We start from the raw sequence: 72,089 nt of genomic DNA on the forward strand, positions 1-72,089 counted from the left end.
TTACAAATGTTAAACTAACTGGAAAAATGCAATTCAACAACTTCAAAAAAGGGGAGAAACTTTGACCCTGAACCGGGAAGCATCAGTAATCCATATAAAATCATGAAAGAAAACCAGATATGTTTAAGGAATATTATTACGTTGTCTATAAAGTTAACAACTACACCTTGTGTTTTATATAACTTCTTGTTCTCAGAGAAGAAGAAAACCATTTGCACATGTCATTCTTGTGCAAAAGCATACCTTTCCCAAAGAGTGGCCATGGTTTAATTGGGAAGGAGTTCTGTCAGAAGAAAATGAAATTAACTGGGATTAAGATTCAAGGATTATGACTTCTTATCTACTTTGATAGCTTCTGTTTATCTGTAACATCTCCCAGAAAACGGACTAGGAGAGATGGCTCAGTTTATTTTGTTTTGTTTTGTTTAATGAGATGTCTTAGCTTGCTTTTATTATTACAGATTATGTTACTATAGCTACTGTACTTTTGACGATTCAGGGTTTTTTCTCATGATGAACATACCTTTACTGAGTTTCCACCCCTCCGCCCAGATTACATAAATATTACTTGCTTTTCAAAAGAAAAACAAACCCATCAGAAGATAAATCAAACTATATTGAGGACAGTAAAAGTCATCTGAAATCTCTTCACCCTATCTCAATATGCATTCACATTACTTTACATACCTTTATGTAAAAGTCTATGATACGAACTATTTTTATACTATTTTGTAAAACTATTTGGCATTATCTTATAAAACTAGTGTTAATCGTAGCCTGCAAACTAGCAATTCCAATCCTAGGTCTATGCACCAGAGAAACTCTCGTTCATGTGCCACAGGAGACATACAGGGATATGCCTAAAGAGAGAGCAACACATTTGTCCATATACAGGCATGGAGGAAATAAATTGTGGTGTAATCATAATTGGAACATTACACAGCAATGAAAATGAATAAACTACTCTGTCCCTTAGATTGTATGAATCTTGGATCACAATTTTTGAAGGAAAAAAGCAAGTTGCAAGGAATTACATATAAATATAACTCCATTTTTTATGAAGATGATAAACAAGTGAAACTTTTGTTGAGGGATGTGTGGTTAATCTATCAGCAAAAGCAAGAGAATGATAAAGCATCTTAACATGTTTCCTTGTTGTTACCTCTACCTTCACCCACACCCTCCAGTCTCATATCTTCACTCCCTACCAAACATCTTGGCACGTGTGCCTCCATGAAAGTGCACCATTCAGATCTTCCTTCAACAAAGAACTCCCCTTTCACCTGAAGGGAATATGCAGTTAGCTGACATCCTCCAGTGATTAGGGCCTTCACGGTCCACCTCAGGTTTTGAGTTGGTGCTGCACTTTTCTTGGGGCAAACCCCAGCCAATGACTAGCCATTTGTGCCCAGTGTGGGACTCCTCCAGTGGGCCATCTTTGCTCCAGAGCTTCCCATTGGGTTGGCCACGACTGTGCCAGAGCTGAAGCATAGTCTATGGCGACTGAGCCACCCAAGTGCTCCAACTTCTAGCACTCTTAAGCCCATCTGAACATCTGCTTCCCAGAGGACCCAACTGAAACAACTACTTTCTCCAATCGACCTAATCATGTACAAATGCACACATTAGAAGATTTAGCATTGTTCACTTTACAAAACTGTGATAATATCACATACAATCCCATTCATTTGGCTCTTTATATCACTTAAGATAGTGTAGCTATGGCTCCTAGTCCACCTTAGAGATCTGACTTATTATTTTAATGGTTTCATAATGTTCCATAACATTGATGTCCCTAGGTTTGTCAGGTTCCCCGTGGATGAGAATTTTTGTTTTTAAGCTTTTTTGCATTTCAAACAATGCCACGGTAAACACACCTGTGCATACATTTTTATGTACCAGACATTTTTATCTCAAGGGGATAAATTTTCAAAAGTAGGATTTCAGGAGCTAAGAATATGTGCAGTTTGATTTTGAATAAACATCCTCAGATGGCAGTCCAGAAAGGCCCTGAACAGTACACATCCACATCCACCAAGTGAGAGGATACCCTTTCCCCCATGCCCCTGTCAGTAGCGGGTGTAATCACACTCACATTTTTTTTTCTAGTTTGAGAATTATAAAGTGGTGCTACTGTTACCTATATTTCAATTCCTGTTGAATACCTATATTTCAATACCTATATTTCAATTCCTATATTTCAATTACTGTTGGAGTAATTGAGCATTTTACCATGTATTTATCATTTGTTTGTATTTGGTCTTCCACAGATTGACTTTTTAAAAAAAATTTTTTTTAAAGTTTATTCCTTTCTGAGAGAGAGAGCGTGAGTGGGAGAGATGCAGAGAGAGATGGAGACACAGAATTCGAAGCAGGTTCTAGGCTCTGAGCTGTCGGTACAGAGACCGACGCGGGGCTCAAACTCAAGGACAGCAAGATCATGACTTGAGCCAAGTTGGATGCTTAACCAACTGAGCCACCCAGGCGCCCCCACAGATTGTCTTTTTACATCACCAGTCTATTTTTCCTAGGAATTGTTTCTTATTAATTTGTAAGAGTTCTTTGAATATTATGTAGTATAACTACATAGATTTCAAAATTGTATATAGTCAAATATGTTTATCTTTTCTTCTATAGCTCCGTGGGTTTCCCATCTTGTTTTAAAAGGTTTCCATAACCCCTGTTTTTTCCAAATTGTTTCCAAAACTTCTTTCTGTGATGCATATTGTTTCATGCTTTCTTTTAACACTTCTAAATTAAAAACCCTAAAACAGACTCTTAACAGTAGAGAACAAACTAAGGGTTGATGGAGGGAGATGGGTCAGGGATAGGGCTTGATGGGTGAGGTGTATTAGGGAAGGCACTTGTGATGAGCACTGGGTGTTGTATGTAAGTGCTGAATCACTAAATTCCACACCTGAAACTAATATTACACTTATGCTAACTGAAATTTAAGTGAAAATGTGAAACTAAAAAAAAAAAGGAACCATCAATCAATAAATAAAATAAAATTTCTGTATTTAATCCAGCTGGGATTATTTTTGACCCCATGATATGAGGTTGAAGTTCAGTCTATTATTTCTCAGATATATTAATCAATAGCCCATGATTGTATTTTAAAAGGACCATGTTTTCCCCCCATTATGTTTTTTTTATTTTTATTTTTTATATTTATTTATTTCTGAGACAGAGACAGAGCATGAGCAGGGGAGGGACAGAGAGAGAGGGAGACACAGAATCTGAAGCAGGCTCCAGGCTCTGAGCTGTCAGCACAGAGCCCGACACGGGGCTCGAACTCACAAACCGTGAGATCATGACCTGAGCCGAAGTCGGTCGCTCAACCGACTAAACCACCCAGGCGCCCCTCCCCCCATTATGTTTAATATCACCTTTGTCACTTATCTAATTCTTACATATATAGTGATATATGTGGGAGATTTCCAGTCTATTCTATTCTGTATGCTATTTTGATCATAGTGGCTTTGAAGGTTTTATTGTTTGAGAAATCACATTCTGAAACATTGGGGTTTTGTCATAGTTTCCTGTCTGGTTTTAATATCCATTCTGTCACATGAATTTATACCTCTCAATATGATTTTATATATTTCTTCACACACATCCTTTACCTTTCTTTCCAAAATTATTTGCAACTGTATTATTAATCTTTGCCCCTAATATGCATGTAGCACTTTCTTCACCCCTTTTTAAAAATTTTTTTAATGTTTAGTTATTTTTGAGAAAGAGACAGATCATGAGTGGGGGAGGGGCAGAGAATGAGGGAGACAGAATCTGAAGCAGGCTCCAGGTTCTGAGCTGTCAGCACAGAGCCCGATGCAGGACTCGAACCCACAAAACATGAGATCATGACCTGAGCCAAAGTCGGGTGCTTACCTGACTGAGCCACCCAGGCACCCCTCACTTTCTTTACTTCTATTTCCAGTTGTCTATTTCTATGGATTAGATTATCATAAATTTATCTTCTTATTGGCATTTTAATTTCCTCAGTAATTATGTTAATTTTTAATAAGATCTCTTTTGCTTTGTAGATAAGAAAAAAAACATTGTACATATTTTTAAAAATAATATTTAAGCTTATTGCTTTTTTGAATTACCTAGAATTTTCAGGCAATGATGAATAATGACGATACAGGCATCTCTGTCTTACTATTTTAATAGTGATAGATTTAGTGCTTCGTGAGTGGGAATGGTGTCCATGAGTTTTTGAAGTTTGAGAGTATTAGCTTCTTTCTCTACTTTATTTACATTTTTCTTTTCTTTTTTTTTCAACGTTTATTTATTTATTTATTTATTTGGGACAGAGAGAGACAGAGCATGAACCGGGGAGGGGCAGAGAGAGAGGGAGACACAGAATCGGAAACAGGCTCCAGGCTCTGAGCCATCAGCCCAGAGCCTGACTTGGGGCTCGAACTCACGGACCGCGAGATCGTGACCTGGCTGAAGTCAGACGCTTAACCGACTGCGCCACCCAGGCGCCCCTACATTTTTATTTTCAATGGCTGCTGAATTTCCTCAAATCTCTTTTTAATATCTATGTGAAATGTTTTTGCTTTCCCTTTAATTTGTTGACTTAATTTAATAATAAATGGAGAGATTTTTCTGATACAGTACTGTCCAAGTATTCCTGAAACCCACCCTATTTTTTGATAGATATACTTTTGAGAGAGAGAGAAAGAGAGAGAGAGAGAGAGAAAGAATCTTAAGCAGGCTCCACACTCAGCACAGAGCCCTACTCAGGGCTTGATCTCATGACCCTGAGATCATGACCTGAGCTGAAATCAAGAGTGGAAGCTTGACCAACTGAGCCACCCAGACGCTCCTGTTAGTGTATAGTGTATAGTTTGATATCCTAAATTTATATAATGAAGAGAGCTAGCTTTCCAAGATTTTTCCTGTATTAAGGAGATAATGTTAAGATTATTCTGAAAAACAATAGTCATTTAGTTTGGGTACTATTTTCATGTTTTTTTAAAGAACAATTTGGCTTTCAATCTCTTCTTAAGCAATTAGTCTCTTCATGTGTTTTACATATTTGGAGGTCAATTCCATTAATTTTCATTTTTCTAAAAAAAGCATGCATTTTTTCTAAATTTTCAAATATTATATCAGAATTACATATGTTATTTCTTTTCACTTCTTTCATCTCTTCACACCTACATACCTTCTTTATCTTTCTTCTGGCAGAATGTTTTTTACTTACTTTTTATCTACTAATCATATTTATTTTACATGTTTTAAATATTTTATACATATTGAAATTTTGAAAAATATATTTTCAATACTTTAGGTCTAGGATTTGTTTATCCATTATACTATATTTTTTAATTTCTGTTTTTAAAATTTCACTATATATCATTTTTTCATTACCTCTCTCCATTTTCATTGATGTCTATGTTCTTTCCAATTCTTTTTTAAAAATTTTAATTCCAGTATAGTTAGCATGGATTGTTATATTAGTCTCAGGTGTACAATATAGTGATTCAACAATTCTATATGTTGAGGCACCTGGGTGGCTCAGTCAGTTGAGCATGGGACTTCAACTCAGGTCATGATCTCACGTTTTGAGTTGGAGCCCTTGCATGTGGGCTCAGAGCCTGCTTGAGATTCTCTCTCTCTGCCTCTCCCCTGCTCATGCTCTGTGTCTTTCTCTCTCTCTCTCAAAAATGGATAAATGTTAAAAAATTAAAACAAGAAACAATGCTATACATAACTCAGTGTTCATCATAGTAAGTGTATTCATTACTCCCCTTCATCTTTTGCACCCATCCCCCACCCACGTCCCCTCTAGTAGTAACCATCAGTTTGTTCTCTGTACTTGAGTCTCTTTCTTGGTTTGTCTCCCTCTCTCTCTTTTTCCTTTGCTCATTTGTTTTGTTTCTTAAATTCCATATGAATGATATCATATGGTATTTGTTTTTCTTGGACTGCCTTATTTTCTCAACATTAAACTCTCTAGATCCTTTCATATTATTGCAAATGGCAGGATTTCATTATTTTTTATGGATGAGTAATGTGTTCTCCAAACTCATCTTAAGATGAGTTTAACATATTGGGTAACCAGACTTCACTGTTTTTTTTTTTAATTTTTTATGTTTATTTATTTTTGAGAGAGAGAGAGAGAGAGAGAGACAGTGTGAATGGGGGAGAGGGACAGAGAGAGGGAGACACAGAATCCGAAGCAGGCCCCAGGCTCTGAGTTATCAGTACAGAGCCCAACGAGGGGATCGGACTCACAAACTGTGAGATCATGACCTGGGCCGAAGTCGCTGTTTAACCAACTGAGCCACCCAGGCACTCCAGACTTCACTGGTTTTAAAGACTGGTACCACCACTTGCTAGCTGTGTTACATTTGTCAGGCTGTTTAACCTTTCTGTGCCTCAGTGTCCTCATCTAAAGAATAGGGATGATAATATCTACCTCATAAGATTTTTTTGAGAATTAAATAATTTAATATGTATAAAGAACACAGAACATTTTCTAGCATACACTAAGATTCTGAAATACAGATTTTTTTTCTTTATTCTCTTCTTCTCTTGATAATAAAGGTATTTCAGAATATGTATTTTCCTGTGGTTATACTTTAGCTATGTCTCAACTAATGTGAAGTATTCTTTTTATAGTCCTTTATATGTAGATTTTCTTTTTTTCTTAAATTTTTTTAACACTTATTTATTTTTGAGACAGAGAGAGACAGAGCATGAACACGGGAGGGGCAGAGAGAGAGGGAGACACAGAATCTGAAACAGGCTCCAGGCTCTGAGCGGTCAGCACCAGAGCCCGACACGGGGATCGAACTCACGGACCATGAGATCATGACCTGAGCCAAAGTCGGCCGCTTAACCAACTGAGCCACCCAGGTGCCCCAATATATGTAGATTTTCATGTTAACTTTGTTTTCCTAATTAACTCACAGGTCATTTGGTATTATGTTTAACAGTTTCAATTATTCAGTTTTTAGATTTTTTTATGTTTAAAGTTTGAGAAGATGTGACTTATAAAATTGTTTCTTTTAGTTTTGGGAGGTCAACTATATGATTAATTTTTTTATTTTTTAATGTTTATTTATTTTGGGGGGGATGGGGAGGGGCAGGGAGAGAGGCAGACACAGAATCCAAAGCAAGCCCAGGCTTTGAGCTGTCAGCACAGAGCCCATCGCAGGGCTTGAATTCATGAACCATGAGATCATGACCTGAGCTAAAGTCAGACACTCAATGAGCCACCCAGGCACCTCTATGATTAATTTTTATTAATGATGCATACATATGAGAAAATTGCACATGCTTGCCATGTAAATGTTTGCTGTATCATGAAATCAATTTTTTTATTGTGTTACTCCTTGTTCAAGGGCTTACTGACTTTTTTTCTTATGTTTGTTTATTTTTCAGAGAAAGAGAGAGATCGAGTGTGAGCAGGGGAGGGACAGAGAGAGAGAGGGAGACACAGAATCCGAAGCAGGCTCCAGGCTCTGAGCTGTCAGCACAGAGCCTGACGTGGGGCTGGAACCCATGAATTGTGAGATCATGACCTAAGCCAAAGTTGGACACCAACTGACTGATTCTTCAAGTAGTATTTATAATATCTCACCATAGTTTTACTTTTTATTATGGTCTTCATGCATTTCTAATTGCTTTAGTTTTGCATATTTAACTGCCATATTCATTGGTTTATCATCTTTATACCTTCTTCAGTAATTGTGCCTTTTATGTCACATAATGTTCCTTTATCCTGTTAGTGCTTTGAGTCTTAAATTCTCCTTCCTTATATTATACCATAAAACTAAGTTCCTTACATTTTTGTTTGCCTTGGAGCTATAGTGCCAAAATGAATATCTCTCCTTTTCTTAAAAAGAATACTTTCTTCCTTTCCTAAGTCTTGTCTAAATATTTATTTTTGAAGTTGAGGAATTTACAAGGGTATATACCAGTTCTCTTATTTCATCAGCTCTGTGAGGAACTCATTCAGTCTTTTAACTCTGAAGACGTTTTCTTTCACTCACAATAAATTTCATTATTTATTACCTCTCTGTTTCTTTATCTCTACTTGGAGTTCTTACTAGTTAACAGCATGTTAGATTTTGGTTTACTTTATGATTTTCAAAATCTTTGTAATTTTGTTTGTGTTTAATAGTACTATTACTCAGGGTCTTCCTGACTAATGTATCTGGGCTCAGCAATGTCTACTCTCCATTATCAATATCTCCCCTGAGTCATAAAATTTGACACTTTTTTGGTTCCCAAAAGATTTTTATGTCTTATAATTGAATCTCATGACAGCCCTTTATTTAGTTAGTTAGTTGGTTCATTCAAGTTGCCATCTGGTTCCTGCAGTAGTTCTTTTTGGCTAGAAGCCACCTATTCAGGGCAGTCAGACCCTCTCTCTGACTTTCGGGTACATCTCATTTTATTGTTATTTTACCATTTACTCATGGAACACTTATCCTTAAGACTCCGCATTAAATAGGTATTTGGTAACTATCAGAAACTTCCAGCAAAAATCATATTATTCATAAAATATAAGAGGAATTCCTATTAAAGTCTTAGGCAACACGAGGTAGGTGCTATCCTTGTCATGGTGTTGGCAATCATGGCCAATGCAATAAAACAAGAAAGAAACTAAATATAACAACTAGAAAGGAAAAGACAAAACTGGCATTATTTGCAGATGATGTTATCTGCCCAGGAAATCTAAGAATATAAATTAAAATATTATTAGAACTCATAAGGGAATTCAACAAAATCAGATGTAAGATTAACCTACAAATCTCAAATACCTTTCATAAATGGTAATAAGTATTCTAAAACATCGAGAAACAAACCTACCAAGAGATAAGTGTAATATATGTGAGAAACCTCTACCAAAGGGAAAATAATGCATGAACATATAGAGAAATGTTCAAAATTCTTAGATGCGACAATTCAATATTGTAAATATTTCAATTCTCCACATATTATTCCTTAAATTCAATGCAATAATAAATAAAGGCCTCATCAGAATTTTTATCTGGGCTAGAGAAAATGCATTTAAATTTCACCTTGAAGAGGAAAAACAAATACATATATCAACAAAAGAACAGCCAATATACTTTTTATTTAAAAAATAATAATGAGTAGCTTTCTTTGCCTGATAAAGAGTTTTTTAGGAATCTACAGAATTAAAGAGTGTGGAAATAATTTCAGAAAAATATAACTAAGGAGTCAGGTAGACTGAATAGACCAAAAACAGACCTTTGTTTAATGGAAAAGTCAGTGTATGATAAAGGTGACATTTTGAAAGGATTAATTGTTCAACAAAATGTACTGAGATTGTGAATTCTGCACTTGGAAGAAAAATAGATTCCAGTTAACCACTTCAAATAGTTAACTAGTGAAGGTTGCAAATCAGGTTCCTGAGGAAGGAGTTTTTGAGACAGAGATTGGTTGAGGAGAAGTTTACTGGGGAGTTGTTCTGTAGATCAATACCTGAGGAGAATGTGAAGGAAGTGTCAATGGGCAAAGGTACAAGCTGGGTTGCCATCTAGTCTCAGTGGCCTCAGCCAAACAGAAGGGGAATTCTGAAGCCGGGGTATCCTTTGGAGCTGTCAGCCTTGTGGTCAGGGAGCCCTCATGTTCTAGTACCACATGAATCAATCATTGGATGTGGGCTGCCCCTGGGGAAAGAGATGTGACCTCGAGTGAGGCAGCTCTTCCCAGCTGAGGGCAATTTTCCAGAGAGGCTTGACACCACAACAATATTCACAAAATGAATTCCAGATGCATCTCAAAACCAGTTGTAGGAAACTAAAATATGGGATGTGAGTTAAAAAAAAAAGTGAATATATATATAATCTTAGGATAGGATAAGAAGGCCCTTCTAATAATAGATGGATTTGATAAGTAAGAGTTGAGAAGGTCTATAAACATATTATAACATAAACAAAGTCAAAAGCATTATAGCATAAAGAAAGCCAGGCCAGGGAAAAAATATCTGCAATGTGTTTTAACCAATCCTTGATGTTTGGAACATAACAAAAAGTGACTCTACTTTTGCCTCTGAGCTGACATCCTACAAATTATTTAAGTGGAGGAACCTTCAATAGGCCCTTGTCTTTTCTGTGCTAAGTTCATGTTAAGTCAAAAACACACCCTCATTTCAGTTCAAGATATTAATCAACACTTCAAACTTCATTCTAAGATAAGATTTCTCCTCTCCAGCTCTGTGTTGCATTTTGCAGGCCCCTAGCCTTTAGGGAAGGGGATGTGGTTGGTTTCTGTTTGTTCTTTATCTCTTCTCACTTCATAACCTCTTGCTAGCTGTGGGTTTGGACTCTGCTTGGTGGTCAGAGGTGGGGAGAATGAAGTAGAGGTAAAGGGATAAAGCAGGAAGATTTATGCTTAGCTGAGGATAGTCTTTGTCACAACTGACTTCTTGTCCTCTGGGCCTGGCTAATGTTTGAAGGTGACTCTCATGAGAAATTTAGTAGGGTCTTTAGAGACCTAGGTGACCCATCTAAACCTTAACCATGGCATTCATGTCTCTCTGGGTCATGCCTCTGGTAACTGGTGAACCACTCTTCAGACTTTCACTGTTAGAGTCCCCACATCTTCTTAGATAGTGTGAGGGCACAGTTAGGAAAGACACCCACATTCCTGGACCTACTGTGAGGAGAAGATAGTTACTTCCAAGATACAACCCTTTACCATCTTTCACTAGTCTGGCATCTTCTAGACATCTTGAGCAAGAGACAACCAGCAGTCCACTTTTCCCCAACCCCATGTAGAACATTGTTCACTAGGTGTGAGCGAGGAGAGGATAATTCCAGTTCACATGGGACAAGAGGTGGGGCAGGGATGGTACTCACACTGGACGGAGGCTCTCTTCAGAAATCTCTTACAAATCCCCACCCATCTTCTCCACCCCTTGTGGAGAAAGTTGTTCATTTGTTTTAGGTTCAAAAACATCATTTTTGAAAACATCTCATCACAATATAAAACAAAAAAAGCGATTAATATATAGAACATTTAAAGAGCTTCTAAAGGGGTGCCTGGGTGGCTCAGTCAGGTGTCCAACCCTTGATTTCAGCTCAGGTCATGATCTCATGATTTGCGGGTTCAAGGCCCACATCGGCCTCTGTGTGCTGAACAGTGCAGAGCCTGCTTGGGACTCTCTCTCCCCCTCTCTGTTTATCCCTCTCTTGCTCATGCTCTCTCTCTCTCTCAATATAAAACATTAACAAATAAAAAAATAATACACATTTTAAAAATATAAAGAGCTTCTACAAATCAATACATTCAATTCACTGAAAACAAATATGAAAAGACAATTAAACAAAGCTTAGTGTTCAAACTCAATGATCATCACCACAATAGATTTTAACTCAAGTGACATTTGTCATATGCAAAGAGGTTGAAGCATCTAGTTTGGCAAAGATGTGGGGAGATGTATGTTCTCATTCATTGCCAGTGGGAGTGTGAATTGGTAATTTGACAAGGACTCTTAAAATGTTGGAGGGTAATTTGGCTATATAATTAAAATTTTAAGCCCTTATACTTTTCAATCTAGCAATTCTACCAGAAGTAACTATATCAAGTTTTCCAGTGATGAGTGAAAATGAACCATCAGAGACCAAGAAAATATGCACAGTGGTAAAATAGAGACTTATTTTTGTACACATCTGATTTGTGACTATCAAAGTTATCTCTGCAGCCTATGCCTTACTGGAAATTTTACAATAATATATTCCTATTTTTACAAGAATATATTGTGCACTTAAAATATTTTTAAGAGATCATTCTAGTTTATTATTGTTTTACAATAACTTAGATCCAGAAATACATTTGTTTCATAAGACATAAAATGATGTCACCAGTACATTCTCTTTTGCCCTTTTCCACGCTACTAAGTATCAGAGAAGATAAGCAACAATTTCTAAACAACCATTTTTTTGCAAGGCAAATGATTAAAAATTGGCAGAATTAGAAGGTCAAGATACTCCTTCCAGCCTTGCTTTCCCAGTTTCACCAGGTCATCTTTTAAGATTGTAAACATCAGATAAAATTCTAATTTTTTCAATTAAAATGGACTCCATGGCCTTGAAATTAAAATAATTTTACTTCCACAATTGGTCTATATTAAAATTGTCTTTTAATTAAGAAGGAGTCTGCCGAGCCCATTTCCCCTCTCTTAGGGATGCTTTCTAAGAGATGGTGGGTCTCAACAGACATCTTCCTACTGCAGAACACTATTCAACTTGTTTCTAAAGCCGGTAGGATCTGAGTGTTTATGTGACCGCAGATCAAATCAGACTATCTCTCCCTAGTATCTAGGAGTGAGACTGAGAGACAGGAAAGCATCTGAACCTGTTGCTTGAACAGAGGACAGGGAAACTCAAGAGAGACAGGAGAGACACAGGCATTCAGAAGGAGGGCAAGCCATGCTGCAAAGTCGAGGGGAGATTAAAGCAGGCACAGAAAGAGAAGCTGAAAGGGGTACAGGGAGCAGGTGCTTAGAATCATAATGGCTTTTTTTGTGTTGAAAACAGTCACTATTAGTAATAACTCTTATCGAGCATTACTGAGCTGGAAACTATTCCACCCACTTTACATATGATATACTATTTCTTTCAATCCCTGTAAGTCAGAGGACTACATACTCTTAGTGACCCTGTATTTAAAGAGAGAGTTTACCTATGGTCTTAGAAGAGCAACAATTCGAACCCAGGGGGATGACTCCAGAGCTTAAGGCTGCTCACTCCTCTCTCTCTTTTAATTTTTATGTTAATGTTGTTTCTTTTTTCCCCAACAAGTTTTTATTTTGAAACGTCTCCCTTTGTCTCTAATATTTTCTTTAGAGTTATTTGTGGCTTCAAGGATGCAATCAAGATCATGTATTGCCTTTAGTTGTCAGGTTTCATTAGTCTCCTTTATTCTAAAATAGTCCCTGATTTTTGTTGTTGTTTGTTTCGGTGTGGTTTGGTTTCATCCCTTGCCTGTACATAGTTATCTACTGTTGCATGAAAATTACCCTACAACTTAATGACTTAATTCCCTTAAGCAATCACCATTTTATTATGATAACAGATACAACAGGTCAAAAAAAAAAAAAAAAGAACAGGGCACAATGAAGAGGGCTTATGTTTGCTCCATGATGCCTGATGCCTCAGCATTTAAATGGCTGGGGGGCTGGGATCATCTGAAGATTTCTTCACTCTCATATCTGTTGCTTAAGCTGGGATGACCCTAAGGCTGGACTCAGCTGTGATTGTCAACTGGAACACCTATACATGGTCATCCCATGTGGGTTGGGCTTCCTCACAACATGGTGGCCTTAGGGTAGTTAGGCTCAGAATTCCATGACCAAGTGTTCTAGCACTACATTATAGAAGCTGCAAGCCCTTTACTGGCTTTGTCTCAGAAGTCACACTGTGTCCCTTCTGCTGTACTATATGGATCAAAGCAGTCACAGAAGAGGGGACACAGACCACCCACCTTTTATTTTATTTTATTTTGTTTTATTTTATTTTTTAATGTTTATTTTTGATACAGAGAGAGACAGACAGACAGAGCATGCATGGGGGAGGGGCAGAGAGAGAGAGAGGGAGACACAGAATCTGAAGCAGGCGCCAGGCTTTGAGCTATCAACACAGAGCCCGATGCAGGGCTCGAACTCACAAGCTGTGAGGTCATGACCTGAGCCGAAGTCAGACTCTTAACTAACTGAGCCACCCAGGAGCCCCAGACCACCCACTTTTAATAGGAATAGTACCAAAGAATTTACACCATGTTTTAAAACCACCAGAATATCATTGATCTCTTTGGAGACTCCAGGCCAGTTAAATAGGTTTCTTACCATCATGTCATATTGTGGCTTTCATGTTTTGTCCTATTAGATTTATGATTTTTTTCCTAACTCTAATTTGAAACAGATTTATGTTAGTTAAAACTAAAAGACCTTAGAACAGTAAGGAAAATATTTCAAAAATTTAATTATGTTGTGTTGGTAACTAGCAGATTGGTCTTCAACAGAAATATCCCTTATTGTTGCAGGAAAAGTCTTTGACCTTTACTTCCTCTTATGTCACCAAATCGAAGAAACATGTAACACCTGTAACTCAGAAGGAACATTGGGCCATAGCACCTCATAGCAGACAGGCATCACAGCGTATTCCAGGAAGAAAAATAAAGGTGGTGTGCTGTTCTTTTAATAAAAATTAGAAGGAAATGTCATTTTCACCAAGAACAATTTTGAAAATAAAGTTTATTGATGTGTAGTTTATATATAGTAAAATTTACCCTTCTGTGCCACTTTATGAGTTTTGACAAAATAGAGCATGTACTTATAGTAATGTAACCTCTATCACAATTAGGATAGAGAATGATTCTATTACGTTAAGTAATTCCCTACTGTCTTTACATTTAATTCCCTTCACCTGTTTCCAGCCTTTGGCAGCTACTGATCTCATTTTTTCCCTATAGTTTAAAATTTCCCAGATCATGTACATGGAATCATACAATGTACAACTGTTTCTCTTGTAATACATCTGAGGTTCACCCATGTTGCTTCATTTATTAGCAGCTCATCTTTTATTGCTTAATAGTATTCCATTATAAGAACATACCACGATTTTTTATCCATTCACCCAGTGAGGGAAATTGGGTTGATTTCAACACACAACATTTTAAAAATAGCAGAAAAGGGTAAAAATTAATCTTGTCATACAATCTTAAGCTTCATATTTCCAGATCACCCTGAATTTCTTTTTTTTATATATACACGAAATTTATTGTCAAATTGGTTTCCATACAACACCCAGTGCTCATCCCAAAAGATGCCCTCTTCAATGCCCATCACCTACCCTCCCCGCCCTCCCACCCCCCCATCAACCCTCAGTTTGTTCTCAGTTTTTAAGAGTCTCGTATGCTTTGGCTCTCTCCCACTCTAACCTATTTTTTTTTCCTTCCCCTCCCCCATGGGTTTCTGTTAAGGTTCTCGGGATCCACATAAGAGTGAAAACATATGGTATCTGTCTTTCTCTGTATGGCTTATTTCACTTAGCATCACACCCTCCAGTTCCATCCACGTTGCTACAAAGGGCCATATTTCATTCTTTCCCGTTGCCATGTAGTACTCCATTGTGTATATAAACCACAATTTCTTTGTCCATTCATCAGTTGATGGACATTTAGGCTCTTTCCACAATTTGTCTATTGTTGAGAGTGCTGCTATAAACATTGGGGCCAAGTGCCCTTATGCATCAGCACTCCTGTATCCCTTGGGTAAATTCCTAGCAGCGCTATTGCTGGGTCATAGGGTAGATCTATTTTTAATTTTTTGAGGAACCTCCACACTGTCTTCCAGAGTGGCTGCACCAATTTGCATTCCCACCAACAGTGCAAAAGGGACCCCATTTCTCCACATCCACACAGGCATCTATAGTCTCCTGATTTGTTCATTTTGGCCACTCTGATTGGCGTGAGGTGATACCTGAGTGTGGTTTTGATTTGTATTTCCCTGACGAGGAGCGACATTGAGCATCTTTTCATGTGCCTGTTGGCCATCCGGATGTCTTCTTTAGAGAAGTGTCTATTCATGTTTTCTGCCCATTTCTTCACTGGGTTATTTGTTTTTCAGGTGTGGAGTTTGGTTTTGGATACTAGCCCTTTGTCCGATATGTCATTTGCAAATATCTTTTCCCATTCTGTCGGTTGCCTTTTAGTTTTGTTGATTGTTTCCTTTGCAGTGCAGAAGCTTTTTATCTTCATGAAGTCCCAATAGTTCCTTTTTACTTTTAATTCCCTTGCTTTTGGGGATGTGTCAAGTAAGAAATTGCTGCAGCTGAGGTCAGAGAGGTCTTTTCCTGCTTTCTCCTCTAGGGTTTTGATGGTTTCCTGTCTCACATTCAGGTCCTTTATCCATTTTGAGTTTATTTTTGTGAATGGTGTGAGAAAGTGGTCTAGTTTCATTCTTCTGCATGCTGCTGTCCAGTTCTCCCAGCACCATTTGTTAAAGAGACTGTCTTTTTTCCATTGGATGTTCTTTCCTGCTTTGTCAAACATGAGTTGGCCATACGTTTGTGGGTCTAGTTTTGGGGTTTCTATTCTATTCCATTGGTCTATGTGTCTGCTTTTGTGCCAATACCATGCTGTCTTGATGATTACAGCTTTGTAGTAGAGGCTAAAGTCTGGGATTGTGATGCCTCCCGCTTTGGTCTTCTTCTTCAAAATTACTTTGGCTATGCGGGGCCTTTTGTGGTTCCATATGAATTTTAGGATTGCTTGTTCTAGTTTTGAGAAGAATGCTGGTGCAATTTTGATTGGGATTGCACTGAATGTGTAGATAGCTTTGGGTAGTATTGACATTTTGACAATATTTATTCTTCCAACCCATGAGCACGGAATGTTTTTCCATTTCTTTATATCTTCTCAAATTTCCTTCATAAGCTTTCTATAGTTTTCAGCATACAGATCTTGTACATCTTTGGTTAGATTTATTCCTAGGTATTTTATACTTCTTGGTGCAATTGTGAATGGGATCAGTTTCTTTATTTGTCTTTCTGTTGCTTCATTATTAGTGTATAAGAATGCAACTGATTTCTGTACGTTGATTTTGTATCCTGCGACTTTGCTGAATTCATGTATCGGTTCTAGCAGACTTTTGGTGGAGTCTATCGGATTTTCAATGTATAATATCATGTCATCTGCAAAAAGTGAAAGCTTGACTTCATCTTTGCCAATTTTGATGCCTTTGATTTCCTTTTGTTGCCTGGTTGCTGATGCTAGAACATCCAACACTATGTTAAACAACAGTGGTGAGAGTGGGCATCCCTGTTGTGTTCCTGATCTCAGGGGGAAAGCTCTCAGTTTTTCCCCATTGAGGATGATATTAGCTGTGGGCTTTTCATAAATGGCTTTTATGATGTTTAAGTATGTTTCTTCTATCCCGACTTTCTCGAGGTTTTTTATTAAGAAAGGATGTTGAATTTTGCCAAATGCGTTTTCTGCACCAATTGACAGGATCATATGGTTCTTATCTTTTCTTTTATTAATGTGATGTACCATGTTGATTGATTTGCAAATGTTGAACCAGCCCTGCATCCCAGGAATGAATCCCACTTGATCATGGTGAATAATTCTTTTTATAAGCTGTTGAATTTGATTTGCTAGTATCTTATTGAGAATTTTTGCATCCGTATTCATCAGGGATATTGGCCTTTGTTCTCTTTTTTTACTGGGTCTCTGTCTGGTTTGGGAATCAAAATAATAGTGGCTTCATAGAATGAGCCTGGAAGTTTTCCTTCCCTTTCTACTTTTTGGAACAGCTTGAGAAGGATAGGTATTATCTCTGCTTTAAATGTCTGGTAGAATTCCCCAGGGAAGCTATCTGGTCCTAGACTCTTATTTGTTGGGAGATTTTTGATAACTGATTCAATTTCTTCGCTGGTTATGGGTCTGCTCAAGCCTTCTATTTCCTCCTGTTTGAGTTTTGGAAGGGTGTGGGTGTTTAGGAATTTGTCCATTTCTTCCAGGTTGTCCAGTTTGTTGGCATATAATTTTGCATAGTATTCCTGATAATTGCTTGTATCTGAGGGATTCGTTGTAATAATTCCATTTTCATTCATGATTTTTTTATTTGGGTCATCTCCCTTTTCTTTTTGAGAAGCCTGGCTACAGGTTTATCAACCTCTAAAACAACCCTTTTGTTTTTTTTTTTTTTTTCAAAAAACCAACTCTTGGTTTCATTGATCTACTCTACAGTTTTTTAGATTCTATATTGTTTATTTCTGCTCTGATCTTTATTATTTATCTTCTTTTGCTGGGTTTGGGGTGCCTTTGCTGTTCTGCTTCTATTTCCTTTAGATGTGCTGTTAGATTTTGTATTTGGGATTTTTCTTGTTTCTTGAGATAGGCCTGGATTGCAATGTATTTTCCTCTCAGGACTGCCTTCGCTGCATCCCAAAGCATTTGGATTGTTGTATTTTCATTTTCATTTGTTTCCATATATTTTTTAATTTCTTCTCTAATTGACTGGTTGGCCCATTCATTCTTTAGTAGGGTGTTCTTTAACCTCCATGCTTTTGGAGGTTTTCCAGACTTTTTCCTGTGGTTGATTTCAAGCTTCATAGCATTGTGGTCCGAAATTATGCATGGTATGATCTCAATTCTTGTATACTTATGAAGGGCTGTTTTGTGACCCAGTATGTGATCTATCTTGGAGAAGGTTCCATGTGCACTCAAGAAGAAAGTATATTCTGTTGCTTTGGGATGCAGAGTTCTAAATATATCCGTCAAGTCCATCTGATCCAATGTATCATTCAGGGCCCTTGTTTCTTTATTGACCATGTGTCTAGATGATCTATCCATTGTTGTAAGTGGGGTATTAAAGTCCCCTGCAATTACCACTTCTTGCCAATAAGGTTGCTTATGTTTGTGATTAATCGTTTTATATATCTGGGGGCTTCCGTATTCAGTGCAGAGACATTTATAATTGTTAGTTCTCCTTGATGGATAGACCCTGTAATTATTATATAATGCCCTTCTTTATCTCTTGTTACAGCCTTTAATTTAAAGTCTAGGGGCGCCTGGGTGGCTCAGTCGGTTGAGCGTCCGACTTCGGCTCAGGTCATGATCTCACAGTCCGTGAGTTCAAGCCCCGCGTCGGGCTCTGTGCTGACTGCTCGGAGCCTGGAGCCTGTTTCGGATTCTGTGTCTCCCTCTCTCTCTGACCCTCCCCGTTCATGATCTGTCTCTCTCTGTCTCAAAAATAAATAAACATTAAAAAAAAATTTTTTTTAAAATAAAAAAATAAATAAAAAATAAAGTCTAGTTTGTCTGATACAAGTATGGCTACTCCAGCTTTCTTTTGACTTCCAGTAGCATGATAAATATTTCTCCATCCCCTCACTTTCAATCTAAAGGTGTCCTCAGGTCTAAAATGAGTCTCTTGTAGACAGCAAATAGATGGGTCTTGTTTTTTTATCCATTCTGATACCCTATGTCTTTTGGTTGATGCATTTAGTCCATTTACGTTCAGTGTTATTATAGAAAGATATGGGTTTAGAGTCATTGTGATGTCCGTAGGTTTCATGCTTATAGCGATGTCTCTGGTACTTTGTCTCACAGGATCCCCCTTAGAATCTCTTGTAGGGCTGGTTTAGTGGTGATGAATTCCTTCAGTTTTTGTTTCTTTGGAACACCTTTATCTCTCCTTCTATTCTAAATGACAGATTTGCTGGATAGAGGATTCTCGGCTGCATATTTTTTCTGTTCATCACATTGAAGATTTCCTGCCATTCCTTTCTGGCCTGCCAAGTTTCAGTAGAGAGATCCGTCAGTAGTCTTATCAGTCTCCCTTTATATGTTAGAGCACGTTTATCCCTAGCTGCTTTCAGAACTTCTCTTTATCCTCGTATTTTGCCAGTTTCACTATGATATGTCGTGCAGAAGATCGATTCAAGTTACGTCTGAAGGGAGTTCTTTGTGCCTCTTGGATTTCAGTGCCTTTTTCCTTCCCCAGATGAGGGAAGTTCTCAGCTATTATTTCTTCAAGTACACCTTCGGCACCTTTCCCTCTCTCTTCCTCCTCTGGAATACCAATTATGTGTAGATTATTTCTCTTTAGTGCATCACTTAGTTCTCTAATTTTCCCCTCATACTCCTGGATTTTTTTATCTCTCTTTTTCTCAGCTTCTTCTTTTTCCATAATTTTATCTTCTAGTTCACCTATTCTCTCCTCTGCCTCTTCAATCTGAGCTGTGTTCATCTCCATTTTATTTTGCAGCTCATTAATAGCATTTTTTAGCTCCTCCTGGCTGTTCCTTAGTCCCTTGATCTCTGTAGCAATAGATTCTCTGCTCTCCTTTATACTGTTTTCAAGCCCAGCGATTAATTTTATGACTATTATTCTAAATTCACTTTCTGTTATATTGTTTAGATCGTTTTTTGATCAGTTTGTTAGCTGTCGTTATTTCCTGGAGGTTTTTTTTGAGGGGAATTCTTCCGTTTCGTCATTTTGGATAGTCCCTGGAGTGGTGTGGAACTGCGGGGCACTTCCCCTGTGCTGTCTTGAATAACTTGAGTTGGTGGGCGGGGCGCAGTCAGACCTGATGTCTGCCCCCAGCCCACCACTGGGGCCACAGTCAGACTGGTGTGTACCTTCTCTTCCCCTCTCCTATGGGTGGGATTCACTGTGGGGTGGCGTGGCCTGTCTGGGCTACTTGCACACTGCCAGGCTTGTGGTGCTGGGGATCTGGTGTATTAGCTGAGGTGGATCGGCAAGGTGCATGGAGTGGGCAGGCTCAGCTCGCTTTTCCTTCGGAGATCTGCTTCGGGAGGGGCCCTGAGGCACAGGGAGGGAGTCAGACCCTCGAAGGGATGGATCCGCAGAAGCACAACATTGGGTGTTTGCACGTGCAAGCAAGTTCCCTGGCAGGAACTGGTTCCCTTTGGGATTTTGGCTGGGGGATGGGCGAGGGAGATGGGGCTGGCGAGTGCCTTTGTTCCCCTCCAAGCTGTGCTCTGTTGTCCGGGGCTCAACAACTCTCCCTCCCGTTGTCCTCCAGCCCTCCTGTTCTCCGAGCAGATCTGTTAACTTATAACCTTCCAGATGTTAAGCCCTGCTTGCTGTCAGAACACACTCCATCCGGCCCCTCCGTTTTTGCAAGCCAGACTCAGGGGCTCTGCTTGGCCGGCAGGCTGCCCCTCCGCCCCGGCTTCCTCCCGCCAGTATAGCACACACCGCCTCTCCACCCTCTTCCGTGGACCTCTTGTCCACACTTGGCTCTGGAGAATCCGTTCTGCTAGTCTTCTGGTGATTTTATGGGTTATTTAGGCAGGTGTGGATGGAATCTAAGTGATCCGCAGGATGCGGTAAGCTCAGCGTCCTCCTATGCCGCCATCTTCCACTCAACTCACACCATCCTGAATTTCCTAATAGCAAAAGTTAGAAATCATCAGTCTGATGGGAATCGTACACTCTGTGGGGAGAGCAATTGTCTCTTTGTGATCAATCATTTTCCCACTGAAATCCTTCTGGTTTGATGCAATTGTTCCTGTTTCTCAACCAGCTTGTTTATGGAGAGTGTTCAAGTGGATTATGTTCCAATGGGTAACATCTGGCCTCATAGCAATGGGATGACAAAAGGATTATCCAAGTGTATAACTTCTGAAAATTAGGACAGGAGCCGGGTTAGAGAAAGGAACACCCTCTTTGAATGACTTTTAGGGCTGAGGTCCTCAATGATGCTGTCCATTAGGCAATCATGGGCTTTCTGCAGAATGGAGAGTGAAGAGGCCAGGCAGTGGGAGGCTCCATGGAAAATGAACTTGTATATTTCTGTTTTCTCCATTTTCCAGCTCCTTCTCAGCAATAACTCAGAGTGAGTTATTTCACATGCTGTGCAAGATTCCAATAGGTTAGAAACTAATTTTAAATCCATTAAAAATGAGCCCATATCAGCATTGTCTCCATGACCCCTTGCCTTTAAAACAACTGAGAACAATGCTGCCTCCCTGATTTTCTCATGCTATTGTATCATTTGCATAAAACAGGTGTGCTGCAAACGCTTCACTGCCAACTCAACATAATGCACCCTCACCATTCTCTAATTTCACTGTCAATGCAGTAATCTTTTCTCCTTTGTTCAGAGGCTCTGAAAATCACTGTAAGTAATGCCAATGCATTCTGAATTTAAGTCAAATAATGCATTTGCCTTTCCCGCTAACTTTGAATCCTAAAAAAAGCAAGATCAGAAAGAAGATGGGCCCTGGAGTGAGTCACTCAGTTCTAAATTTCTCTGCTTTTGTGACAGCCAAGATTTTTAAAAAAGAAGAAAAATAACAGGAAAAGAAAAGTTTTCCATCATGCTTGAAGTCTCAAATTACATGTTTTTGTTTTTTATTTCCAGTCCCTTTCATTTTATAGTAGTCCTTTCCTTTGAGGAGTTTCCATTGGAAAAAAGAAAATGAATATCCATTTAGATTTACATGCCAGCCAACCTGTCTTACCTCTTCCTCTCTCCGCTAGCTCCCCACTGGTGCTGTTTTCTTAGTAACCAGTGTCCTGGTTATACATTACTAGACACCTACAGAGCTATGTACAGATATTTTGACAAGGATCACAAAATGCACACTTACTTGTCCACACCATTCATTTGTGCCCAGTGACTGGAAACGAAACAAAGTCCATTATTTTCATCGCCTGTTAAACTGGTGGGTATAAATAAATGCACATAAGTAACTATGTAAATATATATTTATGAAACATATATCTAATAATACATTTGAATATAGAGACTTGTATATACAATGCATATATAACTTTTAAAATAAAAGCAGGCTAACGGAATTCACATGATTGAACCCCCAGTGGCATCCTGCCCATGGCCGAACCTGCCCCAGGTCCTGTGCTCCTCTGAGTACATCCTTCACCCTTCTTTCCTTGCCCTTTGTTTCCTACTCCAACCCCACGGGCCTCTTAGTTTCTTAAACACACAAAGGAATCCTTGCACCCTGATCTTTGTCCTGGATGCTCTTTAGGCCCCGGAAAGCTCTTCCTCTGATACAAACAGGCCCAGGAGGCTCTCATCTTGCAGATCACAGACACAGAAACTTTGTCAGCCAACTTAACACTGTTAGCCAGACCTTCTAATTCTTTTATGTTCCTCTTGGCTTCTCCTTTGTGCCTAACTGGCATGCAGTCTGTCCTGCAACACAGGGTGGATGCCTCTCTCATCACTCCTTCCCTGGGCCCCTCTCAGGCCTGCGGATCCCACTCTAAGCACACAATCCTCTCTGCCTGGGGGCTTCCTCTGGCCACAGGAGCACGCTCAGCCTGTTGAGTGGGCAGGCCAAATTACAGGAGAGTTCTTGTCCCAGGAAGAGCCCTCCACCAATGACAGCTGACTGTTGACGGACCGTCAGGTAGGACAAAGCTGAGGTGCACTTTGTAAATATCCCAGCAATCCAGAGCAGTACTAGCTGTTATTGTGGCACTGCGCATGGCACTAACAGCTCTTTAACACACTTGTGTAATCTTCCCTCTCCTCCCTACTTCTCTACCCCTCCCTACCCTCCCCATCATCTCCCAAGAAAACTGTTTGTGCCCATATACTTGTTTCAGGGTTAGTTTCTGAAAGAATCCAACCTAACACACTCTCAGCTAGAACATAAGCTCCACCAAAAGCAGGGAAAGCTCACATATTCATCATTGTATACCCTTCCCTTAGTGCTAGGCACAGGTTAAGCACATGATAGATATTTGTTGAATGAGTAATGTAGGCACATGTATGTGGTAGAATAAAATTTGGATATCTGAAGAGGTCCTGCCCATCTCCCAGTATAGGAAAGCTCTTTATTGCCTTGGGGTCCAAGTATCAAAGTGAAAAAAGAATGGCACATGGAGGAAGTGAAAAGACAATTTGGGATTTTGGGGATTTTAAATTGATGTGTAAAACTGCATCTTAATTTGAGGATTTCACTTTTGAAAGGATTTTTTGAGAGAGAAGAGGCCGTCCAGATTTTCACATTGTGAGAGAAGTCCCTCATTAAATCACAGGGCATGAGGACAGAGGAGCAGGGGGAACCTAAGACCTCCCCCCTGCAGTCATGCAGCCGTATTTTCCTACCGACCATTCTCTGCTTCCACGTAGCAGGAGAGGGGACAATCAGATAGCCTGGACATTGTCGGTGGGTGGCTTTGATAAATTCACATGTCAGCATCACCCAATCAAAAATAGTTGTCATACACATTTCACATATTTCCAGGAATTTTTTAAGCATTGAGGTTATCGCCATGAACTAAACAGCACGAAACCCTTGCCCTGATAGAGCTTATATTTGAGTGGACAGACGCAGTTCAGTGAGCAAATTTTTAAAATGGCACAGTTAAGAATATCAATGGTGAAAATAAAGATAAGGGGGTAGACAGAAATGCTGCCCTTTCATAGGTGGAGGTGAGAGCAGCCGTCTCTGATGAGGTGACATTTGGGCAGAGGCATAAAGGAAATGAGGAGGCAAGACCTACAGATATCTCTGGAGGGAGAGCATTTGAAACAGATGAAATAGTTCAGGGGAGAAGCTCCAAGGCAGGAGCATGCTTGGTATGTTTGAGTAGCTGCAGGGACACTGAAGCTGAGAGACATGAGGGAGAGCGGAGGTGAGACCAGAGACACAGCAAGGACCCTCTGGTGTGCAATTTGAATTCTCCATATTTCCAAATCACCTTCATGGACCTCGAGGCAATTACTCTGGCAATAATTCAATAACTGAGGATCTGCCCTATGATGAAGTTGCTTTGTGGTCATGAGATGGCCGCTGTCCTCCAGCCTCAGGCCACAGTGTTAGGCAAAACAGCAAATGCTTGCCTTTGTATGTAAAATTTCTTTTGAAGAATGACACACACAGTGAAAAGTACAAAAATCGTAAGTGTGCAACTTGATGAATCTCACAAATTGAACACATCCATCCATGTAACCAACATCCAGATCAAGAAATACAACATGATTCAGCTTCCCAAGGGGACTGTTCTAATTCTACCATTATATATCATTTGCTTCTTTTTGAACTCTTCATAAAACAAACAAACAAACAAACAAACAAAAAAAGAGGGGTCCCCGGGTGGCTCAGTCGGTTAAGTGGCTGACTTCAGCTCAGGTCATGATCTCAGATCTGTTGGTTTGAGCCCCCCATCAGGCTCTGGGCTGACAGCTCAGAGCCTGGAGCCTGCTTCATATTCTGTGTCTCCTTCTCTCTCAACCCCTCCCCCACTCGCACTCTGTCTTTCTCTCTCTCTCTCTCAGAAATAAATAAACATTAAAAAAAACCCAAATAGGCGCCTGGGTGGCGCCGTTGGTTAAGTGTCCGACTTCAGCCAGGTCACGATCTCGCGGTCCGTGAGTTCGAGCCCCACGTCAGGCTCTGGGCTGATGGCTCAGAGCCTGGAGCCTGTTTCTGATTCTGTGTCTCCCTCTCTCTCTGCCCCTCCCCCGTTCATGCTCTGTCTCTCTCTGTCCCAAAAATAAAAAAATAAAAAAAAACCCAAATAGTAGGTATGCTTCATCATCTGACATCCTTTGCTCAACAATATCATGTTTATAAGATACAACTATGTTGCATAGAGTTGTATTTTGCTTATTCTCTTTGCAGTGTGTGAATTATTTTAGGTGAATATACTACAGTTTATTTATCTACTCTGATATTGATGGGCCTTAGTATTTTTCAGTTTGAGCTACAAATAGTGCTGCTGTGAATATCCTTGTACTTATCTTTTGTTGCACAATGTTGGGAGGCATTTAACTCAGAGTCAAATTGCTGGGTTAAAGAATATGTATCTCTATAGCTTTTAGTAGGCTCCAAACAGTTCTCCAGAACAACAGCTCTCCAGATCCATTTTTTTCTCCCTTCAGCAGTGTATTAGAATTTCAGTTGGTCCATATCAGACAAGTGGTATTGTCTGCCTTCATTATGGCCATTCTAAATGGAAGTATTGGATCATGGTTTTAATTTATAATCCCTTGATCATTAATGAAGTTCAGTACTTTATATTTTTGCTGGGAATTAAATGTTTATATTTTAAAAGCAGCTTATAAGTCATTCCAAAAGTAGCTATGGTAATTATAAAAGAAGATATTAACAGTACCCACATCACAGGATGGGAAATAATTGTGTGAAAGGATTTATGTCCAAACCCTCAATAGGGTTTGTAGGATGCCTGGCAGAGAGTAAAAGCACAATTAGTATTATGTATTATTACCATTATTATTTTAGGTGATAAACAAAGATAGCCTAAAAATGTGATGATCTTTGTTACTAAATATTCCATTTGAAGACAAAATCCAGTGGCACTGCTGAGTGAAAATGAAGACAAGATGAATCACTTTCACAGAGCGAATAAAAAAAAAAGTGCCCTGGGACAGAAATAAACTAATCAAAGTAACTTCAGAGGCTCTATTTTCGTTTCAATGATAAATACAGTAAACATCAAAGTGTGGGTCAAAATAATGACATTAAAAGACATCATCTTTAACAGCTTGTATGTACTTTAGGTTTGATTATTGCCACATTTCATTGAGCAAGATATTTTCATCTTTGGCCTGTGAATTAATGTTCTTTGAAGATCTACAAAATGCATTTGGTTATATTCAGAACAAGTCATCCAAGGTTTATTTTCACAATTGTCACCACTAAGTATCAGTTGAGTCATTAAGGGGAGTCTGGACTGAATAGAGGGCCAACCTAATGCATAGGTAGAAGAAATAGAAATCAACAAGGTGGAATGTGAATACTGAACTAGCATATGATCTCAGCCTTAAATAATGAGTAAGAATTACTGGAGTCAAAGGCAAAAAGGACATGTGAAGCCGTTAAAATAATAGCAACAAAAAACTGACAGAATATTGTGCATACAATGTTCAGAGGATCATGACGTCTGGAAACTCAGATATGCAACTGGACAGCACGTGAGTGTATGCTGCGTAGATTATGATGGGTCTTGACAGTCATGCTGGATTTGGTTCTGCAAGCTTTAGGGACTTGTGAGATGATTCTAAATTGAGAAATGACATGCCTGTATTCTAGGAACATAATTTAGAAAGCTTGAGAAGAATGAATGTAGTGAGATTAGGTTTGGGAGAAACCAAACCCTAATGACTTTTGCAGAGAAGAATTTGTATACAAGGAGAGACTGATTATAGGTGATACCAGAGAAAGGCAAAAGAGGAGATTCGTTTGAAATACATTTTTGAAACAAGCTCAGTTAAACCCAGTGACTTATTGGATGAAAAGGATTGTAGACTGGTCTAAGTGGACGTTGAGAAATCTGGGTTAGTACTAGTACTTTCTAACTTTATAAAGTCTTCATAGGACTGGATTGAGGCCAAATTTGGAAAGATGAGAAAAAGTTAAATTTGGGAGTTTTGATGTTAATAATTTCATTCCTTTGTATTTGTTAATGTAATGTAAATAGTACTAAAACTGGTGGAAAATCAAAGGTGGGAGCATTTGTAGGGGAAAAAATAAAGGAGGCAGAAGAAAGGAAAAAGTAACAACCGTGGAGTAAATTTATGAGACTAACAAGTTTGGACAATAAAATGAAAAATTGAAATTCTATATAGATGACACGATTTATGCTAGAAGTCTAAACCATAACAGAATTTTTCATGACTACATAGTTCCACTTTTGGTATATTCACTCCAACCTAATTCGGATGGGGAGTCATCAGCACCATAATGAGAGTGATTAAGAGAAATCATAGTAATTAACATCCATGTTTTTAATACTCTTAAAACTAGAGAAGAGATCTTTCAAATGGGTTGTCTATTTAAGTTATTCTTCCACCAATCTTTCATATTGATATAATTCATTTATTCAAAACTTGTCTTTTTTTTTTTTAATTTCTTAATATATTTCCAACACAAGCACTGGGATGTTAATGGTGAACGAAATTAACCCAAAATCTCAGTCTTCTAGAACCTTTTAATGGTTACCCAGAAAGAAATTTCTCCCCCCAATTCACAGCAACTTCTGTATTTGTTTACTTTCATCCACCCCCTCAAAGGCAACGATAGCCAAACATACCCATGATTGTAATATACAACCTGTGTTAGACTTGGCAGTTGCATTGGGTCTAGTGACATCTGTCTACTAGAGATAAGTGGATATTGTGATTTCAGCACAACTATGCTAACTGTAAAATGCTAAATAAACATTTAATGTGCCTCCTATAATTCAGTAAGTGAAGCCAGTATTTTATGAATAGATATTAATCCATGTTCATGACCGTTCTAATTTTTCATATCATGAGAGCTTTTGACATTACACAGTTCATTTTCCCAGAAAGGACAGTGAGTCCTTAAAATAATTATTTAACTAACCTCTGAGTGAACTAGCTCTGCTGTCACTGAGAAAATTTGGATGTACTCATTGTATTAATAGGCTTTGGCTCATTTCTGCTTTTTTACTTCCATCTTCTAAGAATGGATCTTGTTCTCAGTGGTCTACATTGTGAAAAGATAAAAGGCATATTTTAAATAAACCCTACTGTCGCTTTTAACTATTATTCCCCTTAGAATTTGATTCTGGAATCCCACATAGTTAAATCATAAAATAGAAGGCATTGGGGCACTTCATCATTGTGAGAAGCTCTCTTATATAATGTTGCCTCACACTGTTAAAACTGGCTGATATTTTATCTTAGTCCCAGAAAAATTCCCAGGATTTGAAAGTAAAGATACACTTTTCTTCAACTGTTATTAAAAGTCAAAATGTTTGCTACTGATATGTTAGTAAACACTTATTTTAAAAACATATGCAGACATGTTTTGTCCTATTTGAACTATGGCCTCTGTGCATTACAAATCTTGCTTTTAAAATTCATTGTTTTTATTTTTTGTTGCTTCGATTAACAAAATTCCAGGCTTACAGTTGTACAAGTGCCTGAAATACTAAAATTTCACTGGAATAAAGCAAAACACTTCACAATAGCCATCTGGAAGAAATCCGGAATTTAGGAAGATGGTCTCACCTTGAATGAACATCATTTTTATTCAATCATGTTCTGTTTCATTATATTTATAGATTTTTACACATGCCTCGAAATACGTGTTTTTCTTCTAAGAGAATATGAAGAAAGTTAAATATCTACAGGAATTCCTGAGAAAGTATGCTTTAAATAAGTATGCAAAGAGGGGAAAAAGAGGAATGAATAGATTTTTATTTTTCCCAACACTGAGTAGTTTCTGTTGAAAAGGTTCCAGTAGGGGAAATCATAAAATAAAATTATAAATAAGGTAGCTTGCTAAAATTATTATGCATGAAAAACTTCCTCTATAGTGTGTTCCAAGATGAAAGGAATTTAACCACATTACAGTGTTAGTCATACATTCACTACATAATCTGTTCCATTTCATTATGTATCCGACAATCTTCAGATTAGATCTTGAATCTTTTTATACACTTTACCTCCAAGATCTTGTTTGAAGTATTGGCTTTAGTTTTCAAAACATATGACTTGGTTTATGTTCACTTTTATTTTTAACACCATACCATATATATCTTTATAGGCTCACCATGTCTGTATGTGATAGTTGCATGGAAAAAAGTTGCATGATCTTGATTAAAGGAATGGCATGCAGAATTTCTCTCTTACTCTACTGAAGTTCAAAGTTTATTTCTCACTTTGCTGAAGTTCTGAATTTATTTCTCACTTTACTCAAGACTGCAAGATATAAACAAATCTTTTTTAAAATAAACTACCAAGAGTGCAGTGAAGACAGGCAGCACTGTGGTATTTCTCTGAGTAGAGAAGTAATCATACAACCAGAACTTCCATGGTTTTTAAAAACAACTTGATTGCATGTGTTCCTTTAAGTATCTGAAAAATATTGAGGCATGTACCTTTTGACCTTGCCTTTGGATTTTAGGAGTGAGCTAAACCACCCTACTCATGTAAACAACCACATTGGTTAACTGAAGCTGCTGGGAAGGTGGTTCCATAGTTTATTGCTCCTGCGATGCCACCATATTTTCAGGCTGCAAGACGTAGGTCAATAATCTAGTTACTTGTTTCCACAAGGAGAAAATCACAGGCTTTCAGCTGGGCGTGGGAGGTGGGTGGGTGGGGAAGTCTTTTTTCACTTTTCTTCTGAAAGCTATAATGTCTTATTTTTGACTGCATCACAATAGATACAAACTTTCAGGCTTGCTTTTTACCAGAGTGTGGAAACCAAAGCAAGAAAGTCATAAAATAATATGGTAAATAAAGAAAATGACTTTGGAGGGGAAGATTTTCTTCCATTGGAATGTAAAACTTTAGAAGAAATAAATTTGAGTATAAAAGACAACATTTTTAGTTTTAACTGTTTATGTAAACAGGTAAACAATTCAGCCAGTAGTTAAGATGCATTATTTTGGAAGCTTTAAACAAATAATGCATAGCTCAAAAATATATTTGTGCATTCTTAATTTTTGAAAACGCTTTTATTTTTTCAAAGAAAAATGTATAGTGTTACTAATTTTGTTCATTTTATATTGGCTTCTTTCTTATTTTCTAAGGACTCTGACTCTATAAAAATTAAGGACAAGTAAATATGTAATCATTATATGTTAAATTTTAGGAATCAACTATTTCCTTTATTTACAGTAAGATAAGCAAGACATTTTTGGATGGCCACTAAGTGCTAGGTAGTGGGATACAAAAGTGAAGAAAATGGGTGCATAAATATATAAATCATGTTACAGAATGGGACTGGGCCATGGTTATTGCAAAAAACTGGTGCAGACAGTAAGTACTATGTGACTTTTAAAGGAGACAGATTTCTTTTTATATGCTGTTGAATTCGATTTGCTAGTATCTTATTGAGGATTTTTGCATCCATATTCATCAGGGATATTGGCCTGTAGTTCTCTTTTTTGCTGGGTCTCTGTCTGGTTTAGCAATGAAAGTAATGCTGGCTTCATAGAATGAGTCTGGAAGTTTTCCTTCCCTTTCTATTTTTTGGAACAGCTTGAGAAGGATAGGTATTATCTCCGCTTTAAATGTCTGGTAGAATTCCCCTGGGAAGCCATCTGGTCCTGGACTCTTATTTGTTGGGAGATTTTTGATAACTGATTCAATTTCTTCGCTGGTTATGGGTCTGTTCAAGTTTTATATTTCTTCCTGTTTGAGTTTTGGAAGTGTGTGGGTGCATAGGAATTTGTCCATTTCTTCCAGGTTGTCCTGTTTGTTGGCATATAATTTTTTATAGTATTCCCTGATAATTGCTTGTATTTATGAGTGATTGGTTGTAATAATTTCAGTTTCATTCATGATTTTATCTATTTGGGTCATCTCCCTTTTCTTTTTGAGAACCTGGCTACAGGTTTATCAATTTTGTTTATTTTTTCAAAAAACCAACTCTTGGTTTCATTGATCTGCTCTACAATTTTTTTTTAGATTCTATATTGTTTATTTCTGCTCTGATTGTTATTATTTCTCTTCTTCTGCTGGGTTTGGGATGTCTTTGCTGTTCTGCTTCTATTTCCTTTAGGTGTGCTGTAAGATTTTGTATTTGGGATTTTTCTTGTTTCTTGAGATAGGCCTGGATTGCAATGTATTTTCCTCTCAGGACTGCCTTCACTGCATCCCAAAGCTTTTGAATTGTTGTATTTTAATTTTCATTTGTATCCATATATTTTTTTAATTTCTTCTCTAATCCCCTGGTTGACCCATTCATTCTTTAGTAAGGTGTTCTTTAACTTCCATGCTTTTGGAGGTTTTCCAGACTTTTTCCTGTAGTTGATTTCAAGCTTCATAGCATTATGGTCTGAAAGTGTGCAAGGTATGATCTCAATTCTTGTATACTTATGAAGGGCTGTTTTGTGACCCAGTATGTGATCTATCTTGGAGAATGTTCCATGTGCACTCGAGAATAAAGTATATTCTGTCGCTTTGGGATGCAGAGTTCTAAATATATCTGTCAAGTCCATCTGATCCAATGTATCATTCAGGGCCCTTGTTTCTTTATTGACCGTGTGCCTAGATGATCTATCCATTGTTGTAAGTGGGGTATTAAAGTCCCCTGCAATTACCACATTCTTGTCAATAAGTTTGCTTATGTTTGTGATTAATGGTTTTATATATTTGGGGGCTCCCATATTTGGCACAAAGACATTTATAATTGACAGCATATGAAAAGAATTATTCACCACGATCAAGTGGGATTCATTCCTGGGTTGCAGTGTTGGTTCAACATTCGCGAATCAATGTGTTATATCACATTAATAAAAGAAAAGATAAGAACCATATGATCCTGTCAATCGGTGCAGAAAAAGCATTTGACAAAATTCAGCGTCTGTTCTTAATAAAAATGCTTGAGAAAGTTAGGATAGAAGGAACATATTAAAGATCATAAAAGCCATTTATGAAAAGCCCACAGCTAATATCATCCTCAATGGGGAAAAACAGAGCTTTCCCCCTGAGATCAGGAACACAACAGGGATGTCCACTCTCACCACTGTTGTTTAACATAGTGTTGGATGTTCTAGCATCAGCAACCAGGCAACAAAAGGAAATCAAAGGCATCAAAATTGACAAAGATGAAGTCACACTTTCACTTTTCGCACACAACATGATACTCTACGTGGAAAACCCAACAGACTCCACCGAAAGTCTGCTAGAACTGATACATGAATTCAGCAAAGTCGCAGGATACAAAATCAATGTACAGAAATCAGTTGCATTCTTATACACTAATAATGAAGCAACAGAAAGACAAATAAAGACAAATAAACTGATCCCATTCACAATTGCACCAAGAAGCATAAAATACTTAGGAATAAACCTAACCAAAGATGTAAAAGATTGGTATGCTGCAAACTATAGAAAGCTTATGAAGGAAATTGAAGAAGAAATAAAGAAATGGAAAAATTCCGTGCTCATGGGTTGGAAGAATAAGTATTGTCAAAATGTCAATACTACCCAAAGCTATCTATACATTCAGTGCAATCCCAATCAAAATTGCATCAGCATTCTTCTCAAAACTAGAACAAGCAATCCTAAAATTCATATGGAACCACAAAAGGCCCCGCATAGCCAAAGTAATTTTGAAGAAGAAGACCAAAGCAGGAGGCATCACAATCCCAGACTTTAGCCTCTACTACAAAGCTGTCATCATCAAGACAGCATGGTATTGGCACAAAAACAGACACATAGACAAGTGGAATAGAATAGAAACCCAGAACTAGACCCACAAAAGTATGGCCAACTCATGTTTGACAAAGCAGGAAAGAACATCCAATGGAAAAAAGACAGTCTCTTTAACAAATGGTGCTGGGAGAACTGGACAGCAACATGCAGAAGAATGAAACTAGACCACTTTCTCACACCATTCACAAAAATAAACTCAAAATGGATAAAGGACCTGAATGTGAGACAGGAAACCATCAAAACCTTAAAGGAGAAAGCAGGAAAAGACCTCTCTGACCTCAGCTGCAGCAATTTCTTACTTGACACATCCCCAAAGGCAAGGGAATTAAAAGCAAAAAGGAACTATTGGGACTTCATGAAGATAAAAAGCTTCTGCACTGCAAAGGAAACAACCAACAAAACTAAAAGGCAACCGACAGAATGGGAAAAGATATTTGCAAATGACATATCGGACAAAGGGCTTGTATCCAAAATCTATAAAGAGCTCACCAAACTCCACACCTGAAAAACAAATAACCCAGTGAAGAAATGGGCAGAAAACATGAATAGACACTTCTCTAAAGAAGACATCCGGATGGCCAACAGGCACATGAAAAGATGCTCAATGTCGCTCCTCATCAGGGAAATACAAATCAAAACCACACTCAGATACCACCTCACGCCAGTCAGAGTGGCCAAAATGAACAATCAGGAGACTATAGATGCTGGAGAGGATGTGGAGAAATGGGAACCCTCTTGCACTGTTGGTGGGAATGCAAACTGTTGCAGCTACTCTGGAAAACAGTGTGGAGGCTCCTCAAAAAATTAAAAATAGATCTACCCTATAACCCAGCAATAGCGCTGCTAGGAATTTACCCAAGGGATACAGGAGTGCTGATGCATAGGGGCACTTGTACCCCAATGTTTATAGCAGCACTTTCAACAACAGCCAAATTATGGAAAGAGCCTAAATGTCCATCAACTGATGAATGGATAAAGAAGTCGTGGTTTATATACACAATGGAGTACTACGTGGCAATGAGAAAGAATGAAATATGGCCTTTTGTAGCAATGTGGATGGAACTGGACGGTGTTATGCTAAGTGAAATATGTCATACAGAAAAAAACAGATACCACATGTTTTCACTCTTATGTGGATCCTGAGAAACTTAACAGAAGACCATGGGGGAGGGGAAGGGAAAAAAATGGTTAGAGAGGGAGGGAGTCAAAACATAAGAGACTCTTAAAAACTGAGAACAAACTGAGGGGTGATAGGGGGTGGGAGGGATAGGAGGGTGGGTGATGGGTATTGAGGAGGGCATCTGTAGGGATGATCACTGGGTGTTGTATGGAAACAAATTTGACAATACATTTCATATTAAAAAAAATAAAGGAGACAGATTTCTTTTTGTTGTTGTTGTTAATAAAATTTATTGTCAAACTGGCTTACATACAACACCCAGTGCTTTTCCCACAAAGTGCCCTTCTCAATGGCCATCACCCACTTTCCCCTCTCCCCCAACCCCCATCAACCCTTAGTTTGTTCTCTGTATTTAAGAGTCTCCTATGGTGTGCCTCCCTCCCTCTCTATTTGTAGCTTTTTTTTCGTCTTCCCTTCCCCCATGGTCTTCAGTTAAGCTTCTCAAGATCCACATGTGAGTGAAAACACATGATATCTGTCTTTCACTGACTGACTTATTTCACCTAGCATAATACCCTCCAGTTCCATCCACATTGCTGCAAATGGCATGATTTTATTCTTTCTCATTGCCAAGTAATATTTCATTGTATTGTATTTTTTCATTGTTCACTGATTGTTTTTCAGGTGTGGAGTTTGGTAAGTTCTTTATAGATTTTTGGATACTTAGCCCTTTATCCAATACGTCATTTGCAAATATCTTTTCCCATTCTGTCAGTTGTCTTTTAGTTTTGCTGGTTGTTTCCTTTGCAGTGCAGAAGCTTTTTATCTTCATGAGGTCCCAATAGTTCATTTTTGCTTTTAATTCCCTTGCCTTTGGAGATGTGTCAAGTAAGAAATTACTGCAGCTGGGTCAAAGAGGTTGTTGCCTGCTTTCTCTTCTAGGGTTTTGATGGTTTCATGTCTCACATTTAGGTATTTCATCCATTTTGAGTTTATTTTTGTGTATGGTGTAAGAAAGTGGTCTAGCTTCATTTGTCTACAGGTGCTGTCGAGTTCTCCCAGCACTATTTGCTAAAGAGATTGTCTTTATTCCATTGGATATTCTTTCTTGCTTTGTCAAAGATTAGTTGGCCATATATTTGTGTGCCCAATTCTGGGTTCTCTATTCTATTCCATTAGTCTATGTGTCTCTTTTGTGCCAATACCATACTGTCTTGATGATTATAGCCTTGTAGTAGAGGCTAAAAGTCTGGGATTGTAATGCCTCCTGCTTTGGTTTTCTTCTTCAGTATTACTTTGGCTATTTGGGGTCTTTTGTGGTTCCATACAAATTTTAGAATTGTTTGTTCTTGTTTTGTGAAGAATGATGGTCAATTTTGATCAGGATTGCATTGAATGTGTAGATTGCTTTGGGTAGTATTGACATTTTAACAATATTTATTCTTCTAATCCATTAGCATGGAATGTTTTCCATTTCTTTGTGTCTTCAGTTTTAAAGGAGACCGATTTCTTGAGATCAGTCAGTCAAGGAACGTTTTATGGAAAGGTAGAAAAAGAAGGTAACTGAAAAAAAATAATTAAAATATGTTGTGATAATTTTATGTGACAGAGGTACATATAAGAGTTTTGGCATCACTAATCAGAGAAGTCTTGCTGGATTAAGTTTTTAGTGAATACTTCTGGAATTTAGGATTACTTCTCATTTGTACTTATTCTAGGACATCATAAGACACAACTGTTTGGGGTGTTGAGTGGATACCATTAGCCCTCTGTCTGTACCCCATAGATCTTACCATTTCTGAGTCTACTGGTCTACTTTCAAGTACAAGTTACCTGTGTCACTGTTCTGGAGAGCTTTCTCTGAAGCTGCTGATGTCCTTTCAACTCACTGCCCATGCACATGGCAGGCTGGAAATGACTGGGAATTATCCTTTGGGAGCAGCCCTCAGCCAATGACTGGGAGAACTGGTGTATATATAGAGCTAACTCTCAGGTGTGTATTCCACATGACCTCACAGAGTATCCCAGCAAGACTGAGCTCCAAAAAACATACAATGCTGACTTTCTAGCACACCTTCTATTGGCTTTTTCTCTTCCTTGTCTCACTTCCCCATTCTCCTGCTGATCCTTTCTGGATCACGTCCCAAATATGTGTCTTGCACTCAAATCTTTGAGAGTCTGCTGATGCAGGAACCCAAAGGAGACAGATGGGATATGTTTAATTGATTTAGTGTTAGCCAATGGAGTCATGTTTGAGGAGCTCTGAAAACAATGTTGTATGTACACATAAGTGATAGGAATGACTAGAGAACAGTCTACTAAAATGCAGAAGCCTTGTTGATTCACACTTTTATCAATTTTCGCTCTTACGATGCTTAGGACTCTGCTTTAGCTTCATGAATATATTAGAATAATGTTAACCTTTATGCTCACTAGTATTCCATTTTAGCTCACTCTTATAAAATCAAAGTGCACTAAAAGTGATTAATGTTTTTAAAAAATTTTATAGAAAGAGAGAGTGCATGAGCAGGGGAGAAGGGCAGAGGGAGAGAAAGAATTGCAAGCAGGCTCCACGCTCAGCATGGAGCCCAATGCAGGGCTCAACCCCAGGAGCCTGGGATCATGACCTGAGCCGAAATCAAAAGTCGATTGTTCAACCAACTAAGCCACCCAAGCGCCCCATAAAAGGGATTTTTAAGTGTAGAAAGATGTATTCTAAACAAACACAATTTACTTTGTATTATTTTTGTTATCCAGGCATTACCAAGCTTAGGGTAGGATATGCTGGCTGAATGAGATCTATTTAACAATTGATGATGAGAGAGAATTATTAGTATGAGTAAAGGTTATTTTCCATGTATTGGACTCATTTTGTTGTCTTTCAGACAATGGATTTCCAGAAAAGTACAAATTTGATTTTATAAGAATATCTTCAGATTTCACTTAGTAACAGTATTATATATATGTATATAGATATACATATATACTATCTGTGGAATAATAGTAGTTTCCTATCTCATGTTAAATTAAGAAAAAGGAAACAGAATTAAAGGGAGAAGTTATTACAGGTGCAGACATGAGAAGGCATAGTAGGTGTTCACAGTTAACTAAAACTTATTAATTAAAGATTATGTAATGGATAGACAATAGACTTTTAGTTCAAGAATTAACCCCATCAAATTGTTTTTCCCAAATGACATTTACTTACTGAATAAAGCTTCCATTAATTTCAAGTCAGTTTTTAACCAGAACTTTGCAGATCCCTTTACACAAGCATATATAAAAGTAGTGTGTAATGAATGCACCTACTAAGTACTGGAAAACAGATACTCATTAAAATGACTCAGATAATAAGAAAGTATGACTCTTGTCCCCAAAGGAAGGAGTAAAAAGAAGATCCATAAAAAGTGCAATGACTTCCTTCCTATCCCTGGAACATTGAGAGTACTTCTGTCAAAAATTAGATTAGTGTCTTCCTTAGCTGTAAAATGTAAAGCCTACACCAAATCAAATTGTGAAGAAAAATTTGCAAATATTAGTAATTCGTACATAGCATAACCTAATAAAGCAAAATTACCTTTTGAACTAAGCAGTGTCTGTGAGAGGTCCAATTTTTAAAGTTGCTATAAGAAGTTTCATTTTACAGAAAATAAAATGGAGAAATTAAGAAAGTCTCCCCAAATCTCAAAGCCGGAACTAGAAATTGCCCTTTACCATTAGGCTATATCCAAGGAGACACAGGACCCAGGACAAATGTGACAGAAGATCTGGTAATTTGAAAAAGTGATTGGGAACATGAACTACTGCACTCATAGGCTGCTGGAACTCCTTTAAACAGAGAAGAAGCCAGTCTTAATTTCATTACACTATTCGTAATTTATGTACCATTCTCAAATTTATGAAAGAAATAAAAATTCAAAACAGACATTGTTATTAGCCTTTGAAATTATAGGAAGCATTTTTACTTCATTTATCATATCTTTGTTCTGTGGCCAATTTTATATGTTTAGTGGGAAACACAAATGAGGGAGGACAATCTCATTCCAGAAACTTTCTGCTCAGTTATTTTTCAAACTTAAGGTCAGTTCTTGAAAGCAAAATGTCATCTCATCATATGGGAGTTTTTATACTAATGAATCGACTGTGATAGTATCTAATGAGTCATCAAAAGGGACAGTAGCTCATACTTTTATTTAGTTCTATTCTTCTTCCATTGTTTTCTTGGCTGTACCTTTGAAAGATAAGTAAGTGGGAAGAAACATAAGCCAAATGCATTGTAAATCTTTAGTGTTATTATTCAGTCTCTGTAAAGAGCAATAGACTGTAGTCACATTGTGCAAATCTACTGATTAAGCTATAACAAGATTTTAACAAATTTAGGTAATTTTGTCTAGTGGCAGCTGGATAGTCACCCAAGAATGAAAAGTATTAAAGTCTTTAAAATAGAAATGATTTCGTATACCTTCTCTCCTGGTACTTTTCTTCCCCCTAGTGACAGGAAGACTAGTCAAAAAGGTCCTTGTATCTCCATTCTGATCAAAGAATACATCTCAGATTAAGTGATGATATTGACAAATGACAGAGGCTAAAAAAAATGGGCACTGATACTGAATCCTATTAGTTAATGACACTTGACATGTACATGGTGTCTTAGCTTGTCTTCTCCAGAGGAAACCCTAAGACCAGTGTACATATGCAAATGATTTATTAAGTGAGTGTTTCCAGGGGAAGCCAGTAAGAAAGTGGTAGAAACAGAATAAGGAAGGTGAGAAAGCTAAGCAATGGCATGATTTCAGGTGAAGTCCTGTCCTTGGCCTGATCCCATGGGGAACTCTGGAGCATAAGTCACACATTAGAGTTTGTCCCTGCTCAAGATGAAAGGAATGGTTTTTATACTTCTGTGCCAGTGGATCATTGGCTACAGATTGTCTCTAGGGGAATATGAAAATGCAACTACTTCTGACTCTCCAAGAACCCAATGAAATAGACCGACAGCGGTCCTTTGAGGAAAGTTATAGGTGTAAGTTCTTAGGAACAAAAAACACACAAAATCAGAGGAATGGACACCCAGAACCAATACAGATGATCTGAGGTTTTGGAGGTGGGACAGCGACAACTCCTATTACACATACTAGTGTTCAGTTCTAGCATGTTGGACATGATAATACTTGCCCTGCGTCCATTCATATTTGGGGTTAGTTGTGCTACACTGTCTGCTGTCTTGGTTAAATAAGAAACCCAATTGAACTATCTTATTTCAGCAAGTGCTGGATTCAGACCATGCCTCCTGATCAAGATAAAGGGCATAAAATGAACTTTCAGCACAGGTGTATAGCTGTTAATACTGAACACCAGGATTTTCTGCCTAAGCTGAAAAGAAGCAAATTGACAATTTTACCCCCATTGCTAGGGTGTTGCCCTTAGCAGCAAAAATAGAAATTCAGTTCATAAAGTCAGAGGAATCCATTTTATTTCTTTTCTAAAGTTTTCTGTTCCCATTAATACTGCATTTTCCTGAACTCTCTCAATAGGACACTTTTTACCTTTTTGTTTTTTAATTTAAGAGAGAGTGAGTGCAAGTGGGGGAGAGGGGCAGAGGGAGAGAGAGAGACAGAGACAGAGACAGAGACAGAATCTCAAGCAGGCTCTATGCCCAGCATGGAGCCTGACACTGGGCTAGATCCCACAACCCTAGGATCACAACCTGAGCGAAAATCAAGAGTCAGATGCTCAACCGAGACACTCAGTGCCCCTCAACAGGACACTTTTTAGAAGAAAGAAAATTTTGGAGTCAAACTGGATTGGGAAACAGAGTTAAATACACATGTTTCCACTTCAAGACATTTTGTTAATGTATTGTATTTGTTAATGTACTGTTAATGTATGTTGTAAATCCCCCAAATGGGGGATACTAAATACAAAATTATCATACTGAGGGACGCCTGGGTAGCTCAGTCAGTTAAGCATCCAACTTTAGCTCTGGTCATGATCTCGCGGTTTATGAGTTTGAGCTCCACGTCAGGCTCTGCGGTGACAGCTCAGAGCCTGGAGCCTGCTTCAGATTCTGTGTCTCCCTCTCTCTCTGCCCCTCCCTTGTTCACGCTCTGTCTCTCTCTCTCAAAAATGAATAAACTTAAAAAAATTCAAAATTATCATACTGAAATGATTGTGTAACCCTTACCGTGGGGGACATCTTTAAAGACTAACATTCATGGGCACATTTTGGTAAATTCTGTTATGAATGTTTAATATAGAAAATTTATAGACCCAGGGCACCTGGGTGGCTCAGTTGGTTAAGCATACAACTCTTGATCTCAGTTCAGTTCTTGATCTTAGCCTGGTGAGTTCAAGCCCCATGTAGGGCTCCATGCTGGGTGTGGGGTTTAGTTAAAAAAAAAAAGAAAAGAAAAGAAAAGAAAAAAGAAAATTTACAGACCCATTTGGCTCATGATTATAGATGCAAATATCCCAAACAAAACGTATGTGTATAAAAAAATGATAATATGCCATGACCAAGATGAATGTAAGTTACAACAATATGTAAATATATTTCATCACATTAAGAGAAAAAATATATAATCATTCTAGTAGTTGTAGAATGCACACTTATAAAACATATACCTACTCATGATTCTTATTAAAGTAGAAGGAAATTTTATGTCCTGTCAAAAAACAAAAAACAAAACAAAACAAAAAAACAAATTGGGGCACCTGAGTGGCTCAGTCAGTTAAACATCTGACTCTTTTTTTCTTTAAGTTTATTTATTTATTTTGAGAGAGAGAGAGCACAATTACGAGAGAAACAGAGAGAGAGAGGGAGAGAGAAAAAATCCCAAGCAGGCTCTGCACTATGAGTGCAGCGCCTAATGTGGAGCTCAAACTCGTGAACTATGAGATCATGACCTGAGCCTACATCAAGAACCACTTAACTGACTAAGCCACTCAGGCACCCTCAATTTTTTTTTTAATGTTTAGTTTTTTTGAGAGAGATTGAGACACAACACCAATGAGATCATGACCTGAGCTGAAGTCCAGTGCTTAACCGACTGAGCCACCCAGGCACCCCCTAAACATTTGACTCTTGACTTGGGCTCAGGTCATCATCTTGTGGTTGGTGAGTTTGAGCCCCACATCAGGCTCTGTGCTATCAGCTTGGGATTCTCTGTCTCCTCTCTCTCTGTCCTTTCCCCATTCGTGTCCTCTCTCTCTCTTAAAAATAAACTTAAAAAAAATAGGTCAAATATCATTCTAAGTGAAGGAACATGTAGAATACCCTCTTTAACATTAATTTTAAGAATTTCTACTGTCATTACTTTTACATTAATTGTATTGGCCAGTGCAGTAAGAGAAGAAAAAAGAAATGAGACACATAAGAATTTGAAAGTAAAAACAGCATCTCTCATTATTTACATGAGATGTTTGTTGACCTAGAACATTTTTAAAAATTCATAAATACATTATTAGATGTAATAGAGTTTATTAATTTGGCTAGTTATAGAATTAATAATCAAAAGTCATTTGTGTACTTATACAACAGTGGAAACACCTAGGAAACAGAATTAAAGAAAAACATACTATATACAATAACATCAGAGAATATCAAGGACCTAGGAATAAATCTAACAGAAGATATGCATAATATCTATGTGGAAAAATTTTAAATTGCATTAAGAGTTATCAAAGAAGATATAAATAAATGGAGAGTTTTTTACGGTTAAGAAGAGTTAATGTTGTGAATATTTTGACTTTTTTCCCCAACTGACCTACAGATTTAATGCAATTTCAATTAAGATCCTGGCAGAACTTTTCTTGGAAACTGATAATACTATGATATAGGAAAGTATAATAGACAGGAATAGTCAGAACCCTCTTGAAAACCCCTTGAAGCAAGGAGAACAAACTTGTTATACCAGCAGTCCAGATATATTATGAAGATATGAAATTTAAAATAGGAAGATAATGATATAGGGAGAGAAATATTAAACAAAGGAATTAACAAAAATGCAGATAGAGACTCAGTAAGTGATGAACTTTGGTCTGTAGGAGGAGAAATAGATAGGCCATTCAATATAGAACTGGGAAAAGTGGTTAGTTATTTGGAAACTAATGAAGTTGCATTTCTATCTCACACCATATTCAAAAATAAGCTTCTGCTGGATTAAGATCTTAAGAGTTTTTAAAAGTTAAAAAATTATAGGTAAACATCTTTTAGATATTGGATCAGGTAGAAGAAACCAAGGGAAATTATGAACATAGGATTCAAGATAATGCTTATCTACAGTGATGAGAGGTAACAGTAGGGTGGGAAGGATTTAGACAGATTATTATTAAAACTTCAGCATTTGTTTTGCTACTTTTGCTCTGATGAGTACATGACATATTTTTTAAATAAATTAAATAAATAATATAGCCACAAAAGTAGGCTATGCATAAGTGCCATGAACAAAGAATTATGCTTAATCCAATTCTTTACAACTAAGGTTCTAATAAAAAATAATAATAAATATTTTTTTGTTTTTAATATGTTTATGCTTAATATATTTCAGACCATATGAGTAAAGGAAACATTGTAACACAATAGTTATTTACCTGGACTTCAGAGTCAGGAAGACATGGGTTTACACCCTGATTTTACCCCTTAAATCTAACTAACCCATGCAATTTTGTTAACAGTTTTAAAGTCTCAGTTTCCTCACCTGTAAAAAAAGTAACAATACCTTCACCTTGTGTTGGTTTGAGATTTTTAGATAAAGAACATGAGATCATTAATGCCAGTGATTCACAAATATTTCACAAAAGTTTTCGAAATAGAAGAGGAGAGCGAACAGGTATCTATTGGTAGAAGCAACAGCAGTCTTCCACAAGCATGAACTTTCTTGGGACACTGGTCTGTTGTCTATAACTTTTCATGCTAATTTTGACAAGAATTAGGTTCTCTTCATAAAATGTTTCAAATCACTGATCATTGGTAAAAATAGGAAAAATTAAAACTGTTGACAGAAGACCCAGTGAAAACTCAATTTGTAAGTGTGAGAGTGTGTGTGTGTGTGTGTGTGTGCATGTGTGTGTGTGTTGTAGCAGGATCATCCCACACTTGGCTCTGGGTGTGAGGAACCAAGAGCAGAGATAGGGGAATTATCAAGAATGAGTGCATCTTGGGGGCGCCTGGGTGGCTCAGTTGGTTAAGCATCCGACTTTGGCTCAGGTCGTGATCTCTTGGTTTGTGGGTTCGAGTCCCACATCGGACTCTGGGCTGACAGCTTGCTCAGAGCCCAGATTCTGTTTCAGATTCTGTCTCCCTTTCTCTCTTCTCCTCCTCCATTCACACTCTGTCTCTGTCTCTCTCAAAAATAAATAAACATTAATTTTTTTTAAAAAAGAATGAGTGCATCTTCTGGAAAGGTGGGCAAGTCTTTAGCATATCTAAAGTCAGGCTTGTCCACTTGGGCCATCAAATAATGCTTTGAAGTCTGATGGGAATCTCATAAACTCTCAGAGAGTCTAAATGGGATAGTGGTATCAATTTTTCATGTCTGTCTATAACAGATAGGGGAAAAATGTTTTGGAATTTCTAAGAGGCAGGTACGTGCAGGTAATCACTTCTGCAGTGACAAGACCTTCGGGGAGAAGGACTGGCTGTTATAGGTTGAATCCTTGGAGGCCTAAGCTAAGAGATCCTGTAGTCAATCTGAACATAGAAAGAGAGAGGCCTTGGCAGGGCCAGGGCCGAGAGAATCCCAGTGCAGCATGGCTTAGTGGAATCAGCAAGAGAAAAGATCTCACAAATGGGTGCATTCTGCACCAAGGAGACACAGTAGTGAGAGCCGAATTAGAGTTTAAGACGTGAAGATTTTTGCCCATGACGGAGTAGAAGTCTGAGATCCACAGCTCTCGGATGCTCAGATGTGGGAGGCAGCATGAAGCCACAAGAATTTGATACTGGCTCTCCATTAAAGAAGGCCTAAGCAAATTCTAATTTTAGCAATAAATTAAAGTGATACTCCTTGCACCCACATCGTCATGGAACAATTCTTATATGTTTTTGCCAAGTTAATAGAAGAGATTATGTTTAATCAGTGTTTTTATGCCAGAAAATTGGGCCAAACTGAAGAGATCCGATACCTTACACATGCAATATCTCTTTTCCATGTTTGTAACTCAATATTGTGAGAACCCAGACTTACTCAAATAGAGGATTGGAACCAATTATAAATATATTTATTTTAAATATACAATTCAGAGTGGTAACAGAAACTACTAGCTACCTAGTAATAAATTTGAAAAAAAAAAAAAGCTGTGTAAGCTGTTTTAGGAAAAAATTTGTTTAAAAAAATAATTAAAGAATCAAAAGAAATGCTTGATTAAATGGTGAGACAAATCACATTCTGGACAAAAAAATTCAATATAAAAGATGTCTGTTCTCTCCTTTCTAGTCAGAACAGGGAATACAGTCAATTCCAATAAAGTAGTAAACAAAATTCATCAAAGAATTTGACAGATTCATTCTAAGAGGAATGAGGAAAAGAGGAAAAGCACAGGAATAACCAAGACCATTTTGAAAAAGGAGAAGAAAGATGACCTGATTGTCTAATATCAAGATTCACAGGGCACCCGGTTGCTCAGTTGGTTAAGCCTCCGACTTCAGCTCAGGTCATGATCTCGCGGTTCGTGGGTTCGAGCCCTGCATTGGGCTCTGTGCTGACAGCTCGGAGTCTGGAGACTGCTTCGGAATCTGTGACTCCCTCTCTCTCTGTCCTCTCCCCCACTCATGCTCTGTCTGTGTCTCTCAAAAAATAAATAAGCACTAAAATTTTTTTAAAAGATTCATAATAAGGAGGTAATAATTAAAATAATTTAAAAAAATAGTGTAGTAAAGGTGCCTAAATAAATAGAACAATAGAATAAAATAAAATAAAATCATTCATGGAACACTGATACATGAAAATGAAAAGGTTTTGAAATTTGTGAGGGAAGGATGATATTGGGATATCTGGTTTCCTACAGGGAAGAAAGTAATCCACAATTCACCTCATAAAATGCAACAAAACTAGAAAAGATTCACTTAAAAAAAAGTCAAACTATAAGATAAAAGTATAGCCTATTACCTTTAGTACCTCAAAATATAGAATGATTTTTGACTAAAGAGATAAAGAGAAATGTAAAACCATAAACAGATGTTCTTATCAAAAGTAATGATTGATACATTGAATTGCATCATAATTAAAAGCTTCTGTACAAACAGGACACTGCAGTTGGCAGGTTCTAAGATAGGCTCCATTACCCCTTTCTCTTGATATTCATGACCTTGGGCCCTCCCCTCCTCTGGAGTGACTTGTTTCTGACCAATAGAAAACCTCAACGTGGAAGGCACATTATCTCTGTGATTAGTTTAAAAGAGATTCTAACTACTATCCTGCCAGCACACACTTTCCCTTGCTTGCTCTGATGAGGCAAGTTGCCATGTTGCTTTTCCAACAGCTTCAGTGAGTCCTTCAGTCTAGCCCAGAGGAAACTGTTGCCAAAAACCATACAAACGAACCTGGAAGCTGATGCTTCCTCAGTTAGTCTTTCAGATGAGACCCTGGCCCTGGGTAACACTTTGATTACAGTTTTGTAAGAGACTCTGAAGCACAAGGCTCAGGGAAGCCATGTCTAGGCTCCTGACCCACAGAAACTGTAAGATAATAGTGTATTGTTTCAAACTGCTAAATTTCTGTAATTTGTTTCACAGCAATAGATCATTAATACAGATAGTATGAATAAATAGACATGAGTCAGAATGGGACAAGACAGTATAACATAAAATAGTCAAGGGTTTAGTACTCAGAAAAAATACTACATAAGAAACTCATAAGTTAACGTAAAAAAGATAACTCAGTAGGAAAATGGGCAAATGAAATGATCAGGTAATTCATAGAACAGAAACTTGCATTGACAACAAACATATGAAACAAGATTATTTTTACTAGAATTCTGGGAAATGAAACTTAAAGAACAAATAATATTTTATATCTAGTTGGTTGATAAATTCTTTACAAGTTTGAAAAAGTCAAGTATGGCCTGAGTATATGGAAATGAGAATTTACACACATTGCTGGTAAAATGTCACAACTGGCCTGAAAATCACTTCAGTGCCATTTTGTAAAAATTAAAAGATATGTAGGGTGCCTGGGTGGTTCAGTTGGTTAAGCATCTGACTCTTGATCTTGGCTCAGGTCATGATCTCAAGGTTTGTGAGATCGAGCCCCATGTCAGGCTCTGCACTGACAGTGTGGAACCTACTTGAGATTCTCTCTCTCTTCTCCCTGCCCCTCCCCTGCTCATGCTCTTTCTCTGTCTCTCTCTCTCAAAACAAATAAACTTAAAAAAAAAGAAGATGTGAACAAAGATACATATTTTAGAGTTGTTTTTGTAATAATGAAAAATAGGAAACCGTCTAAATGTCCATCAGTAGTAGAATGCTATAGTCATGTTTTGAAGTTATATCCAGTAGTTAAAATGAGTGAATTTGATCTATAGTGTTTAGATATATCTCAAAAAAGACCATTGAAGGGAAGGCACAAGTTGAAGAGCAGTATCATACGGTATGATATTGTTTATGTGATTCATTAATAATGTAATTTTAAACATTATTCAAAAATAATATGGGTTCAGTGATAATATTTATTTATATACTTATATAATAACATATTACATTGAAATATATTATACAATTATATGTTACATATTATTACATATAAATGTATATGATATTGCATTGTATTATATATATTATTAATGTATTACACATATAAACTGTTCAAATATACACCAAATACCTGGTAGCCATCACCTTGGGAAAAAAGAGAGGAGAGTCTCAGGACAAACCAAATTTCGTTATTTTATTTTATTTTTTATTTTATTTTTAATTTTTTAATGTTTTTTAATTTTATTTTTGAGAGAGGGAGAGAGAGAAAGAGCATGAGCGGGGGAGGGGCAGAGAGAGAGGGAGACACAGAATCTGAAGCAGGCTCCAGGCTCCCTGTTAGCGCAGAGCCTGATGCAGGGCTTGAACCCACAAACTGTGAGATCATGACCTGAGCAGAAGTCGGATGCTTAACCAACTGAGTCACCCAGGTGCCCATTCACTATTGTATTTTTGTATCTAATTTTTATTATTTCTTCAAATGAGATATAATTACTTATACAAAATAGAAGCATGTTTAAATTTTGGGTGGTGGATACAAAAATATTTGTTTGCCTTGTTTTTTTGGTATTATTTTACAAACTAAGAAATAGTATCAAAAATAAAAATGGTTGTGTGTGGCAATTGTGTCCTCATTGTATGAGTGATGCTGAGGAGAGTCGAATCACTAAAAGATTTTTGGCGAACTGCCTAAAGAAAAAATGACAATATTTCTGACTACTGTCAGCAAGAATGTCTGAGAAAATCTTGTTTGAATTCTTATCACATGTTGCATGTCACACTGTAAAGGTGGTAGGAGTATTGGCTATTTTAACATTAATACAGTAATTTTTTTCACATGAAAACATACTAACTCACTCAACAGCAATCCTCACCATCTATTTTTATTATTTAACAACTTCCTAGTTCATTGCTGTAATCTGATGATATGCTGTACCTCTTACCACTGTGCAACAAGTTACTCCCAATCTTGGTGGCTTAAAACAACAACCACCTGTTATTTCTTATGGGTATATGGCTCACCTTGGTAGTTCCACTGATCTTGTTCAGGCTCATCCCTGTGTCTGCCATCGGCTTCTGGGTTGGCTGAGGACTGCATGATCTAGCATGCCTTCAGTGGGACAATTCAGAGACAGTTCACATATCTCATGCTTCTACAGGCTCATCCAAATATGTTCTTGTGTTAGTGGCAGGCACCCAAGAAAGAAAGTAAAAATACCCAAGTGCCTTTTCAGAGTTCTGCTGGGGTCAAAAACCACCTGTGCAAAGCTACAATCGGTGTAGAAGAGCACTCCCAAAGTGTGTGCCTGCCAGGAAGTATTAAAAATTTGGGATATTAACAGAACTCATCTATCATTGTGTGGTGCAAATTACATTCTTCAGTCAGTCCTTAGACTATTATATTTTATTCTCCACCTGTCAATAATGGAAGTTCTGAAGATGAGTTTACTCCCCTTCATAGCTCCAGTCCACCCCATTAGAGACCAGAAATCTGTGAGTGCTCATAAGTATAGAACAGAGAGAGGTTCTGTCCATTTGACCTTACAGTGTTGGAGGGATGCTGGCTACCAATAGAAGTTGCTATCTTCCAATCATGAAGCAACCACGGGTGGTATAGTGACACCTTGCCTGGTACTAGATTTTGCTCAGGTTCGAACTGACCTCAGGAGGGAGAGCTGGTGTTCTTTTAGCCTCCTACTCAAACATTCTTTTCCAGGTATCATTAGCCCCAGAGTGATGGAGAGACAGATGTGCTATTGGCTCCTCTTTAATGGAGACTGAGATTGCAATGGAACAAAGTTGCTAGGGTCCGCCGTGGCTTTAGTTGATAGTCTCTGCAGAAGAATGTTCTATAAGCAAGTGAGGTGCTATTCACACTGGTGAAAGGATCCTTACTGTTTGGGGAGAAATCTGGTGAGGAGAGGCTCCTATTCTGTTGCTACCATCAAATCTATAGCTGAGAACATTCTTGTCTTGGAAGGATCAGTTGATAATTCTGGCTATTAGAATCCTCAGTGACTAGCCCTTTCAGTGTATGCACAGTGGCTTCTCTGGCTTGAAAAAGACCAAATTCTATTCTTTAAATAACTCCTAGCCCAGAGACACCTGGGTGGCTCAGTCAGTTGTGGGTTGTGGAATGGAACCCTGAGTCGGGCTCTGCACCGAGCCTGGAGCCTGCCTGCGATTCTCTCTCTCTCCCTCTGCCCCTCTCGCCTGTTCTCTCTCTCTTTTTCTAAAATAAATAAAAATGGAAAAAAAAAATAAGTAACTCTTAGTCCAGAATCCTAGGTGCCCCCACCAATCCCCTGATAAACTCTAATGTTGGAGCTGACCTTTAAATCCATTTCTCTGCAGACTTGTAACTTTCAACTTTTCTGTAGCTTGCTACTGAGTCTTAGTGGTTATCATTGTGGTTCAGACTTGTGAATGAAAATCTCTAATTTTGGACCTCACTTAGCAGGAAATCTTCGGATTCCTTCCTCCCAAGGAGATCCAGGATTCCTTACACAAATTGGTTTACCTCCTCCATCTGTGACTAGCTCTGACAACCAAGTGATTCCCTTCCTGCAGCACCTTTCCTTTGAGCAGTAAATATTTGCCTAAACGATCAGTACCTAAAACACACTTTTAAAAAACCATTGTTATCACCCCGGGCATTGAATTAGCAGAGAAAAGCAAGTGCAGGCTCTATGAAGTTTAAGTATTATGACTTGCAGAGCTTGTTTGATTCAGGTTACAAAGTTATCCCCATTGTAGATGTGGTCCCACATTTCCACCTGTAAATCTGAGGTATCCTATATTCTCTAAAAAATAGCTGTGCACATAATAATCCATGCACATGAATGCATATGAATAACACATATTCAACATTAACGCATTCATGAGCAGCCCTCTGCTCAGTAGCTGCCTTGTGCCAGGCTCAGTGCTAGGTACTGGGGACAGTTAGACCAACATGACAAACATGTTGTTCTTGAACTCTAATTTTACATAAATTTAAACACACATTGTTCATTATCAGAGCTCAGAGTAAGAACATGGGTAATTTGTGTGCAATTCAAAAAGCTAACACAGTTTGGAGACCGGCAGGAATTTTTTAAGTAAAAGTTTCAGAACGGAATTTATCAGAAGCAGGCCTATTGCATACTTGGAAGAGATAACCAAGGTTAGTCAGTTCCTGGCTTTTTCTTTTGATATAATTCAGATGACTGTGATTTTGCCAAAGTTATAAATAGCTGACAGGCCTTGAAACACATTTTCTTTATCATGAAGTGTAAGTTTTATATCTTCTACTTTGGTAAATTTTATAAATGCCAACTGGAAGTAGCCACTTTGGAGAAAAGACATGTACCTGAGTTTAGCAGAGATGACTGCCTCTTTGGGTCTTCATTGATTGTGCCTTTTCTAAGTTATATTTCTGGAAATTCTACATACGTAAAATTATTAAATAATGGAGTGTCCTTTCAACTGCTGTCTACATTCAGAAGTAACATGATTATTGTATAATCTCCCCCTTTTGTCCCATTAATGATTTTACCTTCAGCAAAGTTTGACAACTATAGAAACAATTAGGCATTAGCACATTACTTCACTTTCAATAATTTCAAACATAGGGCAATACCAATTTCTATAATTCATACTCAGACCTAACGGAAAAAAGACAGAGGCAGAGTAAGAGAGAGAGACAGAGAGAGCGAGACAAGGAACAAATTTCCTATCTAGATTCCAAAGGTAGAGACTTAATTCTTTGATGATATTATTAGGAAATAACTTTTCTTCCCACTCATTAAAGTGGCCCTTGGTATATAGAAAGAGTCCATCATCATTAATTTAAAGGACTGAAGCTCAATGGTATATTTAAAAGCATACATCTAAGGAATTGGGAACAGGTATAAATCAGTTCCCAACAACTGATAATGAACTTGGCAAAAAAATGATTTAAACAAACAAACAAACAAACAAACAAACAAGGCTGACATTACTCAAACACGGGCAGCTTTCTGTGGTCAGGAGGAGCAGTAACTTTTAGGATGCTAATTAGTAGATTGGGCCTACATTTTTAGAGGGGCTTTGAATACATGGTTTGATATTTCATGCAAAAGTTTCATGCATATGGTAATTTTACAGGATGAAAATAAAGGTTATCACTGACTGTTTATTCTAGCAAGCAATGGGAATACTGGGAACTAAATCATTACACAGGATAAATTTTTGTCATTGAAGACATTCCTTTACTATATAAAGATTGTAAAACTAGATCTTCAACTGAAAAGATGGCATTCTAAGTCCCTTTTTGAAAATTGTCAATTTTCTTGTTAAATACCAGGCAATATGTGTTCTGCTGGAGATCACTGGTCATGAACTCTCTTTGACTTTCAGAGAAGTCAAGCGGCTGCATTCCTGTGTCTGTCCAGCCCCAGGAGACCACCGATTGAAGTCTGAATCATGAGCAGAGAGTTATCAAGAGCCTTGAACACTGGGGGGAGAAAAAAATCTGATGTCATGAGCATACATATCTTTCCTTCTTTCTGGAATGTCTGTCTGATCTCCCATGGGCAAGCTTGGGAGGAAAATGAGCAACAGGGATTTGTAAATTTGTTTAGTAGAAGTAACACTTCCAACTAATTTATTCATTTATATTCCCCCATGGTTTTTAAATTAAATTAATTTTATTTATTTTTGTTATGTAGGTTAATGCATGAATTCTATTGCCAAATTTTGTGATTAAAATAGCAAATAACACAAAAGCCCTTTTGAATAGTATATTGGAAAAAAAAAACCCTCCTGTATTTTTTCATAGCTAACACTTCACTTCTGACACTTCTGGTCACCAAATAAATGCATGGAGGTGTTTCCACACACCAAGCAATTCTCCACAACAGCAGCTAGGCATCCTGCAATTTAACTCAATTATGGCACTATCTACCTGGAGATAAGGGCTCAGTCCCACAAGACTGCTCCCACCCTACTTCAGATGCCAATCACAAGAAGTAGGTCCCCAGGTTCCTTACAACTTCTGTCTGATTTTGCTATAAATAAGAGGTTCCCAAGACTTCCCTCAAGGGGTTTGATTTATCTGCTACAGCAGCTCACAGAACTCAGAGAGACACTTATGTTTACAGTTTATTAAAGGATATGATAAAGGATACAGATGAACACCCAGATGATGAGATATATAAGGCAAGGTCTGGGAGAATCTTGAGCTGAGGAGCTTCTGTCCCCATGGGGTTGGAATGTGTCACCCTCCCACTACTTAGATGTGTTCACCAACCTGGAAGCTCTCCGGACACCATACTATTGGGATGTCAAGGAAGCATCCTCATGGAGGCATGATGGATTATTAACTCTATTTTCAGCCCTTCTCCCTTCACAAGACAATTGGAGGCAGAGCTGAAAATTCCAAGCTTCTAAGCATGATATTTTCTTTCCAGTGAACAGTCCTCATCCAGGACCATCCAGGAGTCCATCCAGAGCTGCCTCATTAAAACAAAAGACATTCCTATCACCTAGGAAATTACAAGGGTTTCAGGAGCCCTGTGTCAGGAACTGGGGCCGAAGGCCAAATATTAGAACTAAAGATGCCCTCAGTGCTCTCATCATTCAGGAATTTACAAGGGTTTTAGGAGCTCTGTGTCAGAAACTGAGGGCAGAGGCCAATACACATATTTACATATATAGTTATATATGTGTTATTGATATTGTTATTATAAATCACAATATTACAAATAGTCACTAAGCTCAGGCCCTTCACAGTATATGCTGACATCTCTTTTGCTATGCATATGTATGGGTATGTGAGTGTGTGTGTACGTGTGTGTATGCATTCATACATTTACAAAAATACAGGTAAGAAATGCAGTTTAACATATTTTCATACAGTTATTGGCCATATGCATTTCTTCTTCCATAAATTTCCTATCAAGAGAACTTATACAAATATAGAATTAGAAATATATAGAGACTTTTGATAAAAGAATGGCTTCATATGGTTGTATTACTACTGTATGTTTCACATAGAAATGTTTTAGAGATCTTTCCTTGTCAAAACATACAAGAATTATGAATTTCTTTTCAACTACTGGCATAATCATTCCACAGGAGAGATTTAACTAGTTTTATTTAACCATTCCCTGTATGCGCCTCTCTGCAGAACTCTCATGTCTTTTCAGCATAACCAGAAGCAAGATTGTTCAGTTAAAGGGGAGACAAATTTTAATTTTTAGGAAACCCTGCCAAATTCTCCTGCAAAATGGCTGTGCTACATTATTCTCACCAGTCATGCGTGAAAGTTAATGTATCTCCTACCCTTGCCAATACTTGAGTTTAACACACATTTTAAATTTTGCCAAGTTGACACAAATCATTGCATCAAATTTGTTTGAATTCTCAGTTCTGTGGGTAATGAGTGCAAGTGAACATATTTTCCATATAGCTATTGGTCAGTTACATTTCTGGGCTTTGAATTTTATGTTTATGAAGGAAGAAATGCAGTGGTTTTGTTGAAGTTTATCATCATGTTAATCTTTTAGCTACATGTTATAGAAGTATTTTCTTGTTGAATTTAAAAAGTTATTTATATATTCTGGAGATCTCTTGAATTTGTGTTATAAGTGGTTTCCTCTATTTTATTACTTGTCTTTTAATTTTGATAATGATGTATTTTATAATTATTTTAATAATTAACTTTAAAATTCTATGAATAAAATTTATCAAGTTTTTTGTCTGTAACATTTCTAGGGTTTTCCCAAAGTCATAAAAACATTCCTTCATTTTTGTTTAGATTTTGTTTTTAGATTTAGATTTTAATCCACCTGGAATTAATTTCTATGAGTGGTGAGAGGGAAATAGGGTTTGAACTTCATTTTTCCAGCTGGAAAATCTGTTGTCCCAATACCATTTAGTGAATCTTTCATTTCCTCACTGATAGGAGGTGCTACCTAATTCTATATGGAATTCTCATAGATACGTTATGTGTTCTTGTATCTTTAGTTTGTCACTTCTAAATTTAAAAATTATGCCACTTATAAGGGAACCTGGCTGGCCCAGTCAGAAAAGCATGCAACTCTTGATCTTGAGATCAAGTTAAAGCCCCACATTGGGTGTAGAGATTACTAAAAAAATAAACTTATAAACTTAAAAAGAAAATAAAAATTAGTTCACTTATAAATACCAGGAATTTGGGCTTCCTGGATGGCTCAGTCAGTTAAATGTCTGACTCTTGATTTCAGCTCAGATCATGATCTCACGGGTTTGTGAGTTCAAAGCCCACATCAGTTTCCATGCTGACGGTATGGAGCCTGCTTAGGATTCTCTCTCTCCCTCTCTCTCTCTCTGCTCCTCCCCTGCCCATTCTCTCTTCTCTCTCTCTCAAAATAAATAAATAAACTTAAAAAAATAAAATAAATACCAGGAATTTAACTATTATTGGCAACAATGAATTATGATATTCATTTATCTAACAATGTTTATTGAGGACCTATTATGTGCGAGTCACACTATTCTAGGCCCTGGTAGAAAGCAGTGAACCAAACAAGGCAAGTCCCTGCACTCATGGCTACTATATTCTGTATTGGGGATGGGAGTGGGGTGGGCACTGGAGAACACCACACAACCGATAGGTATGGTCCAGTTGACCTCTAAGATGTCAAGCGTAGACATATTTGATCTACTCTTATGTAGTGTTAGAGAATTTAGATCCACTTAACTATACCAAAGACTACCTAAAGTATTTTTTGTTTTGTTTTGTATGTTTATTTTAACTGACCCGTTTCTAAATTTCACATCAAAGACCATCAACATGCAAAACTCTGAAAGTACAGAAAAAGTATAGAAGTTCTTTTCCTTCAAAAAAAATTTAAAGTATATGTAAGGAAATGAGACATAAACAATCAAAAAGGTATGATACAGACAAAAGCAATAATAAATGAGAGGCTTTGAGAGAGTACAGCATTAATTTTCAAAGTAATAGGATAAGCCATAAAAACCGTGGCAGTGTGAGGGACTGTGATGTGGAAAGACTGAGCTAGACTCTGAATGTACCTAATGGAGTGGCAATTAAGTAGACATAAAGGGAAAGGCATTCTTGATCAGGGGAGTTTCTCATTTCTTTAGGTCATTTTGACTGAAATGGAAAAAAGGAGCATGTGTCACTAGAGAATAAACTGAGAAAGTATAGACAGAGTTTTGAGAGAGCTGTAAATAATTAAGAAGTTTAGATTGTATGTTACATCTAAATTAGATTTTAGGTCACATGTGGGGTGACCTAATGGTGTGGAGACCATTGGCTCAGTTGGTGAAAGAATTCACCCAAGGCAGAATAAAGGAGATAGAAGTTTATTGAATACACTGTAAGGGGGAGGGGGCAGGATAACAAAGCAGGGACTGTTTGACAAGAGGCAGTGAGTGGGGCCTGGAGTTAAAACAGGGAGTGAGGAGGTATGGGAATATGTGGAATTTCCTTTTTTTGGTACCTGTGTCCAGGTGTAAGTAACCCATTGGTCAGCTAGGGCTTATGGATACTTTGAGGTGGGTCACCGAATGGGCCTGTGTGGATTCAGTCAGGAGCATGGGGATCAATGTGGACCCTTCTAACGTACTCAGGTTTCCATTGTTCAAGTTGGTTGCTTAAAAGCAGCCTCTACATTACATGAATTGAGGGAAAGTAAAAGGAAACTTTTGCCCAAAAGAAGGACATGGCCAGCGTGTGGTTTCAAAGAACTAATGGTCCTGGAAACCTCAAAGGCAGGACTGTCTTAGACAAAAATCTGCTGTCTTTACCTCAAGGTTCCTTGTGGAGCTCCCTCTTCCCCCAAGGTACTCAGTGTCATCATGTTGACCTTTTCTCCTATAGTAGTACCCTTTTTTATTCTGGTTACTTCAGAAATACTAAATACTCTACTCCTCAGCCTGCAAGGAAAAATTTAATAGCCTTTACCACATGTGTAATGAATCTAAAGATGATTTATATTCCTGGATTATCATGGCTACTCCTGAACATAACTCTCCTGTGAAATACATTTGCATTTAACATAATTTGCTGGAGGGGGGTGGGAGATGGAACACCCTTTACTAGAAAGTATGTGAATGTTTAAGATTCTGAGGCAACCTAGGAAAAGCTATGCTTTGTCTCAAGAAAGTTTCAAGTTCGCGTGCTAGCCTCTAAAATGGCTCCCAGTGATCCCCTTCCACTCTAGGTTTTAACGCCTTGTATAATCACCCTATTCTTGAATGTAGGCTGGAGTTAATGACTTGTTTACAGAAAACACAACATGGCAAAGTGATGAGATATCTCTTCCAAGATTAGGTTACAAAAGACTGGCTTTCCTCTTGCTCTTCTCTTTGACTCTTTCTTGCTCACTTTAATGCAAGTCAATGCCATGTTCTAAACTGTCCTATAGAGAGGCCAAATGACGAAGTACTCAAGGAGCCCCCAGTCCAGCAACCTCTGAAGAACTGAATCCTGTCAATAATCACATGGGCAAATTCTCTCCCAGTGGAGTTCACCCAAAGCAGAATAAAGGAGATAGAACTTCCAGTGGACTCTGAATGCCATCACAACAACCTTGTGAGAAGACTTAACCCAGTTAAGCCACAACCAAATTCCTGATCTACAGAATCTGTGAGGTAATCTTATTTATTGTTTTAGTCACTAAATTTTGGGTAATTAGTTATGTAGCATAGATAACTAATATAGGCCACCTCGCAACAGAACATTCTGTGGGTATTGTAGGAATCACAGAACCTTAGACTTGGGATATATTTGACAATTGACTAGCTCCATATCCCATTAGATGTTTGAGACCCTCAAAATATTCCCCCTAATGGTAGTCAAGTCACACTTGAACACCTCCCACATTCTGAACATTTTCATACAGTTCATTTTCAGTTGGGTTTGGAAATTTCTCCTGTAATAGTCACTTGATAATGATGAGCTTTCATGTTTCTGTGACCACCTATCATTAATATCAATTTTTCATTTGGGATAAGGAAAATTATGTTATTGTTTAAGACTGATAGAAAAGATAAAGCATGATAAAGCATGGTATCTAGGAAAAGGTCACATGTTTGGTCTGAGAAGTCTTTCTGTTGCCAAGGTTCCTGTATAAAACCTGTCATCTCAGAAAATTTAAATGGAAAGTGGGGACACAATAGTGCTCAGAAACCATAATGAAGAGTGAGAAATAAAGGACCACCAGAGCTGTAGTAAATACAACAATTTTTTTTAAGATAAAACACGTGACAAATTGCATAGACACGCCAATGATTAGGCTTCTCTAGGAAGGAAATCTGTACAATGATCATCCAACCATAAAATACTTTATGAACTTCTCTTTATTAATAACAAGCATGGCGCAGCTGCAGTGCATCTTGAGTCTCGCAGCCTTTCCCAACTCCATCGCTAACAAATTGAAGTCATACACCCCAGTGTGGTGAAGCAATCCATTCAATAGCAGCTGTGAAAGACTCTAAAGATAATTTAACCGGCAATGAAAATTTTAAAAAAGGCTGCATTCCTGCATGATTTATGTAACTACAGCTATTGAGAGCCTGCTCTTATCCCCTTGGGGTTCACCCCTACACTGTGAAGGCTGCTTATTGCAAACACCTGCTGCTCTCTGCCTGTGAACTTTAATTCTGGCGTGTGCCCAGGGCAAACCGGAAATGCCAGAAGAAGGATAATGTTCTGGAGGCAAACTCCAACCAACCTTGGAGCAGAGGTTGAACCATAGATACACATCCTCCCTTGCCACTGTGTTGGCATGGCTTTAATGCATGTTCTACGTTGTCTCCCACAGTTCGCCAGCCAAATTTAAGCTGCAGTTGGCCACACTGGTAACTTACTTGATGACATAACCCGTAGTGCCTAATTTCTCTTTCCTAGGTTAGTTCCCTACTTTACCATGAATGTTTCCTGAAATCACTTCTAACAACTACCAGTGTCTCAGGGGTCACCCAAACAAAGTATGTATTTGTATTCAAATCCATGTCTCAATTCAGTTGCTACTTGGGTTCAAATCATGGCTGAGAAATCCAACCTCAGACAACTTACTGGGCAGTTGCACATTTAAATTAGGTATTACACTCTGAAAGACTTTGGGGGAGTTTCATATCCACCGAAATGCTTCACAGTTGAGCACACAAAATCCAGCAAATTTTCTAGAATCAGGAACCAAAACCAGACCTGGGGCACCATCTTAATGTGTCTTATCAACTGTTCTTACATTTTCTCTTCCCTATTTACAATTTTGAGGTTAGGCCAGCTGTCTGTCTACTTTTATTACAAGAGAGATTTCCAACATGGTCTCCAAACTTTCAAGAATTAGAAGGTAAAAAATAGTATTCCTCAACACAAGAAAAAACTATGGGTTCATAAAGATGGATAATACAATAATCATAACTTCCTGAATATTTACTAAGGATCAAGAAATGTGCTAAATGCTTCATACATATTTACCCATTCTATACTCAAAACAACCTTAAACTTTAAGTACTGTCTTTACTGTAATTTTTTTGTCTTTTTGTAACAAGTTGACTGTTGACATAAAAATGCACATAAATATAGTATACTTTTTATAATTCTAGACGTATGTATACACCCATGAAACTATTACTGCAATCCAAAGAATGGATATATCCATAACCCCCAGAAGTTTCTTCATAATTTTTTTATAATCCTTCTCCATTCCTTACGTCTTCTCCTCTTGCCTTCCTCAGGAAACTGTCACTATTAATGAGTTTGCATTTCCTAGAATCTTACGTAAATAAAATAATACATTTATTCTTTTATTGTCTGGTTTCTTTCACTGATAATTATTTTGAGATACATCCATATTATCGTGTACATCTATAATTCATTCCCTTTTACTGATTGTATTCCATTGTATGCACATTCTACAATTTGTTTATCCATTCACTTGTTTGAAGACGTTTGGATTCTTTCCAGCTTTTTGACTATTACAAATCTGAACATTCATGTACAATATCTTAATATGGACATAGGCTTTCATTTCTCTTGGATAAATAGGAGTGGAATGACTGGATTGTATGGTAAATGTATGTCACAGTGAAAGAAATGGCCATTGTCCCACTTTATATTCCACCAACATGTATGAGAATACCAGTTTTTTCCATATCCTTGCCAGCATTTGCTACAGTTAGGCTTTTTATTTTCAGCAGTTCTGACAAGTGTGATGGTATCTCATTGTAGTTTTAATTTGCATTTCTCTAATGACTAATGATATTGAGCACCTTTTCATGTGCTTATTTGCTCTGTGTATATCTTCACTGGGGGAAGTGTCTGTTCAAATAATTTGTCCATTTTTGTTTGGTTTGGTGTTTTCATTTGAGTTTCAGAGTTATTTACTTATTCTGGATACAAATCCTTTATCTGATATATGTGATTGGCAAATATTTTCTGACAGCCTTTGGTTTATCTTTTCATTCCCTTAATGCTGTCTTTTGAAAAAAATAATTTTTAATTTTGATGAAGTCCAATTTATCAATGTTTTCTTTTACGAATCATGCTTTAGGCATCTTATCTAAGAATTCTTTGCCTAACTTAAAGTCACAAAGATTTTTCTCCTCAAAGTTTTAATGCTTTAATGTTACCCTTGATGTCTAAGGTTCATTTTGCATTGATTTTCATATATGGTCCAGAGATATGCATCAAAGTTTATTTTTTGCTTGAACATCTAATTGAACCAGCACCATTCATTAACAGACTATCCTTTCTCCACTGATTTGTGTTTGCTTTTGTTCCTAAAATCAGTTGTTGACATACAGGTGATTCTGTTTAAGTGGGGTGATTGTGTTGTTCAAATCTATATTGCTGTTGGCTTTTTGCCTCTTTGTTCTATCATTGTCTGAGAGAGATATAGGGGAACCTTTGGCAATAATTGTGGATCTATCATTTTTTTTTTTTGCTACAGTTCTATCAGTTTTCCTTCATATATGTTCACACTTTGGGTGCATAAGTAATTAAGATTATTATGTCCTTTTGATGGATTGACCCCTTTCTTGTTATAAAATGATCTTCACACCTATAATATTATTTATTGTAACATCTCTGTCTGATATTAATATAGACACTCCAGTTTTCTTTTGCTTAAGATTAGTATGGCATATTCCTTCTCATCCTTTTACTTTAAATTTGTTATTTTGTGTTAAGTTATATTTTGTTTCTTGTATACAAACATATAATTGAGCCTTGGTTTTTTTGTCAATCTAACACTCTGCCTTTAAACTGTCGTGTTTGAATAATTTGCATTTAATGTGATGACTGGTAAGCTTCCTTGTATGACTGTTGTCTTGCTGTTTGTTTTCCACTTGTGTCTTCTGTTCTCTGTTCTCTTTTGTCCCTTTGTATAAATTGAGTAACTTTTTATGGCATTTTATCTACTTTGTTGGCTTATTATTGATAACTTTTTGTTTTGTTTGCTTAGTATCTCTTTCAGATTTATAGCGGGAATCTTTAATGTGTCTCATTCTGCTGCCAATTGTTGTTATATCACTTAGAGAGTTTAAGCATCTTACAATAGTGTGTTTCCATTTCTCCACTCCCAGATTTTGTGATTGTTGCCATATATGTTTACTTATACATATATTGTAAACCTTATATTACATTGTAATTATTTTTGTCTAAACAGTAAATTGTCTTTTAAAGAAATTTCAATAATAAGAAAAATGATCCCTCTCTATTCACAGGTATAGTTAATATTTCCAGTGCTCTTTATTCCTTTGTGTAGATCTATATTTCTGTCTGGTGCCATTTTTCATTTGTCCAAAGGAATTGCATTAAGATTTCTTATAGCATGGGTATAATGGAGGTGAATTCTTTCAGCTTTTGTATATCTAAAAAACAGGGGGCATCTTTATCAGTTTGTATCTTCTGTATACATAAGAGTATGTACTGAACTAGTCTATATATTTCCCAATCCACAAAAGGCTGATAAACCCAGAAATGATGCCTTACAATCTTTTCCAGGCCTATGATTCTATCTAATGAATGCTAACCATTTCTCATGGATTACAGTAGCTGGCAGGTAATACCCTGAACTTGGCAGCTGAGAAAGTGATGTTTATTGCAAACCTGGAAGTGGGAAAAAATACTGAAATAGTTCCCCTTCATCCTCTATATCTGCCTCCATACTGCTAGAGAGCCTGGCCTAGTGCCTGGTACAGAGTAGGTGCCTAATAAATTGGTACCTTATGTTTTTTGAATGAAGACATTTTTGGGGATAAAAATACATTGAGGGCAAAAATAATGTGGAACTTGAAAGAAAGGAAAAGAAAGAATGAGGGAGGACAGTGTGACATGGCACTGAGAATAAATTTCATCCACTCAGGGATAAAAAGATAGGTAGAAGGTGTAGATAAAACAATAAAGAACATAGCAATCACATTTTTCTTTCAGATCAAGGCCAAGTTAACAAGTTGTCCATAGGCTCTAAAAGTGACAAAGTGCTCATTAAGCATGGTTTACCACCTTTCAACCAACACTTGGAACAACTTTTACTTGTTGTAAAAGTTTGAGGGGGGTTTGAGACTACTGAATCAAGAAAAGAAATGCAAATCTGAACGCTTCAACAGGGTTGTGGGGATAAAGAGATTGGAATTATATGTTAGAGGTAAATATTTCAGGATAAATAAGTCAGGCTTAGAAGACAAATGCTTCCCTCACTATATTGTTTCCTCATCTTTGGTAATTTCATGCTGACTCTAGTGGCTTTATTCTGATTTGCTTACTAAATGTTTCAAATTTTAAAAATACGTATATTTTGCCTATTTAACATCATTGAAACAGGAATTGAGTATATAAAAAGCTACAAATATTCAATGGAATATTCACATGCTTTACCAAACAATTTTATACAGTGAATATAAACCTATTTTATCCTTAAAAAAAAAAGACCTACCTTCCCATATCCCATATAGCCACCTGTCATGTAATTATTCAGCTGAGATATGCTCTTTTCTTTTGAAATTTATTTGTAGTTTTGTTTCCAAGCCCACCATCCTGAATTGATTTTCACTCACATCTGTAGTCCCCTTGTGTTTTTTCCTCACTTTCAGACAACAGACATGTGATTATTGCAGGCGATGGGTTGTTATCTGCAACTCCCAGAAGACACGGTTCCTTAGATAGTCTTAATATTTCATCACAGGCCACAGCAATCTACATTTAGGAATGAACTGGAAAGAATTGAGTGCCCACTTGTGCAGGATATTTCTATGGTTGCAAAAATTATTCTGGAGAAATTACATTTTTCCTCCTCCTTCTTATCATTTAATAGCATGCTTTGAAGTGCATACACCTTCAAGAGAGATATGCTTTCTCTCCAATGAGGATGCTGACCCTTTTCATCAAACCCTCATGGACCCTTTTTCTAGACCCAGTTTTTTTTTCCATATATGTATTTAGCTCTGAATTGGAAAATAAATGGTATCCAAGGCTGAGTGACTTAGCAAACAAATGATGCATGGAAATTGCATAGCCATCTACTCTCTTGAATTGTCTCACAAAATTGGTTTAATGAGAAGTAGAGGACAATTAACTTTTTCAGATGATCATTTCTCTAATTCAACATTCAGTTGCTGAGTGTCAAAGAGAGTTCCACAAATCATTCAGGGGTCAACAATTAAATGCCGTGACTGGGGTTTTAACAATCTCACTTTCTCTTTTTTAAAATGAACTTCAATGTTCATTTAACATGCCTTCTTCCATTTCAAAATATTAGGCCTGGGGGAAGCGCCTTTCCTTTGCTACAAAAGCACAGGGGAAAATATCTTTTCAAAACCCGAGGGCTTCAGAAAACTTCTTTATCTGCATCAGGAAAACCACAGCCTAAGAACAGGGCATTGGGATCAGGAGAAACTGGACCTGAATTTTGGCTCTTCCTTACCTAGCTGTGGAATATTAGGCAAGTCACATAGAATCTGGTTCCTTTACCTGTAAAATGCAAATAATATTAGCTATTTTTTACAGAATTGTAACAAAGGCGAGATGGATTAACATATGTAAACTGCCTGACAGTAAATATCAATTCCTTGCTTTCACGGTAAAACACAATACTGTGAGTTTGAATCTTGTTAACTACCAGAGGTAGAGGAATCAGGAAGTATCAATATTTATCTGCCAGGAATCATGGCTCGCAGAGATGTGTGGGCCAACTTAATATTATAAGTAATCTTGTCCTCTCACAGCAGACTTTCCCCCAAGAAACTTGCATAATTCATCTCAGTATTTCTCAACCCATCACAGTCCTGAAGGCAGCTAACCACTGTGAGATGTGTAGGAAAATGTAATGGTTTACCCAGAGCCCAGACAATATTTTGACTGCCAACCTACTCTAGAAGCATGCTCTCATTCAACTCTCCTTTAGTTTGTAGATGCCCTGAAACAACCCCTCACCCTCCAAATCTTTAATATCCAATATTTTGCTCCCCAAGTGCTCATCAGTGGAAATAATTATGCATACCATTTTAAAAATGCATTTACAAGTGATACGTATGCACTTCTATCTACATTAATGCAGTTCACATATTTTAAAACACAGATGAGGGGCGCCTGGGTGGCGCAGTCGGTTAAGCCTCCGACTTCAGCCAGGTCACGATCTCGCGGTCCGTGAGTTTGAGCCCCCCGTCAGGCTCTGGGCTGAAGGCTCAGAGCCTGGAGCCTGTTTCTGATTCTGTGTCTCCCTCTCTCTCTGCCCCTTCCCCGTTCATGCTCTGTCTCTCTCTGTCCCCCCAAAAAATAAATAAACATTGGAAAAAAAAATTAAAAAAAAACACAGATGAAAACCAATAGAAGTATGGGTTCTAATATTTTCTTGCCATGTTCCGATAGATCATCTTGCACATTCCTTGGTGTGCATTCCCTTCATTTTTCCTGTTGCAACTTGTGTGATGGTAGGGTTTGAAGGAGGCGGAGAAGTTGATGCTAGAGACTAGCACTGCTTTGTGTTGGCCATTTTTGTGGTGTGACAGATTCTCCTGATCTCATTTTATAGGCAGCTGAGTCAGGTTCCTTTACTTTGCCAACAAGGACTGGAGGAAACTGGACTCTTGGTTGAGTGCCAGCCAGTGCTTTTGCTAGCTTAATGCTTTCATAACCAAACATTACACTCTGTCCTTTGAGATTTACAAAATTGGCTTGAATCCCCACCCCGAGTCCTGTGCAAATTTTCCTGCCCTCTCTAAGATTTCACAAGTTCCAGGGAGGTTTACATCCCATACTTACCTTCCCCTCCACTTCCTTATTCTTGTAAAATTCTCTATCTTGTTTATTCTTGCCATCCTGCGGGGGTTCTCTTTTCTTAACTTGAGCCCACCCAAGGGAAGGACATGGGGCACTAGTGTCGTGTAGATAATGATAACAGCTAAGGAGAGGTGTTATATCATAGTGCAGAAAAGTAGATATTTACAATGAAATATTTTACTATCCTGTGACCTTTATTCTTACATCCCCCCAGTCTTTATCTGTCTCTGTGCTGAATTTCCTTTTAGATGTCCCTGAACTTCCACTATGGTGATATGTCAATCTCTCTCAAGATTATGCACCAATCACCCACTATCTTGGGAAATTTTTTCAAAGAGGTGAATTCCAGGACAAAGAGGGGGCAATTCCAGACCTATATGACGGTACTTCATATAACAATTGTTGATTCTTGTGTCACTACATTGATCATTGATATGTTACAAGCTTTTTTAAAGTGTGATGCAAGTAATTTTTGGCTATCATACTGTGAATAATATTTATTACTAAAGGAGAATAGAGGGGCCCCTGGGTGGCTCAGTCTGTTAAGCGTCTGACTCTTGATTTTGACTCAGGTCATGATCTCATGGTTTGTGAGATTGAGCTCAGCATCTGGCTCTGTGCTGACAGCATGGAGCCTGCTTGGGATTCTATGTCTCCCTCTTTCTCTGCCCCTCCCCTGCTCATGTTCTTTCTCTCTCAATATAAACAAATAAACATTTAAAAATAATAAAGTAGAACACATTTAAGGTTACTCCCATAGTAATCATTCCTACTTCTTTGAGTTGTAATATAAATTGTAGAGCGGGAGAGAAAGGGGTAGAATTGTAACAAGGGTGCTAAGAAATGTGCATAAGATTGATACTTCCATGACAGCCTGTCCCATATGTTAATATCAACCTTTATTAAGGCTTTCAGCAGGGAAATCTTGTGTCTCACTTATTTAGACCAATCTCCAATGTGGGGTACATACCCAAAGGAATGAGCAAGATGAGCCAGTGTGGCAAAAAAAAATATTGTCACTTATATTGACATTTATTTTTATATCATGCTTTTAAATTTATCTCTTGAGTGCATTTAATGTGCTCCTGCAGAATTTTGAGACATAGCCATAAATTCGTTGACATTTCTCCCATGAAGAGGTAGGTTCTTGTCCCCTTCTTTTCAACTTGAACTAACTTGCATCAGTAGAATATTGTTGAAGGAAAACTATGTAACTTCCCAGGCTAGGTCGTAAGCACCTTCACTTTGCTGAAAAGGTTGCCCTGGCAACCCTGAGCCAACTTATAGAAAGTCCAAATACCCAGAGTCCATCATACGGTGAGGAAGCCCAACCCACAAGACACTATGATCCTTCATAAGTCCCAGTTGAGCCCAGCCTCATCACCAGACATATGAGTAAAGAAGCCTTCAGATGATTCCAGACCGCAGCCTGTGCTCACACTGCAGATGCTTTTATGGTGTTCACATCTTGTTTTTGCAATTTTAGTGAACTTATTTCCAAGCCGATATTTTCCTCATCTGTAAAATATCTAAATACCTAGAGGCACCTGGATGGTTCCGTCAGTTAAGCGTCCGAGTTTGGCTCAGGGCATGATTTCATGGTTGGTGAGTTTGAGCCCCTCATCAGGCTCTATGCTGAAAGCTCAGAGCCTGGAGCCTGCTTTGGATTCTTTGTCTCCCTCGTTCTCTGCCCCTCCCCCACTCATGCTCTCAAAATGAATAAAGGTTAAAAAATTATTTAAAAAAAATCTAAATACCTAACTCTGTAAATACCACACAAAGTTAATAGAAAAGTGAAAAATATGCTGACAAATTCCCTCACAGTGGTTGACACATGGCAAGTGAGAACTTTGAAAAGATCTTCTCTATTCCTGATCTTACCAACTCAATGATGTTTGGAGTTATTCTCTGAAATTATCTTCTACAATTAGCTGTGACAAGTACAATATGTGATAGAGTATTATGTGTACCTTTTAAAACAGTGTGGTTTTAGTTGCAACCTCATAGACTAATTATAGAATTAAAAACTCATTAGCTCAAATAGTTATGTCTGCCCTGCTTGCCTTTCATATTCTAGGCAGCAACTTAACTTTGGGAAAGAGATATGCCTTTTTAATATACAGTCTTTCCAATAATTCAAGTGCTTCCATTCCATTATAACAGGTGACATTTCTGGTGCTCATCAGCTGCTGTCACAGTCATGCTTGAGATATTGCACATCACCCATGAATGGTATTTTGGATTTCTTTGTAAGAGATTCTACTTTTTTTTTCTTAAGTTTCACTGAAAATGAGAATGAGACAACCACCATTTAAAATTTTCATTAATTTCTGGGTTGCCTGGGTGGCTCATTTGGTTGTGTCCAACGCTCAATTTTGGCTCAGGTAATGATCCCAGGGTGGTGGGATCAAGCCCTGTGTCAGGCTTCATGCTGAGCATAGAGCCTGCTTAAGATTCTCTCTCTCTACCCCTTTCCCCTACTCATGCATGCACTCCCCGCTCTCTAAAATAAAAAAAAATATTTAAATAATGAACAACTTTAAAGATTAAAAAAATTTTTTAACTAAAATTTTTTGTTAGTTTCTTATAAAGGTAGTACATACATGTAAAAACAAAAGTTGAAATAAAATAGAACAGGATGAATGAAAAGTGATTGCCTCCTTCCTTCTGACTCCCCAATTCTCAGTGAAGAATCATACTTTTACCAATTTCAACTCTTCTCCTAGTTACTTCTGTAATTTTAAATAATATGTTAATTCTTTGATTTCTCTTTGCACACTTTAAATTGTTGGCATTGAGTAATAAAAGTAATTTACCCCATTCCTATTCCTGCTGTGTTTATTTCCTTCTCATTTCAACTTCTATTAGTTTTGTTTTGATTTTTGATTATTTCATTGCTTATCTTTGTAATGTCAATAATACATGTATCCTACTTCTTATTATTTTCTTGCTCCAAAGTCCCTCAGTGTTTTTGAATTTCCTCTGTATTTACCTCAGGTACATTCTCAAGTAGGATTTTTGGAAAATCTATTTGAATCTTTTCATGTCAGAAAACATGTTTTTTTCCCCCCTTACACTCTCTTGATCGATAATTGGAATGAATATGGAATTTTTCATTCAAAGTAATTTTCTCCCTAATCTTGGAAGGTATTACTATATCATCTTCTGACATCTATTATTACTCGTGAGAAGTCTGATGTCATTCTCTTCTAATTTCATAGATAATCGCCTTATTGGTATATTTCCTCTTTGAAAGCTTCTAGGCTGTTTTTATAAATTGATTTCAGATATGGATCTTTTTTTCCTTTCCAAATCTCAGTGAGCCTTTTGGGCAACAGACTTATGTTTTAATTTGGCAATAGGAAATTTGTTGCTATGGTGTCTGTGATTATTTCCGCCAGTCCCCAACCTCCCACCCCCAATTTCTGTTTTCTCTTTCTGGGATATCCACTTTTCAATTAAACATTTTATTTAGTAATTCTATTTCAAATGTGCATGAATTGTTTCTTTTTCTCAAGTTGTTTCTTGATCATAGCTTCCTATTTTTTGTTGTACAGTTGTAAAATCATCATATATTGCTCTGTAAATAGTACCTCACATATTTCTAAGGTATTTTTTCCTTGAATTTCTTAAGAGAAAAGGTAAATCCTAATTTCTAATCCATTCAGTCATTTTCAGTTTTAGTTATATGGCAATATGAAATAACCAAGATTTTATTGTCAGTGCCAGGTATTAAGTCAAATTAGCTTATGCAAAGAAAGGATTTCTTTCTTTTTCTGCTAATGTAATTAAAAAGTTCATAGGTATATCTGTCTTAATTCATGGCTGAATCTCCCCATCTTTTGGATAGGCTCTCTCTTCATGGTAGACAAGATGTCCATCTCAGTTTACCAACCCCAGTGATACATGGAAGTATCACCAAGTAGTTGCAACAGCATAGTATCAGTGAAGATTCTTATTGGCCTACCTTGGGTCACAGGACTAATCTGAAGTCAAACTCTATGGCCATCTGTTTGGGAAGCTCAGAATTTTTAGACTTGAGTGTCCTGTTCCCACGATGGAAAGAGATAAAATATGAGCAGCCTCACCTGAACTATGTGAATAAAGATTCCCAAAACAAAGAATGAGATTTTTATTGCTGTAAGAAGGGGAGAGAAAAATTGTGTACCAGACATAATCCCAGAACATTTTGAAGAAAACAATGGATTCTTATTTTTTGATCAATAGCTTCAGCTAGAAGGTTAGATAAAGATACAGAAGATCATTTATCTTCAAGGAAAGCCACCTGGGTACAACCAGAAAACTATTTTATTAAATACTTTTTAAACTAGTTGAAGCCAGTATCTTCCAACTCCACTCTGGCAGTTATTTATGGCTGAATGGAATCATCAGGATTCCACTGTCTTTGTGACTTAATTATTATAGTCTATCCATAAATAGCACTTGCTAAATATGAGATTAAATTTATAAGTTTAGACATTTAAGATATTTATTCTTATTTCTTCAAATTCATGCTAAAAAAAATTTTTCCTGGAGGAAAGTAATGCCTAAGCTTCTCATAATGCCAGAGAGGAACAAACACTATAATTAATTTATTTTAAAACAGTAAGGAGTAAAGCAGGTTAACATAATAACATAATAATAACATTATAGTAATTCTTCTAATAGTAACTTTACTGTTGAATATTCTTAAATATTTCAAAATATTTTACCAGTATCATTGAATCACTTCTTTTTTCATCTCATGAAATCAGCAGGACAGATATCATTGATGCTCATTTACCAAATGAGAAAACTGAAGGTCACTGTAGGTGAATAAAACATCTATATAAATCACCACATAGCTTTTATCATATTGTATTAGCCATCTTTGTTTATGTCTCTACCTCATCTGTAAGGAGTATGAGCTCCATGAGGATGGATATCTTGTATTATTTATTTTGTATTACCAGGTCTTAGCCGGTGCCTGGCATATATCAGATGACAAAAAAATAAAACAGTTTTCAGAATAGAATTTAATTGCCTGTGGTCACAAAGCTAAGTCACATATGGCTGGGATGAAAACCAAGTCTTGTGCTTTCAATACAGCATGTAGACTGCTCATTAAAATGCAATCAATGTGTCACATGTGTTTTTAAATAAATGAACACAATAACCTTGAGTGGGTCCAGTGAGATGCTATCCAACAAAGTATGAGTCAGGGGTCCCAGCAGGAAGTAGATGACACACTCCAGTAATTGAAGAAGGTTAATAAAAGGACTATTATAAAGGTTAGGGAAGAAAACAAAGGATAGTATAGGACCCTGGGACTAGTAGTAATGACAGGGAGTCATTACTATCACTCCTAGACCCAAAGAGGCAAGGAGACGTGGTTTCCAGAACCCATGGAGAGAGCTGTAAAGACAACTTGATAGGAGCTGTTGTGCTCAGTGGATGGAACTGGCTAACTTACAGAGATCAAACAGGCCAGGTGCCAGGATAATAAATACCCTGACTCGGCCTTCCTTCCTTCCTTCCTTCCTCCCTTCCTCCCTTCCTCCCTTCCTTCCTTCCTTCCTTCATCTCATCCTAGGGCACCCCATGGCTGAAGCCAACTGGAAGACAGAGAGCAAGCTACTCCTTTAATAAACCCATCCAGGTTAGCATCCCAGGGGCCAGGGAAGACAGCAAAATGTAGAAGGATGGAGAGTGCATGTGGAGGGGTCAACAGAAGACAACCTACACAGAGAGTTGGTTACCCCAAGCCTTAAGTGATAGAAGTGAAAACTCACTTGAGTACTTAGCCTACGCTTGACTGGAGACTAAGGAAGCTAATGTACTTGAAAGGACCTGGTGTGCTAACGGGGCTGCTGCCAATCTTTGGAAGAGTAACTTGTTCTTGTCAAGAAGCATAAACAGATGGGGTCCGTGGTTTAACTCACCACTTACACTGTGTGCAGCTGTCAGTCGTGGCTATAGTCCTGGGTTCCAGAGGGTTGCAGGCTGTATTTTGTATCCAAAATCCTCCAGAGAACAACTGGCATACTCTTTGCACAGTGAGTACAGGGCTCAATCTATCCATACTGCTAGTATCAAAGGATATTCTTCATTAATCGAATGTGACAGGTCATTTACCCCTCCTTTTTTTAGAGAACAAAATACTGATTCAGAGATTGTTCTGACTATGAACTCCAAACAACAGAAGCCAATGAATTAGTTTGGTCTATTTCTTCATGAATGGATTCTTCTGTGTGCTCTAAGTGAGTCCTGACTTGCAAAGTCTCCACATGGCTCACCCAAGTCTTCTTACTTGGCATGGCTTTTCCTCTAGGGCCATGATGATCTCAGCTGTGTTGGTGTACAACTTGTAACATGCAGAATATTGAGGAAATGACCTTAATAAATCTCTTTCAAGCAAAGGGTCAGACTCAGGCTTCTGGTATTGGTGTAGAAAAACTGGGATGAACCACATCTGGTCCCATCATTGTATGACCCTGGTGAGCTCATTAACCTTTCTAAACTTTGGTATTTCCATCTGTGGAAAGAGACTTTTAACTTTCCTTCCTTCACCATTAGGGTTTTGTAATCCCTGAAGTGCTACCTAATTATAAGTTATTATAACCACATAATATAGAGTCATTGAACATAAATATTAATATGAAATATTTGAAAGGGTTTACATTTGCCTTTTATTCCTGCAGAATAGTTCATGGGCCTCATGAAGTAGCATGTCTTAATTAGACTAGAAAAAGGTACTGTATTTCAACCTATCATGAAAAATTGCATGAAAATGGGAAAGTCATTTATTGGTTTGTAAGGTTCAGATTTCCTATGTGTGAAATGGGGATGATAAGAACATTTACCTCCTGAATTATCTCTGGAAGTATAAGAACATAAAAGAATACACACTTAAAAAATAAAGTGTCATAAAAATGAAAGTTACTGCTCAGTTTAGTGTAGTGATGAGTCATAACATTTAATACGTCAATTTATTTTCATGTTACGTAAATAGTGTTTTGTTACTCCTGACTAATATTAGAGTCAAAATTCTAATCTGTGCAAATGGAATGTTTTAGGACTTCTAAAAAGAATATCTGAAGTCATGACCTGAATGATTTTGGTCAAGTGGAAGCAAACTCTGGATTTGCAAAGAAAAGGATACTAAAGAAGTGATCTTTTAAAAGTCTATTATGAGGTTCATAACATTTTGGTTTAATAGCTAGGGATATCCGTGCTCATGTCATTTATCTCTTCCTGAAACAATGCTGTTATAAACCACCCCCAAACCTAGTGATTTAACACAGCAGACATTTTTACTGCTTATGGGTATGTGGGTTCGCTGGACAGCCCTTCTGGTATTAGCTGGACACACACAGACATTTGCAGTTATGAGTGGGAAGGCAGCTCTGTTGACCTTAGCTGGGTTCTCTCACATATTTGGGGGTGAGCTGACTCTAAGCTGGTCTAGGATGAGTTCTGCTCTTCATTGGTTTCTCGCATCCCTCTAGCAGGCAAGCCACAGCTTACGTCCTGGTGGCTGGGCATGGTTGGGGCTTAGGCTCAGAACTGGCATATTGCCACTTCTGTACCATTTTTCTGGGCACACTGAGTCACAACATCAGCCCAGATTTGAGGAGCATGGACTCCACTGTAGATGGGAGAAGGTGCAAAAGGACATTATAAAAAGTGTAAATACAGGGAAAGACGGAGAACTGAAGCTTCTTTGCTTTCAGTCTACCACATGACTCTACTTGAATTTTCTTAGGAGCAGTACTTAAAGGCTTGTAAACATCCAGGAAGCTTAAAATACATAGACATTGCTACACCAGCATGCTATTAAAACAAGCCGCTTGCCTAGAGAAAGACATATTTGTATGGAGAGGGATCTGTAAGATATGCCAACTATTTTTATAAATGCACAAGTTTGGTTGACACACATTTTCTAATATGCGAAACATCCCATTTGTGCTACTTGAGCAAACACATCAGATGCATTAAATGGTGGTGCGAAACCCTTCTCAGCTACCCTTATAACAGGATAATTCTTAAACTGCTATTTATTTTACATATTGGATTTAATTTACAGAATCAATATATGTCATTTTCTGAAGGTTTTCATCTCACTTGCTTGTATCTTTAGAGGGAGGAAAGTTATTTTTACTTAACCATGTTTGAAAATATGAGTCCTAATACAAAAGACAATTGTATGCATATTTATTCATGCCTTTAAATACCACAAAGTATGTGTGTGGCAGAGTGAAAGAAGGAAATCACAGTTCTTTGTTTCTGTAGAGAACTTCTACCTTTAAACATAGAGCTTCAAAGAGGAATTTAGATGAATGACAATAACATTTTTTTGCTTGGCCTTTGTTAATAATG

This window comes from Prionailurus bengalensis, chromosome A3, assembly GCF_016509475.1.
Source record: "Prionailurus bengalensis isolate Pbe53 chromosome A3, Fcat_Pben_1.1_paternal_pri, whole genome shotgun sequence".
NCBI lineage: Eukaryota > Metazoa > Chordata > Mammalia > Carnivora > Felidae > Prionailurus > Prionailurus bengalensis.